This window comes from Papaver somniferum, chromosome 11 (assembly GCF_003573695.1).
Source record: "Papaver somniferum cultivar HN1 chromosome 11, ASM357369v1, whole genome shotgun sequence".
In the NCBI taxonomy this organism is placed as follows: Eukaryota; Viridiplantae; Streptophyta; class Magnoliopsida; order Ranunculales; family Papaveraceae; genus Papaver; species Papaver somniferum.
The window spans coordinates 25476646-25545548 of record NC_039368.1 but is presented as its reverse complement, the minus strand read 5'-3'; the positions used below and the strand labels follow the sequence as shown (position 1 = coordinate 25545548).

The 68903-nt window shown below is 36.3% G+C and overlaps 3 protein-coding genes and 2 pseudogenes across 4 annotated transcripts; 3 read left to right on the top strand and 2 right to left on the bottom strand.

Moving 5' to 3' along the window:
- Positions 1-7575: 7575 nt before the first annotated feature.
- On the bottom strand, positions 7576-9779 carry LOC113322065 (protein ASPARTIC PROTEASE IN GUARD CELL 1-like). The gene has a single exon (XM_026570078.1). The coding sequence runs from the start codon at positions 9469-9471 to the stop codon at positions 7966-7968; it is 1506 nt and encodes a 501-aa protein (XP_026425863.1). The 5' UTR covers positions 9472-9779; the 3' UTR covers positions 7576-7965.
- A 6560-nt stretch (positions 9780-16339) lies between these two features.
- LOC113321547 lies at positions 16340-21117 on the top strand (annotated as a pseudogene).
- A 17944-nt stretch (positions 21118-39061) lies between these two features.
- LOC113324233 lies at positions 39062-41463 on the top strand. The gene is made up of 4 exons (XM_026572553.1): positions 39062-39729; positions 40048-40522; positions 40617-40912; positions 41139-41463. The coding sequence occupies exons 1-4, from the start codon at positions 39062-39064 to the stop codon at positions 41461-41463; spliced, it is 1764 nt and encodes a 587-aa protein (XP_026428338.1).
- A 6909-nt stretch (positions 41464-48372) lies between these two features.
- On the top strand, positions 48373-54803 carry LOC113322640 (annotated as a pseudogene).
- A 130-nt stretch (positions 54804-54933) lies between these two features.
- LOC113322641 (prolycopene isomerase, chloroplastic) lies at positions 54934-59592 on the bottom strand. Of its 2 annotated transcripts, none has more exons than XM_026570769.1 (13): positions 58835-59592; positions 58520-58726; positions 58329-58428; positions 57790-57872; positions 57628-57684; positions 57396-57548; positions 57185-57263; positions 56677-56825; positions 56431-56565; positions 56133-56246; positions 55647-55757; positions 55436-55544; positions 54934-55308 (listed from the first exon to the last, which is right to left on the bottom strand). In XM_026570769.1, exons 1-13 carry the CDS (start codon positions 59294-59296, stop codon positions 55235-55237), a joined length of 1833 nt encoding a protein of 610 aa, XP_026426554.1. In that variant the 5' UTR covers positions 59297-59592; the 3' UTR covers positions 54934-55234. The 2 variants fall into 2 exon arrangements, with proteins under 2 accessions (XP_026426554.1, XP_026426555.1); XM_026570770.1 differs by having other exon boundaries at positions 58520-58732; positions 58834-58887.
- Positions 59593-68903: the final 9311 nt, after the last annotated feature.

Below are 68903 nucleotides of genomic sequence, written 5' to 3'. Positions count from 1 at the left end.
ACCTTCTCTACGTATCCCAGAAAAGGTTACAATGGATCATCGGCTTTGCTTTTGCTTTGTATTATTGCCATCCATCCCACGTGACCATCCTTGTTGTTACATATAAAAAATGGGAAAGATAGGGACAACTTGTATGTTAAGTTCTACCTCCAAAAAGAAACAACAACTACCTTACACCAATTTACACCTGAGAATTTGTCAAACCTTATTCAACAGACTTCTCTTTCCCTTTTTAAGGTTCAAACCATAATAAAATAAAAACTTATTGTCATTTCTTCATCCTTATAGTATGTAAAATCTATCAGGACGGTACAAAGAATAGATTCCTTTCTATTCGTATTCATATTATATTCTTTACCTGTGCTTCTCTCCCCAATCTATCTCTCTTCATACATATCCAGTCTATATATAAAATGGATCTCCCTAATTTGCCAGATACCTCTCAGATGATAAGTTAAGAAATTCAAAGCCTTTACTAGTATTCATCGATAAAACTAATTTTACTATCTACACTTTCTGAACTAGTAACTGTCATTCTAGCTGAGTCTGATAACAACTGGAAGTGGTGTATGGTGGGTTATTTATGCTCTGAAACCCTTGTTCCTACTTCTTCAATTCACAACTACATCTGTAACCAATGGCCTCTTTCTCAATCACCCACTGTTACAACCTTTAGTGGATTACGCAACAAAGGACTCATTCGGTTCTTAGCTGAAGATGATTTTAACAGAATCAATTCACAGAGGCCTTGGTTTGTCTGTGGGTATCTAATGGTGTTAAAAGTTGTTCCACCAATAGGTTGTCCAGCAAATTATCAACTCTCATTCACTGAAAAACTCATGTGGTTTATCCTATGAAATATACCAAAATAATGTACTTAATTTGAGGATCTTCAGAAACTTACTTTCAAGATGGGATAACTTATTGAAGCTCAAGACCCTTATGGAAATCATCCTTTAAAGAAGAATGTTAAAGTTTGTCGGAATTCCGGTTCAGAAAGATTTACCATTAGGCATTCCCCTGTTTACTAGTGGAAGAACTCAACCTTTCCTTATAGAATGCAAATACCTCAAAGTTCCAAGATATTACTACTCTTCATGTCGTGTTCTTGATCATAAAGATGTTAACTGTCATGCCTGGAAATTGAAACAGAAAGCTATTAAGGAAGCTTGTTCTTCTAACATAAAATATACTCTCCCTGCAGTCTCAAGGCTCATGATGCCATCATTGTCAGTAAACAAACAACATGTTACTACTTCTAATGCAGTAAATGATACTATTATACAACAAACTGATATTGTACCAGACACTCAAGTCGATTCTACCATTGCCCCTTTATGCGACAAAGAAAAAGCTAAGGATAATGTCCAGAACACTGAGAATACTGCTCAAAAGAGTTTACCAAATATGTTTCAGATGGGTCCTTTTGTCAATAGATCCACAGCCTTGAAGATATTCAATGTTGGTCTGATTCAGCAAAACTCGACTCAGCAGAGCAATGGGTTACCAATTATTTTCAAACAAGTCACCACTCATAATTTTACTGTTGAAGCTTCTATCCCTGGATATGAAACTGTTATAAATGGTCTGATTCGAACTTCTAACTTTTCAAGAAGATTCAAAACTGCTGCTATCCCGAGTCAAACACCAATTATCACTAGAGGAACTCTCATTTCTGCCGAGCATGATGCTCTATCAAATATCAAAAAGGAAGATTAACCCTAGAGTTGATCTGAGAAAATGTACAAGAGCAAGTTCATCTACTTTAGCTAGCATAGTTGTTATCCCAGAAGAACAGGATACTACTGAACCTGACTATGCCCAACTTTGCCCCACAATCACCAAATTGGGGGATTTACTTGCTATCAATCTCTCCAATTGTTCTCTCAACACCCAGCCTTTGATTAATTCATATGAAAGCTATAATGTATCTACTGATACTTCCCCAAAAAACAATGGTGTCCGCAATAATTCTCATCATAATGCTTCTACTTCTAATCTCAATTCTTCCCAAGATACTTCTCAAAGTGGTGATTCCAGTGCTCCTCTTGGTGGTGGGTCTGACTCCACCACTCAGGTAAACTCAATTCCTTCACCTCTTTTAAATAACCCTATTAATCCTGCTATCCCTATAAATCATTTTCCTGTCAATAATGTTAATATGCTAGCTTAAAATATTAGAGGTCTGGGTATGAAAACAGCTAATAAGGAACTTAGTTTGCTATGTAGAAATGTCAATCCTGATATCGTTTTTCTATCAGAAACCAAAATAAACAAATATCTGGCGGCTAGAAAATTAAAAAACATGGGCTTCCCTTGTACTTTTAATGTTCATAGTATTGGAAGTAGTGGTGGTCTGGTCTTGGCCTGGAAGAAGGAAATTCAACTCAACATATCCTCAAGCATGAGGGGCATCTATGTCACATCCACAGACATCATTCATTCCAAGACTTGTCACATTCATTTTATGTATGGTGAACCTAATAATAGTTTGAGGCATGTCTTTTGGGAACAACAATGTCAATTGCCCATGCTCCTTTAGATGAACCAGTTTTTTTTTGTATTAATGCTCTATTAGGAACTGAGGATATGAATGGTGGTCTAGAGGTTGATGACTCTGATTTCTCAAATCTTAGAAAATTTTGTTCTGTGTTTAACTCACATGATCATGGTTTTTCTGGTCCCAGATTTACTTGGTCTAATATGCAGCAGGGTCCTGATTAAATTCTTGAAAGATTAGATAGATGTCTTATAAACCAGTTTGTTGAGGATTTATCCCTTAAACTTTGTGTAAACAATCTACCTAGAGAACCTTCTGATCACTGCCCCATGCATATAGGTTTCAATTATGAGGATGTTTGTATGCCTAGACCTTTCCACTTTATGACTATGTGGAATGAAGATCCTACTTGTAGAGATATCATTTCCAACTCTTGGACTGTTAATGTTGTGGGTTCTCCTTCCTACAAACTAAAAGATAAGCTTTTAAGTACCAAGAGAGGTCTTAGGTATTGGAATAAATCTTCTTTTGGTAATATTCAAACTAATATATCTACCATCAGAAAATATTTGGCTGATGTTCAGATTTCTAATCCAACTGACTCTAGCACTACCTCTAGACTCAAAGCTAGATTGGAATATCTCTACAATGTAGAGGAACTTTATTGGAAGGACAAGTCTAGAGAGGTATGGCTCATGTAAGGTGACAAAAATTCACCCTATTTCGATAGAGTTACCCTCTTTAGGAGGAAAAGAAATGTCATTAGCTGGATTAAGGATTTCTCAAATACTATTCTAACGGATAGAGATAGTATTGGAACTTCCTTTATTAATTATTTCAAAAACCTGTATTCCTCTAACCCTCAGCAATTTAAAGATGATCTCCCTGTTAAATTTTCAGCTGAGGATAATTCCTTTCTAAACTTGCCTCTTACTTATGAGGAAATCAAGAATGTTGTTTTTCAAATGGGAAAAAAAAGGCTCCTGGCCCTGATGGTTTTACAGGTCTGTTCTTTCAGAAACACTGGGATATTTTAGGGGAGGATGTCATTTACATGACTCAAACCTGCTTTAGAACATGGCATATTTCTAAAGTCTTTATCATACCAATATTGCTCTTATCCATAAAGTTCTTCTTGCTGAACTTGTGTCTCAATATATACCTATAGGTCTTTGCAATTTCATTTATAAAATTCTTTCAAAAACTCTTGCTAACAGACTCAAAAATTTCATGAATAACATAATTTCCCAAAATCAAAGTGCCTTCATCCCTAAGAGTAGTATTTCTGATAATAGTTTTTGCTAGCTAATGAGGCTATATTTGCTGCCAATCATAATGATAAAGTTGAAGGCATTGTTGCCATTAAACTTGATATGTCTAAAGCCTATGATAAGTTAGAATGGTCCTTTCTTGAAAGTGTCTTGACTAGAATGAGTCTCTCTAACCACTGGATTAAACTCATAAATCAGTGTGTTTCTATAGTTTCCTACCCTGTCCTCCTTAATGGTAGCCCTACTGGGTTTTTTCAACCTGAAAGAGGTTTGAGACAGGGGGATCCTTTATCCCCCTATCTTTATATCATTTGTTCAGAAGCTCTCTCTTCTTACATTGACATTCTTTTAAATAAAGGAATTTTGGAAGGCATCAAAGTGTGTAAAGATGCTCCACAAATGACACATTTGTTATTTGCTGATGACTCCCTTTTATTTTCTAAAGACACTGTTCAAAATTTTCAAATTATCAAAAATATTGCTTGGCTTCTGGCCAAGAAATAAATTTTGATAAGTCTGGTATCTTATTTAGTAGAATAATTCCTGAACATAGGAAAGCTCAACTCGCTAACATTCTAGAGATTAATAACAGGGAATAAGAGAAAAATATCTTGGCACTGCCACTGTGTTTCAAGCTTCTAAAATTCAAACCCATATGGGTATTCCCCAAGCTGTAAATGCCAGAATTTCTATCTGGCTACATAAGCTCTTGTCTCAAGCTGCTAGAACTACTTTGATTAAATACATTGGTCAAGCCATCCCCCTATTTCAAATGGGAGATTTCCTCAATCCAAAACATCTTTGTAAACAAATTGATTCCCATCTTCGTAAATTCTGGTGGGGAGAGACTTTAGATCCTAAAGATAGGAAACTGCATCTGCTAGGGTGGGACATTATGTGCTCCCCCAAGGCATAAAGTGGTACGGGATTTAGAAAGGCTGACTTAAATAACCTAGCTATGTTGGCTAGGAATGCTTGGAGAATTCTAGAAAATCCTAATTGTATCCTAACCATTGTTCTTAAAGACAAATACTTTCCTAGAACTGATTTCTTTAATGCCAAGTGCACTGGTAAGTGTTCTTGGACTTGGAAGTGTTTGCATGCTATAAAAGAACTCATTAAGCCTTTCATCTCTTGGATTGTTGGTGATGGTCACTATATTGACCCCTGGTGTGACAAATGGATCCCCACTTTGGGTAATTCCATACCTAACCCTTTAGTCCCACCTGACCCTAACATCAAAGTCTCTTATTTCATTGATCATTCTACCAGAACTTGGAATACGTCTAGATTAAACACTCACTATGATAATGCTTCTGTTAAGAAGATTATCACTATTCTCTTAAGCCAGTTATGCACTCATGACATGAGGGCTTGGGAACTTTCAACGAATGGAAAGTTTTCTTCAAACTCTGCCTACATGCGACTCAGAGGACTTAGTCCTTCCCCTTGTAAAAATATTTGGATTGGAAAATTAGGGTTCCTTACAGAATCCAAGTCTTCACATGGAAAGCTGCTAGAACTTTCTTGCATACTAGAATGCCCATGCATAATGTTGATTGTGCTAGGTGTAATGACCCTCAAGAATCTATAATGCATGCCTTGGTCCTCTGTACTTTTGCCAGCCGTGTCTGGTTTCTATCTGATTTTTGCATCAATACTCAATTTTTTCAAAACAAATCTTTCATCGACTGGTTAATGTTTTGGTTAACTTAACCTATGTCTAAACTACCTGATGAGGCGCAATGTCTCTTTGTTACTATCATGTGGTCTCTCTGGACTAGTAGAAATAATTTCATTTTCCAAAATCTGAAAGAAACTCATATAGTAGTTTTAGCAAGAGCTAGAGTCATGCTTCTAACTAGGAAACCCTGCTTTCCTGTTTCTCCCATTACCCCTGTCAATCTATGTGATAAATAGACGCCCCCTTCTTTTGGCTGGATAAAGTGTAACACTAATGGTGCCTATGATGACATTACTGGAGCTAATGGTGCAGGATATGTGATGAGGGATTTCTCAAGAAAAGGCTCTTTTTGTGTTTCCCTGGTTTTTGAAGTAAAGTCTGCTGAAGAAGCTGAAGACAGAGTTATTTGGGCAATCCTGAAGAAAGCCTTGGAACAGAAGTTAACTCATATCATCGTTGAAAGTGATGCGAAGACTCTTGTTGGCTTGTTCGATGGATATTCTCGTACGGATGCTATCCTAAAAGACATTTAGTTTTTCTCTTCTAAATTAGTGGCCTGTATTTTTAACTTTCAACCTCGTGTTTGTAATTATGTGGCTCATGAGCTAGCTCAATGGGCAAAAACAAACAATGTCTCTATATACTAGTATGTGCCTCCTGTTTGGTTGTTACCAACAGTTGAGAGGGATCATTTGCCTTTCTGAAGTCCTTTACCTATAAAAAAAATTAAAAAAATTAGAGGGTGCAAGAGACCCCTATGTCCCTGCTCCTCCCCGCAACGTGTAAAGTTCTGGCATAGATTGCAGTGTGGAAGCCAAACAATTAGAAACCAAATTGTGTTTATTTTACAAGCTTATTATAGGGGCGGCATGGTTTATTAGAGGGGCGACACTGTGATAGTAATGTCCCTTTAGTTGGTTAGGGGATGTCCTAAAGGGGATGTAAATTGACTAGATTACCCTTTTCACCTTAAATCAACCAAAATCAAATCAATTTTTTTTAAACCTAATGAATCAGAAAAAATCAAATCAATTTTTTTTATTATCTTCTTCTTCATCTTCTCTTCTCCTCCATCAATTGTAACCTCCATTAAAACGGAAAATTTCATCGTCTTCGATTAATCGGCGATTTGAAAAATGTTTGGAAAAACCCAGTTAGGGTTTAATTTATCTTGTTGGATTTAAGTTAATTTTGTATCAAAAATTAGGGTTTTGTATGAGAATTGAAATTCCTGGTTGCATGTGAGTTACGATTTGTAATAACTCAAATACGAACCGTAACTGTAGATTGGGTTGATGTTACGGTTGGTTTTAACTCAAATACCAACCGTAAGTTCTTAGTTTTGAGAAATATGTTCAACTACAGTTTATATTTGCATCATATTTATCAACCGTAATTGAGTTACGGTTTGTTACTCAAACAACCATACCAACCGTAAATAATCATGTGTCTTAAGAATTTATCAAATAATGATTTACGGTTCAAAAGTTAAGTTGACACACCAACCGTAGGGTAGTTACGGTTGGTCTCGATTCATTAGTTACCAACCGTAATTTAGTTACGGTTGTTGTCCAAATTTAATTACCAACCGTAATTGGTTTTACGATTGGATCTTCCCCAAATTTAACCAGATACGGTTGGTATTCGATAACTTACGAACCGTAACTCTTGGTCACGAGCAAAATTGCAACCGTAAGTTCTTCTGAAAATTTAAAAGTTTTGATTTTGTTATGTACTTTAGATAATTTTGAGCGAGAAAAAGCTACTGAGAACTAATTTAGAAGTATACCGGGTCACTGGAATCACTCAATGAGTGAATCAAAATCTAGGATTTCACAAGTATCACAAAAGTTTTTCTTTTTCTTCTCCTCTGAACTTTTTTTTTTTTAAATTCTAAAAATCTGATTTTGTTTTGATTTTGAGTTAATATAAGTGAATTAATCATTAACACTAAATTTAATTATCATCACTAAACTAGGTTATCAATAATAAGGGTTAATTTGTCATTTCCAGTTTATTTTTGATAAGGGACACCTTGAATGATCATGTAATGACCCTTTTTGTCCTATTAGAATACCGCCCCACTAATAAACAATGATGCCCCTATAATAAGCTTGTAATTGCATGTAGTACTCTAAATCTTTATAACAACTTTGGTGCTGTTACAATACGGAAGGAATAGATAAAAATGCTTTTAAATTCCGCTGATAACGTTTCTTTTTCTTGTTCGGTTTTATTAGCATTTTTAAACATGATTTATACCAAGTCTCCATAGCAGAAAGTGACAAGGGGTAAAAACTTGGTTTACCATATACAACTGAAAACATAAATGCCGAGACACCAACCAGCTAACCGCAGCCCTGCATGGCGTACACTTACAAGGGCATCCATATACTAATTAAGAGGATCCCATCTGTTACAACAATGACAGCAACCAAACCAGCCTCACAAATGCAGTAGAGTAGACCCACGATACTTAAATTCGTCAACATTTTTTTCTTCTACTGCAATTAACACTTCTTTGGCGAAAACCCAACAACCGAATTCCCAATGTTAAAGCTAACACGTGTGCCTTGCTGTTGCAGATTACCTATGATGGACAGTGAAGATCTTGTTGGTGCAAAAGCGAAACAGAAAGTTTTCTTGGAATCAACCGGTACCAAATAATTCTTAGCCGGTAGTTGCAAAGACTTTCCACCAGGAAATAAAAACGCAACAGTTGGAACAGAAACCGAAGTTTTTGATGACAGATCGTAACAAGTATCGAACAGAGCGAACCCACCAGCAGACGGCAAATTCTGAGTGCCTTTGACAAAAGCATCACGGAGTGCATTGTACACTTCCGTACGTAACCGAGTCACTGATGTTCCCGAGTCGACAATAACTCCACTAGGTGAGTTTGGATTTAAGTCAAAAACTGAGTGAGGTAGATTCAACGGTTGACCCCCAACGCTAATACCAGATAAACCCACGTAATAGAACGTAGGATACCGAGTGTTACGAAGTAACGGAGCAGTAATTGCGTCGGCCGGTTGCGCTTCTGGGCCGAATTGTATAGTAGAAGTCGAACTAGAATCGCGATCGACTAAGCAGTAAGAAAACGCAGAGGCTTTTACCTGAGAAGGAAATGAAAGTGAACCAGCTCCAAGAGCTAATAAACCAGCTGAACCGATAAATAACCCTTCGTTATCATGGCCACAACCTATCGAGATTTTTTCAACAGTGGTTTTCGAGTTATCGAACGTAAGGGTTTCGGTCACGAAGTCACCAACGGTGTAAGAGCCGTCACCATAAGAAACTTGGTAAAGGCACGATTCGTTAGCACAAGCCGAAATATCAAGGGATTTGCATTGTTGTGCGCCGCATGAAATGTGTGCAAATGACGAAGAAGAAGATGGTTCGAATATCGGATCGGTTTGTTGGTAACACTCCTGACAAGGTGCGCACTGTACCCAAGTGACATCACTACCTGTATCAAGAACTAAGTATTGCGGTTTAGGAGGATGACCGACTCCGACTCGTGAGAAATATTCACCACTTCCATGACTCAGTCCCGATGTAATTGGACCTACTATATTATCTTGATCTTGAGATTTCAATGTAGCAAACTCTTTCTCGACAACTAAAGGTTTAAGATCTGATTTCGAAATTCCTTTCATGGCGAGATCTAATTTTGTGATAATTGAATCAACTCGAGCTGAATCACGTTCGAGTCTGTCTCGGGTTAAGGTTTTGTAATCTTTGTGTGTCGATTTCAGAATGGTATCTCTAGATTGAAGTTTAACAGTGAAAGAAGAAGATGATGATGATGAGAAATCATCAGAAATACTCTCTTCTTCAAAGAGAATTTGATCAGGATCAAAAGAGAGAACGTCAAGAGTCTTCTGAATTGAAGCCGAGATATCAAGAACTGTAGTTTCATGGTTTTCATTTTCAGGTAAAATTACTCTAGAGAAAACACAGGTAGCAAACCAAATGAAGAAAAGAACACAAAACCCGAAAACTGATTTCGCCATTGAATTGTTGCAGAGAAAGACAGAGAGAAATGGAGGGAGCAGAGGAAGATGGAAATGATAAGAGTGGATTAATATGGTGTGGTTTTAATGAGGTTAGAGAGAAAGCTAGCTACAGAACAGATTGAAGAAGAAGACAGAATATAGTGGTGTAGAAAGTCTAGAAGAAGTAGTACTGGTCTGCTACATGGTCACGTAAATTGCGTAGGAGAAAACAAATTAAGCTACAGAAATGGGAAGTTGAACCTAACTCATATTTGGAATTATATCATAAATTGGAAGTATAAAAATCATATGAACCTACATACATTCTCACATTTGAGAACGTAGTAACTAAGATTCCTCTTGACGTATTAAGATTTTCTCAGTGCGTGTCACTGTTTCTGCATGAATTCTTCTGCCTAGAATTAGATGAAATGTTTTAAATACGTGGCCCACTTCTTTTACTTCCAAGTTCCCATCAGTATATTTACGGTAGTATTGGATGAAATGTTTTAAATACGTGGTCCACTTCTTTAACTTCAGTCAGTGAGTATTAAAAAGAACAAATAAATTTCGTTGTATAATACTGCATTTGCACCGCGAACTTTGAAGAGTACAAACAGTGTGAGAAGTAACGTAGCCGGAGGTTGGGTAAACCATTTGTTAGGACCGGTAGATAGCAAGGGAAAGCTTCTTTACCGAAAGTGTCAGTTGCACGGCCAGCACCACTCTTTGTGCGCGGTTATATTCACATAAAGCAAAAAAAAAAAAGCTTCGTATTTACAACCGACATATAATTTTAGCCTTCCTAGTGAAAATCATTGTAGCCAAAAGTGTAATAAGAGTTATTTCTCTTTTTGTCAATTGTACTTCTGTTAAGTAGCTAGTGCAACCTGACTGTTAATTAAGGGGCAGTTCTGGAGTGTCATGTATATTTCAAAATAACTCGTGTTTTAACTGTATCGTTGAGACTTTGTAACGCTTTAATTACTATCGAATAGAGATTGAGAAAAAGTAATGTTGCAGTTATCTAATTTAATTATTATTATATTTTATCTCTACTGATAATATAATTGGTCTCGAATATATTCTTATAATCTTTCATGCTGAAATTCTAGATATTTCCGAAAATCCATGTAAATAATTTTTAAACTTAGTTTAACCGGTAGGAAGAGTTATAGAGTAATTACTGACACTAAATTGTGTTAGATATTTCTATTTTATTGTGCTATAATTTATTTATTTTGAGGTGATCCCCAAAGATTTGTTGCACGTGGTATTAATAGGTGTTGTATATGATCGTATCAGATGAGCAATGGATGTAATTTATCCTGCCAAGGAATTCTTCATAGATTGCTTCTACTATTGTTCAATGTTTGTTGATATCTCAAGTCATGTCTACTGCCAGATTACTCAAGGCCTCGAACACATTTTTTTTATTCGTTTCTCAAATCATCAATAATTCAGGATGTAGGTTATGCATGAATTAATCATCAAAAAATTATTTGGGCCTGAAAAATGTGTACTAATTCTGGACAAATTTTAATTCATTGAGAAATTTTGCACCAGAGAAGATTTGTGCAGTTTTTTCCATCTCAAAGTCATATTTTGGTGTCCTAGCAATAAATAATTTTTTTGTAGCTTATTATGTTCTTAATTATCCTCTTATTTACATACCACGTTCATTGTTTCCTCTTTATGATGTATATAGGTCTCATTATTTTTTTACACAGTTCTTCAATAACTACAGAAAATAATTTAGTTTTAGTTTTATTTTATTTTTGGATTCTTGATTTTGAGGATTTTTGGATATATCTTTATAGATGGAGAATATCGTACAAAAATCATATGCTCTTGTAGTTATAATTAATAACTGTGGAACTGGTAAATCGTAGTTGGTTACCGACCCCATAATGTTTTTCCTTCATTATAATTCACTAATTATAAGACCTCCATTACTATAAGAATTTTATTAGCATTTAGTTTTTTATTTATTATAAAACACGGATTTAAATAAATTTGCATATAATTTTTTTCTATGAACATGACCATGACGTAATCCAATTAATGTATATATTAATAATGAGAAAATGTTACAAATATTACATCATGTCGTATGTCTATGCGCCATCATGAGACTAAGATGGTCGGATATAACGTTTATCTCTCAAAAATTTATTTGTCAGTCCAAGCTCAAAAACCCCTTCTATTTTGTATTATAGATTTTATCTCTCATAAATAGAAATGTTTTTCTTCTCGGATTTTTCAGTGACGGAAGATTAGAGCCTTGTCCGCCGATTTAGTGTTTTTGACATGGTATCAGAGCATACCCAAAAAAAGAACTAGAACTTTCTTTCCAATCTCGAATTCACATCTTCTTATTTCATTAATATCTAATTCTTCAACAAATTTTACTTTTAATCCTTCAAATCATTTAAAACTTACAATTCCTCCGCTAGCCAAATTAAATTTATCGAATATGTTTTGTGGAAATCTCATATTGTTCGATGTTTAAAAGTTTCAGCTTATATAAATTTGTTGATGGATCTCAACCTGAACTGGTAGAATTTGTTCGAGATCCAGTCACTCAAGCTCCGGTTGAAAATTTTGCATACATTTCATGGATTCAACAAGATCGTATTCTTTTGTCATGACTTCTTTCTTCTTTGACAGAAGAATATCACACCTTTGTTCTTGGTTGTACAACATCACTTCAAGTTTGGAAAAACTTACAATTCCTATATAGAATCTCGCCTCATGCAGTTGAAGTCTGATCTTAAAAATCTATGAAAAGGATCAGAATCTATGTAGGCGTATTTTAGCAGACTCGGGTGTATTTCTTTCCAACTTGCTCAAGTAAGCCGACATGCATGTTCTTGATGAAGATCTTGTGCTTCACATTTTAAATGGACTACCCTATGAATTTAATGCTTTTCAAACTTCACTTAACACTTAACGACTTAAAAGTCTTCATTTTATTACTTCATCAGTTCATCTAATCTTCTTAGTTTACTTTTTAAGTGAAGAGCATCATCTTTTTGCTCCTACATCTAACTTAACTTTACGGTTGTTGCTAAATCTATACCACAATCTCAAGACAAATCTTCATCTTCTCACAATTTTAATAATCAAAACTTTTGAGTACTTTCTGATTTGCATTCAAATTATCACTCTGGTGGTTACAACTTTCAAGCTCGTAATGGTAATTGTCATTTTAACTCAAATATGAGACATTGTGGTGATAATAGTTTTCGTGGTAGAAGATATGGTTATGGTCTGCACCAGTTTCTTGTCGGATTTGTTTTAAACCTGATCATTCTGCTCTTAATTGTTATTACAAGTCCAATCGTGGTTATTCTAATCATCCATATGTGTACAATGTTTATTTTGACCATTATTATTATGCTGAAATCTATGATGAGTCTTGCCATCCAGATCAGAGGCTTATGTTGTTTATCATGAGGATTTTTATTTTTCTAATGCTGAAACGTGTACACCATATTCGGATGCAACATATCAATCACTAATGATCTTAGCAACTTGAATCTTCATTCTTGGTATCAAGGTGCGGAGCATATCAAAGTAGGCAATGGTTCACGTTTGTCTATTCATCTTCTAATATTTCTGCTAGAACTTCTTCTTTTACTTTGTTAGAGCATAGCTCGGATGAACCCACCAAGCGTTGGTATGTCAAGTGTGGTTGTCATATTTTAGTGAACCAAAAATCATTTAAAGAATCGCTTGATTATACACTAGAGTCAACTTCGTGTAGGTTAGCTTGAAACTATTAGGATATGAGACATTACAAGTATTACGTGAAGACTTGAAGAATATGACGAAGTAAGGAGCTACAACGACGACATCATCCTTCCACTTGAGGTTAGTAATATTTGACTTGAACTGTTTTATTCCCTAAAGTATCTTCCAAGTCGTGCATATTGAAAACATAACTGCGAAGATGTGAATGATTATACTCTAGTTAGACATAGTATTAAGGAATACAATACGAAGTATAACGCTTATCTTTTGAACTTCGTATATAAGACATCGACATAATCGTATGAACGCTATTGTGATTATGTATGGGTATGGGTGAAGATTTCGTCTTAGGAAACAATGTTTTTACATTCTTTTAAAGGAAGTACAATTTATAAACTTGTGTTATGAATCAAAAGGGAAATCGCTAGGCTTATTGGTATTGTTATTCATTGCAAATCTTTTGAATTACCAATATGTGTGTTTAGTATAACCGCTCATGACTTGCTTATGTTCTTGGTAAAACTATTAAAAAGGCATGACTTTTGTATTGGTATGACTTTTATTAGTGAAAACAATCTTAAGTAATCACCTGAGATGGTATGATTGATTTGTTGTAATTGGTATGACCAACTCTAGGCAAAGGGGAACTGATCCTAGTAAGAGGTGCAACCGATCACAAAAGGGGAATCGATCCTTGTATGAGGTGCAACAAGTTTCTAGTTATTGCGAACCGATCCTATGAACATGTGCAACACGTTTTTAGATATTGGGAACCGATCCTATGGACATGTGCACCAAATATAAGTTAGATACCATATATATGTGGGAACCGATCCTTGTATGAGGCGCACATAAAACTCTACAGCCGGTTAAAAACGTTCGTTTATCTTCAATAATATTTTTCAATGCTAAAAATTCATGAAAATGATATCAACCATGTTACAATCCTAATCCATCAATATTATACATAAAAAAATATTTTAGGTATTAGGTTATCTAAAATCTCAAGCATCATTATAAAATCATTAAAAGAAATATAGCGTTAATTATTCAATAAACAAAATTAACAATGATACTTATCGCGTTTCAGCAATCGTTTTCCTTTTCATTTCCATGGAAGAATAAACGTCTTAAAATTGTTGGAACAATTGTTGAAGTATGCCTGCAAAATAATCAAACAAAAAACAAACAAAACATTGTTATGGCTGAGTCGCGGACTAGGTCGCTTTCTTTAAGACGTTTCGCGGCTCTGTCCAATATTGTCCAAGCAGTTCTTCAATGGCGCGTCGTCCCCGGGATAAAAACAGCCGAGATCAGTATCTCTTTCACAATCAGTCTTGCACGGTGAGAGGATGTGAAACTTCTACACTTCATTCTTGCTCAGAAACTCATTTAGAAAAATAAGAGATGTTCACACACTTATTTTTCTTTCACTAAAAATCTTTTCTTTTCTAAACTCACGTCATAAAAGAAAAACTTTCAAAGACTCTCCAAGTTCTTTTTAACACCAAAACATAAAAGAAAAACTCTCTCATAAGAAAATGTTCTACAACTCCTCTAGCACTCTTTTCATAAAAAAATTCTGATTTTATTTTTAATATCCAAGGAATAAATATGAGCAAATGAAGGAAATTATTAAGATGTTAATTAGCTTCATTAACCCACTCAATTTGAAAATGGTTTTTGGCATTAAAACAAAATAAATTCATTCTTTAAGGAAAAGAATAATGGTCACATTAGAACCATTTAATTGTGAGAATAACATTTGGAAATTAATTAATGTTTTTAAAACGTATATCTCAACAATTTTCCTTTCATTAGTGATTGCAAATCACTTGTTTACTCCATATATTTATCCTCCTTTTTATCACAAAATAACAAAGGTTCGAGCAAATAAAGGACAAACTGAAAGGATCTTACAAATCTAAAAGACTTGTAAACAACCTATAAGATTTAAGCACGAAGGTTTCACATGCCACTTAAGATAACCAATATTAAAACCGAAACTACAAGTAGTTTAGTTTTAATATGTTATAAAGGAAACAATTGCCCGAAGCAATTTTCCTTAATAATTTAATAAATCGACTAGGAAACTTAATTCCCTTGTTAAGCCGATTGCAAACATACAATCTCTTATTTCAACAAGACCAAAATAAAGATCCGAATTAACTTTATTTTTCTCATCAGGCTCTAATTATTCAGACAATAGCTTAGGCCTCTCCCTTTAGACAAGACAAACACTAGGTTAGTTAACTAGTTTTTCTTGTCAAGGCATTCAATTAGACTTGAATAACCAAATCCTCCAATTTGATAAGTCTAACTAAGATCAGAATTAACTTAGTCTCTCTTATCCGGAATCAATTTGGACTAAACAAATGATCCCATATTTTCGTTGAGCCATGAACAATACATACAAACCAAAATAAATTGACTTGCACAATTTTTTTTGAAGCTCCGACATTTGAGGAAAAACATAACTGGAAAACCATCGGGACCAGGTGCCTTATCATGTCCAAGTTCCTTAATAGCAGTAATAACCTCTTCCCGAGTGAAGTCCTCTTCAAGAATGTCTGACTCTGGTTAGGAAATCTTGTCAGACTCAATGTCTTCTGAATCAGGACTAATAATCTCCTCTTCAGTAAATAATTGTTGTAATAGTTCACTATATGCTCCTGCAGAAGAGTTCTATCTGAAATCATGAGACCGACCGGTAGACCAAGCAACACTTTAAGAACAGAAAGCTAACCCCGTCGCATTCCTGCATTGATAAAAGATGTATGGTTCCATGTCTGCGCCTGTACTATCTTACCCGTAACTTTCACCCCACTGCATTCTTTTTGCTCTCTTTTGGTTTTTTCTTTTGACAAGAAGCAATAGCACTCCATCATCACTATGGTTTTTCTTACAATGTCTACTGTACATTTTCACCACGTCCCAGGCAACAATTTTCTATGCTCGTGCTCGTATCCAGTTGCATACAGTAATAAGAATATAATTAGATCTTCCAAATCTAGAATTATTGACCATGGTCTTGTTACATTAGTTTATGACATATGTTACCCCAAAATGGAACAGAGATGTAAAATAATAGTGTCAGAAAAATAAAAATTCATTATTATTTCACTCGAATAAAATGTTTTTTTTTCCAAATGATATCGAATCCAAATTTAGACGACAAACATAATAACTAAAAATTCAAGAGAGAGAAAAAGATTATTGATTCATCTTCTTCTTCTTCTCCTTCACAACTGCTGGTATCATCATTGTTTTTACAGACATCGATCTGGTACTGTCTTGCTCACTCTATATTTAATTCATTCGTTTTCTCATTCCGAAATTCCAATATTTTCTTTTCTAAGGTGCAATTTTGGCAGATTTTTTTGTTGTTGTTATGTTTATGGTGGTTTGAATCAAAATCCTGTGATTTATAAAGATCCGGATTTATGTATCAACATTTTAGGGTAATTATAGATCCATTTCCACTGCAAATTTCATTTTATTTTTTTAATTAGATTAGAGAATCTTTGTACGCAATTCTTTGAAACTTGTGATTTATGCGTTTATTTTATTCATTCTCTGTCGAGATTCTCAAAACAAAACAAATACCTCGGATACCAAAACTGCTGGGGTTGTTTATTATCGGGAATTTGGAGATCACTTGAGCCATTATTATTATTGGTTTAAGGGTGCAATCATCGGCACGGCAGCTTATATATGTTGGAAATCAAGAAGGAGGTCTTTGAGATTTTTATTATTTGATGGGGAATAATTGTGTAGGACCGTCGAGTATAGGTAAAAATGGATTTCTGCAAACAGTTTCAGCTGCAGTATGGCGATCTAGAGGACATGAAGATATGCTTCCACCTCCTAATGGAGGAGAATCAAGCAAGAATATTGATTCCAATGCCAAAGACAATGCTGATGCAAATACCAAAGCTGCCGCTGCAGCTAAGGACACGGATACATCTGCTGGAAAATCATCGGAAGCTGCTAAACCAATCGAAAGCCGGCACCTGTTATGATCAATGGGGAGGAAGCTAAACACGAGTCTGCCAAACCAAAGACGGATACATCAGATGAAAGTAAAGGGGATCCTTCTAAACAGAAGAAGCCTCACCATATTAAGAGAGTATCCAGTGTAGGACTTCAGGTGGAATCGGTCTTGAAGAGAAAAACTGAGAATCTTAAAGAGATTTATAGTTTGGGGAGGAAACTTGGGCAGGGCCAGTTTGGCACTACATTTTATTGTCTAGAGAAAGGATCAGGGAAAGAGTTTGCTTGTAAATCAATCGCAAAGAGAAAACTGACAACAGAAGAGGATGTAGAAGATGTTAGAAGAGAAATCCAGATTACGCATCACTTGGCTGGTCATCCGAATGTTATTTCTATCAAGGGTGCCTATGAGGATGCTGTCGCAGTTCATGTTGTTATGGAATTGTGTGCTGGTGGAGAGCTTTTTGATAGGATTATTCAAAGGGGTCAGTATTCAGAGAAAAAAGCAGCTGAGCTTGCTAGGGTTATAGTTGGTGTAGTGGAAGCCTGCCCATTCTTTGGGTGTTATGCATAGAGATCTGAAACCAGAGAATTTTCTCTTTGTCGACCAAAGCGAGGAGTCACCACTCAAAACTATTGATTTTGGGCTATCAGTATTCTTTAAACCAGGTACGTGTCTGACTTTCTTCTTTCCACATTAGCTGTTTTGAGTTGTGTTTGTTGATTCTCTACTACTTCACAATACATTGAAAAGAATTATTCTTTCAGTCTAAAGATATAGATTTGGTAGTTTAGGGATCAAGGGAGCATTTAATATATGTATTTAGTAGTCAAACAAACCAATCTCAAGGAAATGGATGTAGTTTAGACAATCATTCTTTTCCTCCCTCTAGATATGAAGAATATGTCCTATTTATACCGCAGAACAAAGAGATCGCTATTAGTTGGTGAATTTTTTTTTTTTTGGTAGGTGGAATACCTTGAAAATTGCCTTTTCCGTTGGTTCAAACCATTTGATACTCGATGATGTTAGTGGTATGTTTTGTACCTCTCCTGCTTTTGTAAATTTAGTCCTATGTCTAATTGGAGTTCACTTCTTCAGGGGAAACATTTACGGATGTGGTCGGTAGTCCTTACTATGTTGCCCCAGAAGTGTTACGAAAATATTATGGCCCGGAATGTGATGTTTGGAGCGCAGGAGTGATTATTTACATTTTGCTAAGTGGTGTTCCCCCTTTTTGGGATGGTGAGAATTTCATGCGTCTCCTACCATCTGATTTTTCTTTTCTTTTTTTAAGCTAACTGTGAAAATGCAACTGTCTTGTGATCTTCCAAATTTTTCCTGTTTCAGAAACCGAGCAGGGGATATTTGAACAAGTTTAAAAGGTGAGCTTGACTTTGAATCAGACCCGTGGCCTAGTGTCTCAGAAAGTGCAAAAGATTTGGTGAGGAAAATGCTTGTAAGAGACCCCAAAAAGCGATTAACTGCACATGAAGTTCTTTGTAAGTGCACTTTGCTCTGACACTACATAAGTTTCAATACGTAGAGGTATAGGGCTGTAAGGTACCTGATAAATTTACCAGGGAGGCAGTTATTTTCTCATATACAGACTAACAATGTCAAAGGACTAAGTGAAATTCAAAATTTCCACTTGTGGCGTGGAAATCAAACGATTAAACATTTTGTAGTTGATTGGAGAACTGACACTTCACTTTCTGGACTTATGAATCCAAGTCATTGGTTATTTCTGTTAAGCTAACAAGTAACAACGAATTTTTTTGGCAGGTCACCCTTGGGTCCAGGTTGATGGAGTAGCTCCTGATAAACCTCTCGATTCTGCTGTTCTTACTCGCTTGAAGCAATTTTCTGCTATGAATAAGCTCAAGAAAATAGCTATTAGAGTAAGTATTATGATGCTTCAACATCTCTATGGGACTTTAATTGTTGCGGGTTTCTCCCATGAGATCAATCACTTGATGAATGCTAACCTTTCTTTTAGATGTGGTCTTCTATTCTACAAATCCGAACCACATGAAAACATCTTCAAGTTCTTTGGACTACAAACATGCCCATGTAGGAAAGAGAAAATTCCATTTATTTGTTTCCAAACTGTTGTTATTCTTTGCAGGTCATAGCTGAAAGGCTGTCAAAAGAGGAAATTGCTGGCCTCAAAGAAATGTTCATGATGATAGACACAGATGGTAGTGGGCAGATCACGTTTGAAGAACTCAAAGCCGGGTTGGAAAGGGTGGGATCTAAGCTCAAAGAGTCAGAAATTTATGAATTAATGCAAGCAGTAAGTATCACAGTATCATTTCGTTACATACTTACAACATAGTCACCTAATAGCAACAGTATATGACAAAAATGTCACAATCGTCACCATTTGAATGGATGAAAAAAGGGAAAATATATTTCCCTCGTGACCATATTCAGCATCACCTTCAACTGCCCGTTATTCCTACTACTAGTGCTTGGTATTATGAATCTAATTTTCCTCATGTTTAAATATGCCTTAGATTTTCTGGTAACAGTGATTTCTCTCTGAAAATTGCAGGCTGACATTGACAGCAGTGGTACAATAGACTATGGCGAGTTCTTAGCTGCAACTCTTCATTTGAATAAAATCGAGAGAGAGGATCATTTGTATGCAGCTTTCTCTTATTTTGACAAAGATGGAAGTGGGTTTATCACCAAAGATGAGCTTCAACAGGCATGTGAAGAGTTCGGTATGGGAGATGTTCACCTGGAAGATATGATTGGAGAAGTTGATACTAACAATGTGAGTTAACTGTCTTACATAATAATATATGATGTTCATCTACGTTAAACCAATGAAGGAAAATGTTTATCATCTCTTGTTATTTGATTTTTAGGATGGACTCATCGATTATAGTGAGTTTGTGGCGATGATGCAAGAAGGGCCTTTCGGAAAGGCCCTTCAAAATAGTACCAGCAACGCGTTCAGAGATGCCTTGAAGATTAGCTGAATTTACACCAATAGTAATGATGTACTTCGCCAACCTCTCTCTTCTATTTTTAAAAGAACTGCATGGTAGTTGTAAATCTCATCTAGCATTCATAAAGAAACTGCAGTGCATTTTAGTGTAAATCTTTGTAGTATCGTATTTACTGTTGGAGATTCGAGTCTTGGTTTTCATTTCTCTTCAAAACGTTGGAGATTTGAGTCGGTAGATTATCTTGGTTTTTCATTTCTCTTCACAACTATATTTCAGTTTGCTGCCAATGCTTATTTCTTTCTCAATTTCGGCAGTTTCAAAATCTGTCTTTATTGGAGTTAAAACCAAAACTTGGATTTGTCGGAGAAGTAGCATAACGTGGCTACATCTCTCGACTTTTAGGTTGTCTTGTTATTATCTTCATAAATTTTTTTAGTTAAAAAACTGTATTAACGTGTTGTATGTGGATGCAGGATGATTGAATAGAGAGAGAGAGAGAGAGAGAGAGAGAGAGGGGGAGAATTTGCTGCCTGAAGAAAGATAATGAAAACTAGTGTGATCAGGTCGTTTCGACCATCCCATATTCAAATGTATCACATATTTGAATGAAGTATATATCTCAAGTCTATTCTCAGGCAACATGTCAGATTCCTCGGACACACAACCTAGGGATAAACACAGCTTGCCTCCAGGTCAATTCTACCATCCCCTACGATGTCAATTTATTCTAGAGATCTTGGTCTCTGGATATTGTCTGAAGATGCCCTTAAATAAAAGATTTGGTTGGGTAGAATGGAGTTAGTGATCAGATTCATTTGTGGTATATCCTTTTTCGATTGGATAGTGTGTTATTTGTTAGAGAACAATTCTGTTCAGGATGAAAAATGTTTTAACTGCTTGTACTCCCTTTAAATGTAACCTTACTTTTATGTAGAATTTGAATGTTTTTTTGCAGATCTGATATAATATCAATCCTTTTCTGATCATCCTCAAATTCCCCACGCAATCAAAACAATCATTTACACATTTGTGATAAACAGGTGCGCCACACTATACACATTAGCAATAGTAAAGCAATAAATACATTCCCCATTTTGCTGTCACCTCCCCACTGCCATTGCCATGTATTTACAGGAGCAACCGAAAATATCAATAGAAATCTAATAGGAAATTTGATCGTGGAAATCCATCTTCTAAAAAGACTGATGATGAAATTGCTCATGCAACAAACGAAACATAAGTCCCAACAATGGCAGGATAGAAAGAAAACATGTTTCATAGTGCTTGCTCCTGCTAAATCGTTGGATTTGTAAGTCGAGAGGCTCTTGAATGAACATCCAAAAAGTGAAAATCACAACAACGATAAAAGAAAAGGGAAAAAAAGACCCCCCCAGCCACAGGGACACATCACCTACCAAACCATCTTTTCACTTTCAATACAGCTAGCTTCCTATCTATTTTACTTTACAGAAGAAAATCCCATCAATTACCAACAAACCTTGTCTCGTCTTTCACTTTCATGACTCCTTTGGCAATCGAACTGACAAATGAAAATTTGACATCTTCTTGATGAACATATCTGTATCTCTCTTTCTCTCGCTTGTTACTGAGAATTACCTTTTGCCCAGCTTTATATGTAATTGTTTTTGCTATATTTAGGGGAAAATATGAAGACCACAGAAAGGAAAATCTTTTCTGCATGGATGAGGTTCGTCAACACCTTTTTCTGATTGTTACCTCCATCAGTTGCCTTCTTGTTAACGGTACATTATTTAAAACCCACTTTACAGTTTTGATTTATCCATTTGGACACTTCACAAAATGATAAATTACAGCTTTCTTATGATGAATAATTTCAATACTACACTTTCTAGTTTTAATTATTTTTGATATAGGGAATCACTCTAAGAGCATCCACAGTGGGCGAGTATAACCAAATTTATGGGATGAGATCCTAACACAGTGGGACAGAGTAAAGATCAAATTTGGACCAAAGATCAAATTCCAGACCAAATATGGTCGCGACCAAATCCCAAATTCTGATATAGTCGGGCTAAACTTAAATTACGTTTGATGCTGGGCGTAACATAAATTTACGCTTGTTAACGGGCGTAAACCAAATTTACGTATGTTGGTGGGGCGGAATTTAAATTTACGTTTGTTGCGGGCGTAACATAAATTTACGCCTGATGAGACGGACAGGAGAATTCCGCACGTTGCCAGGCGGACACCAAATTTCCGCCTGTCTGGGGCGGACACCAGATTTCCGCCTGTCCGGGGCGGACACTAAATTTCCGCCTGTCTGGGGCGGACACCAAAATTCCGCCCCTCCCAAACGGACTTTTTTTTTACGCCTGAGAAAAATTATGAAACATGAAATGAAATTTTCGAACGTTAGAATGATAAATTTTTCGAACGTTGGCGTTGGATTGCGTAGCAGATTTTTGACCGTTGGTAAGATATTTATATCTTTCGAACGTTTGAAATTGAATGTTAATAACGGGTTTATTTTATACCTATATATACCACATGAATTCCTTTCACATTTTCATATCATTCATTTGTATTCGGCAAGAAAAAAATAGTATCAGGAAGAAAAAATAGTTTTCCATATTTCAAATCATTTTGAAAATTTTCATCGAATCGTTTTTAATGTCAACACCACGAATAGCAAGAGGTCCAAATTTTACGACAATCGAAGATGTCACGATGTGTAAAATTCATTTATCAATATCTCAAGATCCCGGCGTTGGAGCCGATCAATCAGAGATTGCGTTGTGGACTCGTATCAAGGATGATATTGAAGCTCATTTACCGGATAAACCAGAGCGGTCTTGGAGTTCCTGGCAAAAACGATTTCAGGGAATAAGTAAAGAAGTGGCGTTGTTTTCGGCAAAACAGGCGGAAGTGGAAGGTGAATATCATACGGGATGGGGTCCGGAAATGACCGTGAGTATTCTCTCTGTTTTGAAACAATTATTTTCTAATATTGAGATGCCCATGAACCTAATTGTTTTTAAAAACATTAACAGCTCGAAGAAGTAAACAAACGGTTTAAGGAATGCAATCATGGAAGAAAATTTAGGCACGAAGAGTGCTACCCAATTGTCATAGAAAATATAAAATATAATCGTCGATCGACTTTTGTTTTTGATACGACGCACGATTTGGATAGTAGCGTGAATACCGAGGAAGATGGCACTCAAGTCGAGTCCGGTAACGACACAGATAAAGGAGACATAGAGAATACATACCTTCGTCAGATGGGAAAAAAAGCAGCTAAACGATTGAAGAAAACCGGGCGAGAGAAATCCAACAGCCAAGAGGAATTGATGGGAATAATTATTACACAGCAAGAAAATTTCAATTCTCATTACCGGGAACAATCAAGATTCAAGATGGAAAAAAAAAGGCCGAGTTTGCACAAAAACAAGCTGAGCATGCGGCTAAAATAGCCAAGGAGGTCGCAGACGATGAATTTCGCATCATGATGATGGATCTTTCCAAATTGGATCATGTACAAAAGGAGTACTTCGAACTTCGAAAGGCTTTAATAGTACGGGACAAAAGGAGCCAATTATAATCGTCAAAACGGGATAGTTCGAACCTTAAGTATTAAGTCTAATAATAAGTGATAATAGTTTTAGTAGTTTATTTACGTTTTAATATGTATTAATTTTGTCATTAGTCGTATTATTATGTAATATTTGGGATTTAATTTTATCTTCATTTAATTTAATCAACTTTAACTTATTTTGTAACATCTTACTTTAATTTACCAAGTGATGAGTATATGAAATAGAGTTAATACATTTCTTCGAAATTATTCGTTAAAATAAAATCACATAATTTTTTCATATGGGAAACAACATTTAATTTCAATTTTTTCCTCGTCTCCAACCTTTTAATTCCCATATTCTGCCCATATATGTTCGATTAAGTCATCGCGCAAGCGAATATGCCTATCTTTGCTGCGCATATGACGTCGGCGTTGCTCAGCTCTAATTTGGGAAAACTCCTCACTGTTGCCTCTTAATATATTAACCGGTGTCGGGTTGCTACGATGATCATAAACATGTGGCCATTCACCGGGTAGACGCTCATCCTCGACTATCATATTATGTAAGATAATACACGTTTTCATGATATAGGCAAGCACATCTGGATTCCACATTCTAGCAGGTTGTTTGATGATTCCAAACTGTTGTTGAAGTACACCAAATCCCCGCTCTACGTCTTTTCTTGCACCCTCTTGCATCGCTGAAAATATCTCTTTTTTCCTACCAAGCGGATGTTTAAACGCCATAATAATAGTAGCAATTTCTGGATATATTCCATCACCTAGATAATACGGCATGTCATAAGAATGACCGTTTACCACATAGTTCACCGGTGGTGCTTTTCCCGTGACCAGACTTCGAAAAACATATGAACGGTTCATCACATTAATATCGTTGTTAGAGCCTGGCATACCAAAAAATGCATGCCAAAACCATAGATCATACGACACCACCGCCTCCAACACGATACTTTCGCTCCCTTTATACGCGGTGTAAGCCCCTGATTCGGCAGACGGACATTTATCCCATTTCCAATGCATGCAATCTAGGCTACCTATCATCCCTGGAAATCCTCTATCTTTGTTTTGGTTGAGCAACAACTCAACATCACCAGCCGTAGGTTCACGCAAATATTCTTTCCCATACACATTGACAATCGACTTGCAGAACCTCCGAGTTGCTTCCAACACCGTGGTTTCGCCTATGCGTAAGTACTCGTCTATTGCATCTGCCGCACATCCATAAGCTAACATTCGCACCGCTGCAGTTACTTTTTGATGAGGGTTTAATCCTAAAACTCCACACGCATCGGGCCTTTGCACAAAATATCTGTCTTCGGCTGTAACACCTTCCACTATTCTGTTAAACAATTGTCGACGCATCCTGAATCTTCTGCGAAAAACATTAGGTGGTTGGTTTGGATACGGAGAAAAATAGTCGTTCCACAGAAGTTCAGCACCAGTCTCACGATCTCTTGGTATTTTGATACGAGTTTGAGGCCATTTAGAATTGGTAACAAGGACTCCCATACTAACGGCCATGTTATTTTGCATAATTGCTATTGAATCATCATCCGAGGAATAAAAACTACTATTAGAAGAAGAAGAAGAAGATGAAACAGAAGAACAATAGTGAGCGGTATTCTCATATGCTTCCATATTCTATGCGAATCAGAATAAGTGTGTGATTGTAAAAAGAGGTGTGTTGGTATTTATAGAGTGAGTGACGGAGATCACATGCTTCCATTTTGTAACATCTTACTTTAATAAATAAAATAACATAAAGTATTTGACAAATTTTGTAAACTGTTTGTCAGTGAGGTGTTTGTCGTATTGAAATGACTAGTCGGTGAAATTTGATAAAGTATTGAACTGACTACTCGCTGAAATTTGATTGCCTATTGAAATGACTACTCGCTGAAATTTGATTGCCTATTGAAATGACTACTCGTTGAAATGACTACTCGCTGAAATTTGATTGCCTATTGAAATGACTACTCGCTGAAATTTGATTGCCTATTGAAATGACTACTCACGGACTACACATAACAAAGATAAATAACATAATAAATGTCTAGTATGACTACACATAACAAAGATAAATAACATAATAAATTCAAAGCTAAACCATATAAATAGTCATCACCGGCTAAACATTTCCCGTATCCGGAGGTGCCGATCGCGGTGGGATAAAAGCCGTTCTCGGAATGGGCCTGACCGAGGACGTTGAAGATGATCCTTGACTCATAGAACTCCACACTTGTGGGGGCAATGTGGGGGAAAAGGCGCCGAATCCAATGGAAGGTTGGATGGTGTGTGGCGTTCGGAAAAGAGACAGTTGATACTCCAATTCCGTGATCTTATTATTCTGGTTTCCTATAAGTTCATCTTTCGCTAATAGACACTCCATCCTATCTTTCGTTTCTCGTAATGTAAAATCTCGAAATTGTTTAGTAAAATCAGCATATTCTTGGAATAATGCATAACTATCGCCCTGTCATGAAAAAATGAGATAGATGAGATTTTTTTTTTTTTTTGAAATAAGCAATGTAAAGTTGAACGAACACTTACGGGCGATAATTGTTGTTGCGGTGGAATAAGAACATGTTCATCTGGTTTTCCAAGTTCGGTAGAATAGAAGTCACCGCTGTACCCAAATGTTTGGACCTCCCAATCAGGATGTGTCACATATTTTCTGAAATTAGTAACCTTTTTCCAATACTCTAAATATACTTCATACTGCACAACTTGCACCACCTCGGTTGCATCAACAAAACCGTCCGCTAGCAGGAGTTTTGCTTGGTCATCACCCAAATGCCCAATAATTACATGTAGTCTCATGGGAACACAAACGAGGGATGGTTTTGCCTCCAACATCTTTCTCCTAAATAAACATTATGCTGTATAACCAAAAAAGGAATATAATTGTAGTGAGTACGTTATTAATTAGATAAATAACGAAAAATAAAAAACTATGTTATTGACGATTAATATTAATGATATAATATAAAAAATCATGTCTAACTCACAACGCCATTCCAAGAAAATATCCATCTCGAGTCCGACAGCTTCCTAGCAGACTTTCCCATCTCAGAACTGAGGACGTCGGTGTATGATTCCCATGGGTGCCATGTCACTTGGTCAATCGTCAGCTGATTCAGTAAAATCCTACAACGAATAATATCATTCTGACACCTCCTTCCATTCCATCTGGAAATTACAGGCCATTTCTGTTCATTACCGTTCATTGAGATGTCTGGTCGACATATGCCTAGGTATTCATACCCCCAAAACTAGTCCATAAAATTAATGAATCAAATTAATATATCCAAGGAAATAAACTTAAATGAAAATATACTTTACGTTGAAAATTAAAATAAAATCGATTACCAAAATACCTCTAATATTTGGAAGGGCCCGCTTAGTGCCTTCTGTTGTTTCCTACAAGCTTGTCGGAGACCTGCATACAATCTCGAAAAGGCACTACCGCCCCAGTCAAGGTCTTGTATTTTATCAATTTCTTCGAAAGCAGCTAACCATCCAGCATCAATATAGTTCTTTGCATTAGGAAAGAAAAATTGACCCAAAACATACATAAAAAAGGCAATTGCTATTCTATGGGCGAGGAGAGAATCTTCATTAGCCGCCACCAACTTATCTTCTTTGAAGTATGAGCTTAAATATGTAATTGTAATTGAGTTTGATATCCACGACGCGCCTCTTGTTCCCTGTGTGATATCCGGAAAAATCTTCTCACGGACATAGTCAAATTGGTATAGGCTCGAATCATACGGAACTACATAACCATCACCGATACTCAGTCCAGTTAACATGACCCAATCTAATGGCGTGAACCCCATCTCACCAAATGGAAAATGGAACGTGTTGGTTGTATCCCAAAACCTCTCAACAATATAATCAACAACGGCATGTTGGGTAACGTTACACTCTATGTTCAACAATTTTTCCCACCCCGCTTTTTCAATCAAATATTTAACTCTAGGACAATGTATTGAAATAAATTTATAATAATGAATTACCGATGCCAGACATCCACGATGTTTAAACTTAAATGTTGGTGCGTCTGAAAATGTAATGTCTTCAGTAGCGTGCGGCTTATCATCTTCCACTATAGGAAACCTCCCTAACCCGGGGACGTCGACCTCCTCAATTTGACCGGTAGAGATTAAGTTGTAATCAGCTTCGGTAGATTTTTGTCTCTTGTTGGTCTTTTGGCGACCACTAAACCTCGATATAAACTTGTTCATTCTACGCACAAACATGTTAAATACAATTTCATAATTAAAAGACCAATCCACGAACCATAATAGACATAAATTTAACCGAACAAAATTTCAACATCATAAAATTCCATAAACATAAATTTAACCAAAAAAATAATTATCCAATTAACTATATTTATAACTATTTATAATTAAAAATTCAATTAAAATACGAAACTAAATTAACAAAAAGATAAATTAAAAACGACTAACTAAATTAACAAAAAATAATTATCCAATTAACTATATTTATAACTATTTATAATTAACAAAAAAATAAATTAAATTACGAAATTAAATTAACAAAAAAAATATATTAAATTAAATCACATAACTAAATTAACAAAAAATAATTATCCAATTATTAATATTTATAACTATTAAATAAAACAAAAAATTAAATTAAATTACGATTAACCCAATTTTAATAAGATTTGATTAACCCAATATGATATAAAGTCTGATTCAATTTTCAACGTAAAAACCCTAAAAAAATTCGAATAAAAAATACATTACCTGCGCATATTATTACACAAATTGAAATAAATTCGAACAAAAAATACAATACATGATATTATTATTACACAAATTGAATAAAGAAAGTAGAAAATACATACCTTATAATGGAGTTTTTAGGGTTTTTGTGGAGTTTTTAGGGTATCTGTACGGTTGGTAGATGGGAATGGAGAAGAAGAATATGAACTGAAGAGGAGCCGTGAAGCAAACAAGAATATGAACTGTGTATGAACTGTGGAAGAAAGAAAATGAACTGAGAAGAAGAAGCCTCGTGTAGAAGAGATGGGTTGTGGTTGGGAAGGAGAGGCGGTATTGGTGGAAGGTGCGGTTCATTAAGATTACGCCCGATTTGATCGGACGGACAGGAAACCTCGCCATAACCCTAAACCCTAATGAAACGGAAATTTTGGTTACGCCCGTCTCAGGCGTAATAATTTTTTACGCCTGACAAATTCATCACGCGGACAGAACATGTCCGTCCGTAAAACTCATCACGCGGACACCAAAATTCCGCCCGTCTGATCTCACACGTGCTGTGTGACCGTGTTTAACTCGGACGGAATTTAGATTTACGTTTCTTCAAGCGGTCATTTGGAATCCGTCTGATCAACGGGCGGAATTTAAGATTCCGCCCCTTACCAAACGTAATTTTTATTTACGCTTGATAACAAACGTGATTTATATTTACGCCCGTTTGAAACGTAATTTATAATTCCGCCCAGAAATGAAACGTAACTAATACTTCCGCCCGTCTTCATGCGTAAAACTGTTTTACGCGCGATCAAATTTAGTCTTCCACCCGTAGCGTCACACACCAGACTAAACTCAAATTTAATCGTTTTTTTTGGTCTTTGATCTTTGGTTATACTCGCACCACTGCAGTTGCTCTAATGATTTGGTTTCTCCCACGATTACAAAAATCATTGAATGTTGAAATGGTCCACCCGTCGACCCCGTAAGTCTTATAAATTTGTTCTTTGGGTACTTGTTTTCGCTTTCATATGTAGTTTTCGGATTTTATAGTTCTCATGTTTCGAAAAGGAAATGATTCTAGACTAACCGGGTTAATTTTGTTAAGAATTCCGTAAAGGATTTAATGGTAGATGGAGAGCCCATCTTAGCATTTGGATTAGGGCTGCACATAACCGACTCGACCCGTCGATCCGACCCACGCCCGTCAAAAATACCCGTACCCGAACCGACCCATCTAAGTATGGGTCGACTATGGGTGAGGCACGTGAAAACCCACCGTATGTTGGGTCGGTTGCGGGTAGGAACTTCCTTCACCCGAACCGACCCACCAACCCGCCCAATATTCCCTAGCATGCTAGCCCTTAGATTTTCTATCCTAGAATGAATTTCAGCCATTGGATTGAAAAAATAAAATACCTAACCCTAACTAAGCATCGCACTCGCAGCCCACACCTATCACTTCGGCCTATTCTTCTCTCCTTCTCAGAAACAGAGTCACGGAGACTCTTCTTCCCTAAATTGATTAATGGCTGCTTCATCAGCTGATCAGCATGCCTCGTCGGAAATGGTTTATCCACCCCTAGTAGTAAATTAGGTGTTAACAAAGAAGTTTATGGAAAATATTTGTCTCCTTCATTTTTAAGTAACTTTAATTTTCTACACTTGAATTCTGTAATTCTTCATGAATCATGATACAAGTAATTTGCAAGTTATGACGGGTAACCCACCACCCGACCCGACCCAACCCGCCTTATTGTGGGTCGGGTGAAAAGCGACCCATTGTTATGGTGGGTCGGTTGCGGGTGAAAAGTTCAATCACCCACCAGCAGTGGGTCGGGTGGTGGGTGAGACCAAACCCGACCCAACCCGACCCATGTGCAGCCCTAATTTGGATCGTGAATGATAATTAGCCTTCGAAGTTGTGGTGCATTTTGACGAATATCGTTCTTGTATTGCGGGTGTTGTGAATTTATCTCGAAAAAAGAAGAAGAAAACTACGTGGGGCTTCTTACATGCTATGCAGTGGGCGAATCAACTTCGTTATAAACAAGGACGGACTCAGGATTCTTCCTTGGGTAGGGCTGAATTGTAGTAGTCGATAATGCGGGCGAAAGCCGGGACATTTTCTTTTGGAATACATCACATAATTAGTGGACAAATAGTAATCCACCCGTACAATACTAAATAGATAGGGAAATAAAAGTTAAAAGGAACACAAATAACTACCAAAACAGAAGAAAATAGGATTAAAAAGGTAGTGAGTGGAAGAAGATTATTTACTTTAAACATGACTTCAATTTTAGTCACCTCATAATATGGGCTAAAAATCGTATACATTTAGCTAAATACAGCAAATAGGTGGGATAAACATAAAATTTAACCAAAATTTCCATATTAAAAAAAAATTACCCAAAAATTAGGGACGGGCTATAGCCTCCTTTAGCCCTTTGCTAGGCCTGTCCCTGGTTATAAGAAGTTAATCTTTGAGAACAACAACTTGCACGTAGTGAAGCTCTTACAACAACTACAACTAGATCCTCATTGGCAAGATGAATGTATAATAGTTGGTGTTTAACTTAGATGGGGAAAAAAACTCTCAATGGTCGTGTGTATATGTTAATAGAGTTTGTAATGTAGTGGCAGATAAAATGGCTAAACATGTAAGAATTAATAATCTAATCAGAGTGAGATGGTCAGTATATCCCTCGGAGTTCAGAGAAACTCTACAAACTGAATGTATCAATAGTTTATCATAATCAACAAATTCAATTTTATTAAAAAGAAAAGAAAAGAAAAACTACAGGTCCCATGACCATCATCATTTCATACGGGATTTTTGACGAGATAATTTCTCGGTTAATATATTATCACCATTTCAGTGAGATGGTTAGTTAATAATATCTAGGGCAAATCTCGTTTATTACCGGGATGTCCTTGTGTCTAGCCATATAAATAGAGGCTGTAATCTTTGTTTATTCTACACATTGAATAAGAATTCTCCTTTTCTTTCTCTACTTTTCTATCTTTCACACTACGTAATCAGCCTGTTGCTCTACAAACTAATCGAGATATGGATATTGCTAATGGAAAGTCGAAAATAAGTGCCGAAGATATATGTTTTGTTGACGGTGCAACAACGCACACAATTTTTCGTAGCAAAAGGTCCCATTTAACATTAGCTACGTCCAATGTTACTACAATTTCAGGTACTTCTAATCTTGTTTAGGGACATGGAAAAGCATTAATAATGCTCCCTAATGGTACAAAAATCCATGTCTAATATGCCTTATTTCCAACAAGATCTAAACGCAACTTGTTGAGTTTTAAAGACATTCGTCTTAATGGGTATCATATTGAGACGACAAACGACGCTAACAAAGAGTATATATGCATTACTGCCATTGTCTCAGGTAAGAAACAAGTCTTAGAAAAGCTTCCATCTTTGTCTTCTAGATTATATCACGCTATCCTAATTGAATCACATGTTGTGAGTCATCCTAAGACTTCTGATCCCGGTGTTTTTAAACTTAGGCATGAATGTTTGGGTCATCCAAGATCAACTATGATGCGTCGAGTTATTGAAAACTCATATGAAAATCCTCTAAATAGACTAAAAGTCTTATCATTTAATGATTGTCCATGCATCGCTTGTTATCAAGGAAAATTGATTATTAGGCCATCATTGATAAAAATTAGGTTCTTATTGATGCTTCAACACGAAAATTAGGTTCTTATTGATGCTTCAACACGATGCTTCAACACGATGGCCTAATTTCGTTATTTTATGGTTCTTATTGATGCTTCAACACGATGGTCACGTGTTTGCTTTCGAATCGTATTGTTGCAATTGCAAGACTTCTTGCACAAATTGTTAAGCTACGAGCTCAGTTTCCAGATTTTCCTATTAAAACTATTCGTCTTGATAATGTTGGTGAATTTACCTTTAAAATATTTAATGATTATTGCATGTCAATTGGCATCGATGTCGAACACTCCATCGCTCACGTGCACACTCAAAATGGCTTAGTGGAATTATTTATTAAGCGCTTACAACTAATTGCCCGACCATTAATACTAAGGTCTAACTTGCCATTTTCAGCATGGGGTCATGCAACATTACATGCTGCAGCACTGGTCCTTATAAGACCAACCAGCTATCAAAAACATTCACATGTACAACTCGTATATGGGCATCAACCAAATATATATCATCTTCGAACTTTTGGTTGTGTTGTGTATGTTCCCATTGATCCACCACAAAGAGCGAAAATGAGTCCTCAACGTAGACTCGGCATATATGTTGGCTATGACTCTCCTTCGATCATACGTTCTTTAGAACCTCAAACATGAGATGCTTTTAAAGCAAGATTTGCTGCTTGCCAATTTGATGAGTCAAATTTCCCGTCTTTAGGGGAGAGAAAAGCCAAAACTTGAGGAACACCGTGAAATTTCATGGAATACACCATCATTATCCCACTTTAATCCTCGTACAAAACAATATGACCTTGAGATTCAAAGAATCATACATTTGCAAAATATTGCAAATCCAATGCCTGATGCATTTACTGATACAGGTAGGGTAACAAAATCACATATACCTGCTGCAAATACTCCAGCGAGAGTCAATATCCCATATGGACATCATGATAAGTCCAAAACATGCTTAAAGTGTCCTGGAAGACCTCTTGGTGCAAAAGATTCAGTTCTGCGGAAAAAAAATCAAAATGTGGCATTCCAGAAAAAGACATTATATCGGAAATCTTTGATCAATCTAATACTAATGAACTAGTTGCACCTAAAGATGCACATGCATCAAAACAACGAGATCTCTATAAACTATGTTGGTACAAGACAAAACTAGGATACAAATACAATTATTCCTGATAGTAAATTCGCTTTTACTGTTGCTTTGGATGTCATTGAAATATTGATGATCCTGAACCACAATCTATCGAAGAATGTCGACATAGAAAAGATTGGCCTAAGTGGGACGTTGCAATCTAAGCAGAGTACAACTCATTAGTAAAACGTGGAGTTCTTTGTCCTATTGTTGTAACTCCTGAAAATGTAAAAGCTGTCGGATATAAATGGGTATTCCTACGAAAGCGTAACGAGAAAAATGAAATTGTGAGATATAAAGATCGACTCGTTGCACAAGGTTTTTCACAAAGACCAGGTATTGATTATCAAGAAACTTATTCTTCGGTGATGGATGCCATCACATTCCGGTTACTTATTAGTTTGGTAGCTTCAGAAAAGCTTGAAATGCGTCTTATGGATGTAGTTACAACTTATCTTTATGGATCACTTGATAGTGACATTTATATGAACTTCCCGAGGGATTTCGTATGCCTGAAGTAGACAAGTCCAAAGATCGTAGTGTATACTCAATAAAACTTCAAAGAGCCTTATATGGACTAAAGCAATATGGAAGAATGTGGTATAATCGCCTTAGTGAATAATGCTATTTGTCCATGTGTTTTTATTAAGAAATCCAATTATGGGTTTGCTATTATTGCAGTATACGTTGATGATCTAAATCTTGTTGGAACTCTAAAAGAACTCACTGAAACTGCTGCTTACTTGCAGAAGGAATTTGAGATGACAGATCTTGTTAAAACTAAGTATTGTCTTGGTTTACAAATTGAGCATGTCTCACATGGGATATTTGTCCATCAATTTACTTACACAGAAAAAGTCTTAAAAAGATTTTATATGGACAAAGCACATCCACTGAGTTCCCCTATGGTTGTGAGATCACTTGACGTGAATAAAGACCCATTTCGACCTAAAGAAGATGGTGAAGAACTTCTTGGTCCGGAAGTGCCATAACTAAGTGCAATTGGTGCTCTTATGTATCTTGCAAATTGCACAAGGCCAGATATTGCATTTTCAGTTAATCTGTTAGCTAGATATTGTTCTGCTCTAACTCGAAGACACTGAAATTAAATCAAGAACTTATATCATAGTGGCACTATTGATTTAGGTCTATTTTAACCTTATCAATATAAATCAAAAATCATTGGGTACACAGATGGAGGTTATCTTTCAGATCCACACAAAGGACGATCACAAACCGGGTATTTGTTTACTTATGGGGATACAACTATATCTTGGCGGTCAGAGAAGCAAACAATTTCATCAACATATACAAACCATTCTGAACTACTAGCAATCCATGAAGCAAGCCATGAGAGCGTCTGGTTAAGGTCAGTAATACATCATATTAATCATTTGGACTTCCTTCAACTAAAGATTCACCAACAATATTATACGAAGACAATACTGCTTGCATTACCCAACTAAAGGAAGGATTCATCAAAGGTGATCGAATAAAGCACATCAGTCTGAAGTTCTTTTTCTCACATGATCTACAGAATGATGGTGTGATTAATATCCAACAAGTACGTTCAGATCACAATCTAGCAGACTTCTTCATTAAAGCTTAACGAACTTCTACATTCAAGAAATTAGTTCACAAGATTGAAATGCGTCGATTTAAATATTTGTAGGCCAAGATTTCGCTGAAGTATCCATCAGGAGGAGCATCATTATGACTTAAGCGCGTTGTACTCTTACCTTCGTCAAGGTTAGTCCCACTGGGTTTATTTGTCAAGGTTTTAATGAGGTAGCATATGCGTGTCCAACATATTATATTGACTTAGACACAGTGGTCATCAGGGGGAGTATTATAAACGTGTATACCGGGATGCCCTTGTGTCTAGCCATATAAATAGAGGATGTAATATTTGTTTATTCTACACATATTAAATAAGAATTCTCCTTTTCTTTCTCTACTTTTCTATCTTTCACACTAGTTTGAATGAATTTTTTGGATGTTTAATTAGTCTCTTTGTTTTCTATACTAGTAATCTCAACAGACAATTAATTTTCTTGTGATTGAACGAATAATTTCTCATTTAGCGGCCGATGATTTCATACCAAGCGGTAACATATACCAAGTTGGGCCAAAGTTTTATGTTGATTTTCACTTTTGTTCAAAAACTAATTACAGACTACAATAGAAAAAAAAAATTATGTTTGAATTTTGGATTACAAAACCAAGTGCTAGTTAGTTTTTTTTTTTTTTTTGCTTAACTATCAAAACACCGATGTCATGGTGGGGAGGGCCGACCGAAGAAAAGAAACACCCCTTCAAAGAGACTATAAAAGAAAATTTAATTTCAGCTGTTAATTTTTAATGGTTGATTTACACGTCTCAGCTGTTAATTAGACGATGGTTTTACACGTCTCAGATTATGATCATTTATTATATGATTATTTGAGTTTCACAAGAAAAACATATTACCAAAATATTAGCTTCAAATTCACTGTCGTTTGGACTTTAAAGAAAAATTAGATCAAAGTTTGTATGATAATGTCCATACAAGATTGTCCATGGAACCCTCTCTACTATAATATAAAGGTTTTAGGTTGGAATTTTGGATTACAAAACCAAGTGCTAGTTAGTTTTTTTTTTGTTTGCTAAATCATTAAAATATATTACCGAAATGAATATCGAAACTTATAACCTTAAATAAACACTGCAAGACCAAAGCCAGCAAAACCAATAAAATAAGTAGGTACAGACTCAATTAGCATAATATAAAATTAATATCTCTTAGATGACCATTCTACCTTGTAATTAAAAGAAAGTTTCAAGTAAAAGTTACGCATCTGACCTTTGTCTGTATCAACTCATTTTTTTGTCAATTTATTTTCTGGAAAGTTTATCTCTCCATAACCATGTCTGAATTTCAGAAAGGAAATCATATCAATAATCTTATACCATCTTCTTTGCACTATCTATACAGTTCCAGAGAGCAACAAACGCCCATTATCGTTTATAAAAGCCCATGAATTCCAATGCTTCAATCACTACCATGCTCCCATCAATAACATTGGAAGCCAGTCTCAATCCTCCACATTTAGCACCTATAACCTCTTCACAACAACTTTTGATGATGAAACCATGGTCAAAATTTTCAAAGTTCCCTCTGAAGGCACCAAAGATATAATACATATTTTGAATACCATATATATGTTAATGTATTTACTCATTGATACTCAAAGTGATAGTGATGGTTTTTGCATTCTTTCTTTCTTTTTTCTCAAAAAACCTTAATTATATTTATTGACAATTACCCGATTTGACATGAGGAACGGTTATAGAAGTCGCTACAGTACTGACTCGGTTTACAACTGGGTTTACAATTTCCAGAAGTTCTAAAGGATCAAACAAACAACAACCACATCTAGAACACCTAACATAATAGCTACAGACCTTGATTTGATTAGAGATCTAACCATGCCTTGACGATTCCGGAGATTTAATGGTAACAGTAACATGAAAAGTTTAAATGATTTGGTTTGGGTTAAAAGTAGCACACCCAAATCATATAAAAACTCTACTATTAGCAGAGAGGTTATGGTCTATAGATCCGACCATTTCTCAAGGTTTTTTTTCAAAAAAAATAAATAAGCAAAGGTAACACGGATAATCGGAATCAATTATTTAGGTCTGAATTGGTCAGGCTCAGTCTGAATCTTTATTGGAATCAAGTATGAGTTTTTGTTGGTGCTTTGGATAAATTCTTTCTGCTGGTATCTTTGGTAAAGCCCTTGTTCCTAATATTGTAGATCTGTTTGATTTTTTTCCATCTATCATCTTAGTTACCTTCATCGATCGTGATTACAACGCCTGAAAATAAGAAACTTATTAGTAAACCTTAGTATTGAAACCTTAAAAAGAAAAACAAGTTAACAACTAAAACCTAGAGCAAGGAAGAACTATCAGTTAAGATTTGAAACAAATCCAAACTAAAAACTAAAAGCCGAAAAGGCAAAGATATAATAAGATAAAGCTGAGATTGAATAAGAGATAGAGATGATCTGCTAAGACCAGCTCCTTCTTTCGTTGAGAGGATTTTTGGTTTTTAGGAGGGAGATTTTTGAGTGTTATCACATACGGTGATGGTTGTTGCATTCTTTCAAATGTTATCCTCAAAGAATTATCAAGCTCCTAGATGAATTACCCACTAGTATATCGCAATTTGAATCAATCCCGAATGCAGCAATTCTATAGATGAATTCCTAGGTATTTGATAATACTGTACTCCGTGGCTCAATGCAAAAAATACATGTGCAACGACAAATGCAAGTGCAAATGCTGCGAATTATACGACCATAACATAAAACAAAGTGTCAATGGTCGTGATATCCGTGTCATCGATTCTCCAACACTGGATCACTTCATTGATGGTGCATATTGCACCGGCATCACCAACATCATCTCAATGTTAGCACTGGGTTTCATATTGGTGGTGCATATTGCACCGGGATCAATATCATCATCCCAGCACTAGCAAGCCAGGGCTGGGGCCTTTCATCGCTGGTGCATATATAACACCACCATTCCCATCATCCCAACATTTGATCTCCTTTATCGTTGGTCTATATTGAACCCGCATTACTATATTCCCAACACTGGTTCTTCTCTTATCGGTGGTGTATACTAAACCAGCACATATATCCCATCGATGAAAAGACGGTGTTGGTGTCCATAGTTACCGTTCATGTGCCAACATTAGCATGCCAGCGCTGCTGCTTTTCTTCGTCCCATGGTGCATATTTACCTTAGAAATTGACGTTTAGTCCCAAAGTTACTGGACTTGGGACGCTTTAGTCCACTCATCTCAGGCTTAGTACTCACTAGTCCAAAAAATCCCCGTCTCAAAGAATTTAATCCAAATATGGACGAATTAGTCCAAAATTGTGACCGATCCCGATTTTCCTGTATTTCCACTATCCCGTAACTACCCTTGAGACATAAAACGAGGATTTGAAATCAAAAATTTCAGATCTCAAACATGAATTCAAAACAGGGAGTCGGGCAGAGAAGAAATTCGTAGGCGATTTAACAGTTTCAGAGAGAATTTTGGTTGCGATTCAACTTCAGGTTACTGGTAAAATGTAGTTACGCGATTATTTTTGATCTCAGATTTGAATTCACGATAGATTTCAGTCGATCCAGAATTCAACTTCAGTTTCAGCGATTTAACAGTTTTAGACAGATTCATAGAGGTTAGGTTGGATTTCATCGTTCCTGATATTTAACGGAATTCAACTTCAGGTTAGTTCTGTTTTTGCTTCATCGTTGAATCTCTTTTCTGATATTTTTTTTTTGATTTTATCAGTTGATGATATGAATTCAATCTGTGACATCTTATTGTTTGTATGTTATTGATTTTATTTTTGTTATATTTTAGCTTTTGATTTTCGTTAAATGATTTTGATTACTGTTTTTTGGTGTTTGGTGTTATGATGCATGATATGAAATCGAACTGATATTGCATCATATGCTTTTGGTTTATTCAATTATGTGTTCTAGTAAGATTCTGAAGCTTATATCTTCGATTAATCGATGGAGTAGTTTTGATTTTAAGTTTACTGTTATTTGATTTTTGCCTTCGATTAAATGTGTACTTTCCTGTACACTCTTCAAGTTTTAGGTTATGCGAATCTAAAACTATTATTATATCTTTTGTTATATGTAGGTGTATCAAATATGTCTGAGAAGTTTGTTCATGCTGTTTTGAATCATGGTGAGCATTCTGTTGCGTTTCGTGTTAATACTTTTATCACCGTTGATGAATTGAAGCATTTTGCATGTAAGCAGTGGAGTTCTTTGTCCCCTTGGAGTATACGTTTTTCCTATATGGATACTAATCAAGTAGTTTTTATACAAGGTGATATACAACTTCAAGGTTTAGTTTTTCTTGTTATTCAGATGAACAATGAAGATTTCTATTTGAATGTTGATGTGATTCTGAAGCATACTGGTTGTAGCACTAGTTCAAGGTCTTTGTCTCGTTCTAATTCTGGTTGTAGCAGTAGTTCTGGTGCTAGTACTTCAAACTCTTGTGTAAGTGAAAGTCTTAATCTTGTAAGGGTGGTCGATCATGATGCGGACAAGGCCAAGCCTCTCATTATCGATGAATGGCGTGATGTTTTTGACAATATTGGTAGAGAATTTGTGGGTGGTGTTAAAGCTGTATGGATTGCTGTTGATCAGTACAAGATGTGTACTGGTTACAAGATTCTTATTCTTAGAAATGACAAGACTCGTTTTACTGCGAAGTGCGAAGAAGATGGTTGTGGTTGGAGGATTCACTTTGGGCATGTGAATGGTGACATTTCTCGGTTTGTGCTGAAATATTCCAACGTTATTCACAGGTTAGTGGTGTTCACTTTTTTTTTTGATCCATGTTATTGATTTTTAGGTTTTAATATGAAGACTTGTTTTAGGTGTACATTGTGGTGCACATTACTTGTTGTAGGCTTTTTAGGTGGCACATTGTGGTGTAAATTTCATATTCTTGCTTGGTATGTGCTTTCTTTTTGCATGTGTGTTGTTGTTTTTTATATTTTATTAGGTGTACAATGTGGTGCACATTACTTATTCCAGATTTTTTTTTGTAGCTGTGGTGTTGGTTTGAGGTTGAAGAGTCATGTGGTGACAACCAAGTTAGTTAAGCATTTGATCGCTGACAGTATACAGGGTGATCCCACTTTAAAACCCAAACAGATTATGTCACTCTTTAAGAAGACTTATGGGTCCAATATTAAGTATCACCATGCCCCTAGAGGGAAAGAAGCTGTATTTGAAGATCAATATGGTGACGACGAGAAGTCGTATAGCGATTTAAATTGGTATGTGAAAGCCATTGAGCAAACTCATCCTGATAGCTTTGTGAAACTTGAAGTTGATGAAGAAACTGGAAGATTTAAGCGGGTTTTCATCTGTTTCGGTGCTTGCAAGCATAGCTATTGGTATCCCGGGCCCATGATTTACTTGGACGCTACTTTCCTCACTGGTAGATTCAGGGGTACTTTGATGGCTGCAACATGTGTCAATGGAAATGATGGTTTTTACCCATATGCCTTTGCTATTGTTTTATCTGAAAACAAAGACAATTGGTTTTGGTTTCTGGATAATCTTCAACAAGTGGTCGATGATCGTCCGATAGTTTTCTTTAGTTGATCGTCACGAAGGACTTCTGCAGGGCATTCCAAGAGCATTTCCTGGTTCATATCACATCTATTTCTTTTACCACATCAAGTGCAATCTCCCTATTGGAAAAGGTGATGTGAATTACAATGTCGTTATTGATTTGTTTTACAAAGCTGCTTACTTTTACACAACAGCGAACTTTGAAGAAGCTTTACGGGGCATGCATGCAATTGGTTGTGGACATGTTGCTAATTATCTCAGGACCATTCCAAAGGAGAAATGGGAAAATGCATTTTTCCCTGTATGCAGATATGCTGCCCACTCTTCATTTATTGCCGAGTCATTCAGTAGCTGGATTCTTGAGTTCAAAAAGCTGCCTGCTTTTGCTCTTCTCGATGCGATACGGTGATTTTTATGTTTAGTGCTTCATTCATTTATTTTTTACTGTCGTACACATGGATTTGCTTGATGTGTACATACTTGTACACATGTTATATCCGTGGTTCTGCAACTGTGTGTACATTGTTGTACACATGGATTTCCTTAATGTGTATATTGTTGTACACATGTTTTATCTGTATTTCTTCTATATCATGTTTTGATTTTATGTTTTGTGTTTTTATTATCTTAGTTTGAAGGTTATGCAGATGAATTCTAAGAGAAGGGTAGAAGGTCTTGAAAATTTTAACACTAGGCTCACTCCCGTATACGAGGATTTACTAAACGAGAACATCAACATTGGTCGTACTTGGACTGTTGTTGAGTCTATGGAAATATTGTATGAAGTCAGGTCTCCCCGCACTCATTCTGTAGATCTGTTGGAGAGAACTTGTACGTGTCACAGGTGGAAAGTAAATGGTTTTCCCTGCGCACATGCTTGTGATGCCATTCAATCTACAAGGGAGGACTCTACTCATTTGTTGAGCCATACTTCACCACTGAATTGTACAACATGACATACCAAGAGATCATCTTGCCAATCCCCAATTATGACAAGCCGCAGTCTTATGATCCTAGTGATAGGATTATTATTCCTATTCCTGTGCCTCAACCCGCTAGACGAAGAGAATAGCGTTTCAAGAAGGCTTGGGAGAAGCAAAAGAGGCCTATGATGTGCACAAAGTGCTTCACTCTTGGTCACCACAACAGAGCTACATGCCCCATGCCTTGATGCTTTTTATTATGTTTGATTTGTTTGAAAGATTCTATGTTTTTTGGTTTTTACTTTTGGTAATGTCTTTTCATTTTTCTATTCATGGATAATTAGTGTCAGGATCCGTGTACCATTATGTACACCTTCATGTGCACTTCACTTTTCTTACCTGTCTTTTTACATGTGTAGCATTATGTACACCTTGCTGTACAATGGATGCTACTAGTTTATTTTGTTTAGTAATATTCTATCTTTTCAGTTCTAATGCCAGTAATTAGTTTTTATTTATGTTGTTCAATGATTGATACTAGGTTATTACTTTTTCTATTTTATGTTTCTGTTAGTACATGTGTACCATTATGTACACCTTCATATACCATTGCCTGTCAGATTTTCTACTCTATCAGAAACTGTGCACAATCATGTACACCTTAATATTTCCTAACCTGTAATACATACCTTAGTACTGACACAAGTCTATTTTCAAAACATCAATATTGAAACTAATAAAAAACATTAATTCAAGGTCTTTATAATAGTGATAAGTCTTAAACGGAAAGTTGAAAACTGAAATTTAAAAATTTGTCTGAAGATTAAAAATGTTTAGAAGAAATTCAGAAAGTGATCTTGAATGAAGATTAAAAACTCTTCTTCCTCTTCAATGGTTGCTTTTCTGTAGTCTTGCGCCACTGATTATGCTCCTCGTCCTCCGCTACCATCCGGCTTTTGTCAACGTCTTGGTCACCAATTTTGATCTCATTTGCTGAAAAATGTCTTCGGCCCTCTGCTGACCTTTTTCCATACCTTTTGTTGTCTTCGTACTTCGTTTCATAAAGTAAGAAGTATATATTATAAAGTCCGGGTTGATTCCTTGTGAAGGGCATGGCATGATGTTTAATTCGTGCTCTTCTATAGGTGGGTGACCCTTCAATGCTCTCTTCTTGTTGAGTTCCACTTGTACCACATCTGCTAGTTGCTTTGCATCGTCTTGATATGACTGCTCATTCTCTGAATGTAACGAGTTATACCATTTCCATTCCTTAGCTTCGAAATCAAAATTCAAAAGCGACCAGTGCAATCCCATCCTCGTTCGATCTGTAGAGTGATTGATAGGGATTACAAGAACTTCCAGATTCTCAGGCATGTCCCGTATGAAATCAACCACAAGCTTTTGCACCTCGCTAGTGACATTATACTTGACATAGTACTGCAATTAATAATTTGTTAGAAAATAAAATTAATTAGGCTCACCTTAAGAATCATTACTTAATAGACTTGACACTCTCAGTCTAAACAATTAGTTGTCGTGTTGAGTCTGGGTTCAACTAACTACTTGACCGAGTATAGTCTCATACGACTCTTTAAAATCAACAGTAGTAGCATCATCTGCCTATTGATTTATACAGGACATCAATTATGTCACAAAGGCAATATTGTTTAAGGTTTTGGATGGCGGTCTATGACAAATCCGGTACCCACGCACTCATGAAAAAAAAAATCTAAGTCGTGATAAACATTGAGATAAAGAATGAATAAGAAAATATGTGGTAAAATAGTCATCTTAACAATGGGAAAAGGATTTTTACTTTGTTTTCCATATTTCTATTTTCAATACGTTTATCAATTGTTATGGGAGACCGGTGTGCTACTACTACCCTAAAGAGGCAACCCGACCTACTCAAAAAATATATTCAAATCTACACAAAGAATCCTCAATGTATTAGGTTAACAACAAAGTCTAAAAACTTGAACTTCATCAGTTCGACGACACCACCTACAATTATACAACCACCGTGATATCTCATTCTTTCTCCATGCACTTCCCTACGATCAACCTATCTCCTAATTTTTTGACCGAAACAACGCTCAAACAATCATTTTTTGGTTTAGATGAGTTTTGATCTCTTGAACTCAATTTACACCTCATTGTCATTTTATTTGTTTTACACCTAAAACAATAAGAAAACTAACAGAATAGCTAATAGGTTCCTTTTTTTCGGCAAACTTACATATTATAAATGACCTACGAGAAATAAGTGAGAAAAACTCAAAGAACTTGCAAACCCAGCTGAATGACAAGAGTCAATGCAGAGAACTCGGAAAAAAAAACAAACTAATACATTATCGTTTCAAAGAAATTATCCCGGGTTCCCAGTATAATGTCTAGACTAGTCACTTTTAATTTATTCGCATTCCTCTTCTAAATCTCTTGATACTTGCATTTCCAAATTCAAAAGTTATTTGATTCTTGCACTTCCAAATCGACTAAGAAAAGAAGGCAGGAATGAGAGGCCAAAGCAACTTCCCAACTGGATGAGGTAAATTAGGTCTCCACCTCTTGATGATGGGATCTGTACAATTAGGCAATGGACCTATGAAGCGCATTGCGTCCTCAAAACATTTCCAAATTTTAAACGAGAAGCTGCAACTGAACACAAGATATTCCATAGTTTCGCCATCTTTGTAATAAAGCAAACAATCGTTCACGAAAAGTTTGCGTTTCCTATAAAGGATGTCCATTATAGTAAGTTTTTTGTGGTACATAAGTCACATAATCCACTTTTATGTCCATTTTTGGTTAAGTCGTATTATGCCAAGTTGGAAACAAAATAGTTGATAGGTTGGTTGACATACATTTGGCTAAGGTGTACATAGAGTATATAACGGTGGATTTTGATCCTTTGTATGAAGATTTGAAGAAAATTATGCTGAAAAATTGTGCCATGAAGTCTCCATGTATTTTTTTTTCTTCTCTTACCCGTTATCATTTGACAAATTAGTTTCTAAATAATACGGGAAACATCTTAATATTTTATAAATTATTGTAGAATAGTTAACAACTATAATAATACTAGGGTTGTCTATGAATTCGGTTCTATCCGGATGCCATTTAGACCGGAAATCAGAACCAGACCTAGTTATAAAATATCAAATCTGGTCCTTAAATAAGTGGATTGAAAACCAGATCCGCCAAAAATTTAGCATACCCATCAATTCCGGATACTCGTTCGATATCAACAAAATTGTCAATAAAATTCCCCAAAACTTGATCTCTTTTTGGTTTGAACATATGATCCCCTCTGGCCCCTTGACAACACCCAAATTCAAGAGACGACACGTTAGAAGGAAGAAAACTGGTGGTATGTCCACTAGATGGACTGGAAGAACGGAAAGGAAATTATCCAAATCAAATTTTCGAAGCGTACACATGTCGTATTCTTTTGTATAGTATAGGCCGAACACGTGTCACGTAAAACAGATAATGAGTTGTACAAAGATCATCTCGTCAGTGTCGTCTTTGTCACGTGGGTTTACCTGAAGAGGCCGGCACCGCCCATTTTTGGAAAAGATTGATGAGGGACTTGTTTTTGATTTGATATCTTTTTTATTTGTTTTAGTGGTCGTTTGAATGGTTGTTCCACTAATACTCCCTTCATTACCTCATCGGAAACTTTAATCATCTTTTTAACTGATTTCATGATGACGTGACACTCCTGCTTTTTTCTTAGTGACCATAACGCCCTTCCTGGTGTACTTTCTTACTGCCAAACGGGGCTGGTAATATAATAATAAACAACCAAAAAGAATCATATATGATAGCTCCGAATCAGAACCATTACAAGGTTTACTTGTTAATAAACAACCAAGATTAAAAATTCTAGCATATTAACCAAACCAAACCAAACATTCCAGTTCGAGCCTGTAACAATGAACTAAGTAAAACGGCATTGTGTGTTTTGTTACATAAAAAACTAATTTTATTAGTAAGAATGCATACAAATTGTTTACCATGAATTTCAAAGGATTTTGAAACAAAGATTCCAACCTACATAGCCTGTGATTATTACTGTAACATTTATTGCTAATGTTGTTTTAATAATAAAAGTAGCTCATGCAACTGGAGTTATTCCTAATTAAACAGAGATGGCTCGGAGGTGCTCCAGGTTCCCACCACCCCGAAATTCTAAAGCTTCCCTTAAAAAGCCTTTTTTTTTCCCCAAGAGTCCTTTTGAAACAATTTTTTTTTGTCTTTCCGTCCTACTGTGCATTATCGGAGACTGAGTCTGACTGATGTGCTTCCGAATAGTAGGAATGGGCACTTTTAGTTTACCTTTCATATAAAAAGTTGGTAGGATGTATTGCACAGGGGCAATAATGACAATTTCACTTGTTTCCTTTTCACCAATAATTGTGCGTCTCACAAAGAACCCGTTTTATAGGGTAAAACATCGCCAGGTTGGTATACGTAAAGAGATGCATGTAGCTGCACACTGTAGGAGTGATGTTTATGGGGGGAGATTATCCATATTGACACGCGGCAAGTTCATATCTAGAACGTAGGTCCCAACTGCACACCGCGCACACACCACCAAAAATGTCCTTTATGCTCCTCCCTCTTTTTCCTTTTTTTTTTTTTTTTTTTTTTTTTTTTTTGATCAGACCTTTCTTTTGTTCTTCTGTTCGTTTTATTAGTTTGATTTCATGTCAGACAGCTAACAATCACTTTAGATTTTCGTTGAAACACGTCTCCATAACTTGAATTACTCTTTTGTCCCCATACTGTTTATTTTCTTTCTTTTTCTCGAATTTTCTTTGTTAAGACTTCGATTGTGGAAGCAGAAGACTTGAAGCTGAAGCTTGTACAAGCATTTTCAATGACTAGTTGGTTAGGTCAATGTTTAATATGCATGAATGAGTGAATTAGTAGTCATATCATATACTTAATAAAGAATGGAGTCAGTAGCTAGTCATGTATGTTAATCTCAGGCATCACACGGTTTTTGTAAGTAATTTAGAATTAAGATACTACAAAGTATTGAGTAAGAGGCTTCAGTGTTGACTAGTTAGTAAGACCGTCCACGATGGATATCAATCATATATTTGGAAGCACAGCGGAAATAAATAAATTTGGCAAATGCGCATTTGCCAAATTTGATCTAGCATCCTTTTGAAGTGAACCGCTTAATTATTTTGTCAACATTTTTTTTTGTGTGGTAAAATGGTATCTCATTGTTAATTTAGGGTACCAAATTATTTAGGAGTGTATCAATATGCATATAGGACAAAATACATATTGGTAAGGCATTGATATACTCCCAAGTAATTTGGTATCCCTGTTAGCCTTACTCGTTATGCTCAAATAGTTCCCAAGAAAGCTAAAACCAATTATAGTTCAGCTTTTTCTATTTTTATGTCGGGAAAAATATCGTTTGGTCCTTTTTAAATGGGTCCATGTCAGTTTAGTCTTTTGGTCAAACGCTTTTATTGTTTGGTCCATAATTATTTAAAAATATTAAACTGATAAAAGTACCCTTCCGTGTGAATTTTTACTTATTTTCTTATAGCAGTTCATTCCAGAAATAAAGTCCATATAAAAACCTAAAAAAACAGACTTCATTCCAGAAATGAAGTCCATATAAAAACCTATACAAACCAGACTTCATTGCTGGAATGAACTCCATATAAAAACATCAGCATCATCATCTTCATCTTCAACAACAGCAGCAGCAACAAAGAACTTCATCAAAATTCATCGTCGTCATTCATCTTCAACAACAGCAGCAACAAAAAACGACGAAAAACACCCAAATCTTCATCTTCTTTATCAATTTCAACAACATCATATTCATCGACGTCTTCAACATCATCTTCATCGATTTCATCATCTTCATCGTCGGCTTCAACAGAAACAACAATATCATCGTCTTCATCTTTTTCTTTATCAAGACAGCAACAGAAAAAACTCTAAAAAACAGAGTTCATCTTCATCTTCAACACAAGCAGCAGCAACAACATGAGATCGTCGTCGTCTTCATCAAGTAGATCGAGTTCGTCATCGTCTTCAACATCAAATCTGATCAAATCATTAAGAGAAAATAAATAAATAAAAAAAGAGAGAAAAGTAGATCTGAAAAAGAAAAGAAGATGAGAGAGAAAGTAAATCTGAGAATGAGATATTTTCTAGTAATTTTGGTATATACGTGGTCACCCTAGGACCAAACCATTATTTTCTATGACCAAACAATAATATAAGTGTATTTCTGCCACCACACAATGAAAATTACATCATCCATGACATCATCCTAGGACCAAACCATAATTTGTAGGACCAAAGTATAATATATTTTCCCAAATAGGATCAAACAGACACATGACTGAGTCAACTGGATAGACTCTCTATAATATATTATTCCTAGGACCATATGATTGGGTCTGCCATCATGGATGCTCTAGGTAGCCATGCATGCATAGTATTTACTGAGGTACATTTTCAAATCCCCAATATATTTCAGGCCAATCGGCAACTTTCCAAACAACACCCTACATAGTAGGTTAGTACTTAATCAATTTGAAGTTCTAAAAATGTCCAATTCCAAAGTTAATTAGTTTGTTAAAATCTATGAAGCGTGAATCATCAGCCTAAGCATGCACGGATTGAACATTAAAAGCCTACCAAGCTATGCAGCTACGTATTGACCTTCCGTGCCTAACTTCGATCTACAGATACTCCGTTCCGTGCCTAACTGTTTTTGCTTAGGGAGACAGGTGCTTTTTTAGGCTAGTAGTCGACCTTTAATATGGTTTATCGACGTACAAGAATTTCTAATGAAAGAGATAATGGTTACAAAGTTATAAATAGAAAATGCTTGGGGTAGTTTGGTAAGAATAGATAGTACTTACTTTCCCTATTAATAAGGGTTCCTCTCCTCCTCGCATTAATTCTTCCACTCACCAGTCATTAGTTGCATCTTTCTCTATCCTTACATCATCTTCTTTGCCAAGCTACTTGAACTACTGTACTACTGTTTACTAGTCTTCCCTTCTCCTCCATCACCAGATTTAGGTACTCTCTCTCTCTCTCTCTCTCTCGATTGTCACTAACCATGCATGTGGATGAAAATGCTGTAAACATAAATACAAAACCTAGCTAGTGTTATCTATCTATATTTTCAATAATCAAAATGGGTTGATGAAGAAAAAAGAAGATGCATGATAAAAGATCAATTGGAACGTGGTTCATTTTTTTCTCGTATGTCTTGTAATTTTGTTCCTGGTTTCTTCTTTCCTTCAAGAATTGTGTATCGAATGTTTTGCTTTCTCTTAATTTTCTTGGAGAAACTATTGATTCTAATTAAATTTCTTGTTTTCAATTATATACTATAGATAGACTCTAGAGATATATCTACATGTATGTTCAATCAATTGAGTCCTCATTTTGGAGTATTCTCATAGTACATTGATCATTTCATCATGTAATAACAAAACCCAATTGCCAAACTAGGGGAGCTAGAGTAGCTATAATTAATTAATGGTGGTATAATAATTTAGTGCCATGCCTATTATCTCTGTAATAAGTGTGGGTATAAATGAAACATCAAAGTACACGACTCCATGTCCATATTTACCTACCAGCATACCTAAGAAGTTTTCTGTCTCCACTGAAAAACAGTTTATTATTCAGTCTTAAGAATTCATACACACATGTTTATGCTGTATCATAATTTTGATTATAGGTTTAAATTTTGTGATTCTTGTGGGCGAGGAAGATCATGGATACGACATCGACTTATCATAATTTAGGTTTGGGAAGGACAAGATCTGAACAATTGGAAACATCAATCATAAGGACGCCAAGTCAAGCCAGTTTGAGTGAAGCCAGTGATGGTGGCTCAACTACTCTAGCTAGGAAGACGAGCTTGGGGAAATTACGATCAGTGGGAGCTTCACCAGGGCGTAGTAGGACTCACATAAGGAAGACACGTAGCGCTCAGCTGAATTTGGCTGAGTTAAGTGGTGGTGCTGGTGCGGCTCTTAGCCGAGCTTCTAGCGGCAGCTTGGGATTTTCCTTCTCTTTCACTGGCTTCACTGTGCCTCCTGAAGACATCGCCGATTCACAAGCTTTTAGCGACGAGGATATACGTAAGTCAGTTATTCACATTTAGAAACTTTACTTTTTTTTAGTACTAAGTTTCTATGATAATTTACCTTATCTTAAAACTAATTTACCCTCCAGTATGAATGATTGGCATACTGGTTGGCCAGACTAGCTCCTTGAGTAACTCGAACTTCTTTCGTAGACTTCTTAAAACAACGAAATATTTTGAGATAATAAAATAAATGAAGTAAGCTTTTGGTATATAAATTGTTTGGATGATGGCTAAGAACAGATATTTGGAATTGCATCCAATCAACAAAGTAAATTCTCCAAAAGCATCATCGTGAATGGAGTTTACTTGTGAAAAGTCGCATGATAGCGCCATTATGAGGTAGACTAGGTGTAAACTTAGAATGTTAATGTGGGTAAGATGGTGGTGTTGATTGTGGAAGTGAAATTCACAACAGCATGGTTACTAAAATATTCCCGGAGTTGCTATTTCTTGACGATCCACGGAAAAAGCTGTAGATTTTTGGCGGGAAAAATTGATTTTGAGGTATTCAAGTTGAACTTTTGCTAGTTCTCAAAAATTAATTAAAATAATAGAAAGAGAGAATAGTAAACGTAGAAACAGATGGAGACTTAACGATATCCATATGCAAAGAGATAGTTAGTCATATAGAGAAGTTAACGCCAAAGTCTTGACGGTATTGAAGGTACCCAATTTTTTGGTTCAGAGATGGGTACCACGGCACCCAAATCTTGTCATCAGAGATTATGGACAAATAGTAGAAGTTCGAAATTAGGGGAGTTGGGACCGCACCACGACTACCGGTCATTCTGTTCTGTCAATGATGTATGACAGAAAGTAGAAAATTGGGCTAATGTTATGTAGTACCTTACCTTACTGTCCCATTTGGACCAGCATAACTGTAAGTCAGTATTTAGGACACCTCTTTGATAGGTCAAAGTCCCATTATCTGGACCACATGATCGAATCATATCCGTCTGATCAGCCATAATGTGAATGGATTTGGACAATTATAGGGCTGTAGTTTTCGAGTTAGATGTTGACTTAAGATGACCGGGAAATAGTATCTATTTCGTTCTTGTATACCATAGTTTGGTTCCACCAGAAAGACTTTTCGTGTACCTGATTTGGGTTGAAAGATATCGATCAAGGTTAATGTTTTTGACTTTATATGGTACTAGGATGAAAATGTTTGCTACTTATATGAGTCATATGATTCCATCTGCTTTTAGGCATTCATACGAAAAACTGATAGTAACTGGAACCAGTTTAAATCTGGTTACCACTTCAATCATTGTTTCCCGGGCTCTTTTATATCCGGTTGCGTAAGAGTTTTAAGTTAAAGAAAACATGAAGCCTGACTCTTCATCCTTTCTTATCATGATGTCGCATAAAGGTGAGATAGTGGAATGTTCCTGATTGTTTCGGAGATTTGGTTGATTCAGTTGGTTAAAGTTCAGACATTGTCTGTCTGAATTCTTATGCATATATACCTGGAACCAGTAGTATTCATGATTCTGTCTTTGGTACTTGCAGCTGAAGATATTGAAGCTGGTGTGACCAAGAAGGTTCACATGGAACCCACCTTGCCGATACATTTGAAGGTAAAACTAAGAACCAAATTTAAATTGCGAATTATATTTCACTGCTTTAATTTTCAATACTTGGGTACAGGAATCAGAATTTTCTAGAATTTCAGTATCAGAAAAGAACAAATTGTAACACTATGAAGCAATTGCTTACCCATTTAAAATTGGCATTGGAGAACTGGTAAGCCATTAACCGGCTCATAGGCGACTGTCTGATAATGTTACTTCTTTCCCCCTAAAATGAATAACAGTTCACAGATGTTACATACAAAGTGATTATCAAAAAAGTGAGAACAACAGTTGAGAAGGATATACTAAATGGGATTACGGGTTCTGCAAGTCCAGGTGAAGTTTTGGCTCTTATGGGACCTTCAGGGAGTGGAAAGACGACACTTCTTAATCTGCTCGGTGGGAGATTGAGAGACCCGTTGACTACAGGAGGTTCAATTTCCTACAATGATCAGCCATATTCCAAGTCTCTCAAGCGCAGGTACCTGCCTTATATATATGCTTGCACCTGTTACTCTAGCTTAAAACCTGTATAAAACAGCAAAATCATTAATGACTAGCGTTGCAGCTAGTTTAAAAGGTTTTAAAGTCGTGTAGCAGCATCTGTAGTAAATTAAGCCTTACATTCAGTTGCGTGAATTTGGCATGTTATAACATCAAGGACTTGTCAAATGCAAATAAAACTCTGTACAAAAAGGACCAATATTATTTTGTAAAGTTGATTTAGAGTCTAACTCAAAGCATATAACAGGATCGGATACGTGACTCAAGATGACGTTCTGTTTCCTCACCTTACAGTGAGAGAAACACTGACATATGCAGCTCTTCTAAGGTTGCCAAAGACACTGTCGAAACAGGAAAAGGAGGAGCGAGCCATGGACGTTATTTGTGAACTTGGACTTGAGAGGTAATTTTATTTTACTTGATATCACAAATAGATGACATAACCCAAGTCGATCACCCAAATACCAACAAGCAACTGAGGAAAGTAACCGTGTGTAGGTGCCAAGACACCATGATAGGAGGCTCCTTTGTCCGAGGAGTTTCAGGTGGCGAGAGGAAGAGAGTGTGCATTGGAAACGAGATTATAATCAACCCTTCCCTTTTGCTCCTTGATGAGCCTACCTCTGGCCTGGATTCAACAACAGCCCTAAGGATTGTACAGATGTTACATGACATAGCTGAGGTACGTTTAGTTAGTCACACCTTCCAGCATATTCAATTCAAGAAGGATGTTGAAAAGTCATTAAGTTTGAACTTTATATGACCTTTAACTATTTTTGAGTTATAGCATTAACGATTGTTTTGAATCTTATGACAGGCTGGGAAAACAGTGGTTACCACAATCCATCAACCATCCAGCAGACTATTTCACAAATTTGATAAACTGGTCCTACTCGGAAAGGGGAGCTTACTATATTATGGGAAGGCATCAGAAGCAATGGACTATTTCTCATCCATAGGGTGTTCACCTCTTATAGCGATGAATCCAGCAGAATTCTTGCTAGACCTTGCAAATGGGAATGTAAATGATGTTTCTGTACCATCAGAATTAGAAGATAAAGTTGAGATGGGTAACTTGGAAACGCAAACTAGGAAGGGAAAGCCTTCACCAGCAATTGTACATGAGGTAAATTTTTGATGGTATCGAATATGTGTTAGGAGAATCAAGCCCTACATCTAGAACGTTTCTAGTAACTTAAATGACACTGAAAAAAGCAGGTCTAAGAATGCCTCATTCCTGTTTCCTACTTCCTCTTACAACGAATCTATTCACAAAAACACAGAAGGTGTGAGAGACAAGAGACGTTTATTTTATAGGAATCCCATTAAGAAAAATAGCCTTCTGGTCTGATGTGTGTTCTTATACATGCTGAACTATACAAAGTAGTTCTTGTAGTGAGCAATAAAGAGCAAGTTCTAACTATGGTTGGTGTTAAATAAAATACAGTACCTGGTAGAGGCTTATGACACTAGAGTTGCTGACAAAGAAAAGAAGAAACTGATGGTACCGGATCGCATCGACGAAGATTTGAAATCGCAATTGGCTTCTCCAAAGAGAGAGTGGGGAGCAAGCTGGTGGCAACAGTTCTCCATTCTATTCCGAAGAGGTCTCAAAGAAAGGCGGCATGATTACTTGAGCTGGTTAAGAATAACACAAGTTATCTCCACTGCAATTATCTTGGGTTTGCTATGGTGGCAATCTGATACTAGCACCCCCAAAGGCCTGCAGGATCAGGTAAGAAACTTGAATAGTGTACTGCTAGTAGTCCTGAAATATAATCATCAGATACATTGGATCTAGAAAATAGAAAGAGATTCCAAACCTAATTTCTTTGTTGTTTCCTACATTTGCAGTCTGGATTACTCTTTTTCATGGCAGTCTTCTGGGGATTTTTCCCTGTCTTCACTGCAATATTCACATTTCCCCAAGAACGAGCAATGTTAAACAAGGAACGAGCAGTTGACATGTACAGATGCATACTTCATTGCTAGGACCACTAGTGATTTACCGCTTGACCTCTTCTTACCCGTATTGTTCCTTCTTGTCGTGTACTTCATGACGGGTTTGAGACTAAGTGTGGGTCCTTTCTTCCTGACCATGCTTACGCTGTTTCTTAGTATCGTAGCTGCTCAGGTATGACTTTCTTCACTTACCTGATTACCATGCCATTAAACAGGAGAACTGTCAGCTATATTTTTCTTCCAAATATGGATCACTAAAGTGGACGGTGTGATGGCAGGGACTCGGACTAGCTATTGGTGCTACACTGATGGATGTAAAGAAGGCAACAACTCTGGCTTCAGTTGCTGTAATGACCTTCATGTTGGCGGGTGGGTTCTTTGTGAAGGTATGCATTTACATTCGTTTCTAACTTTCTGAAAATAGTGTTTTTTTTTCTTTTAATATCCCTGAAAATAGTTAGTTCATCGCTGAACATAAGCAAACGGAAGCTTGATTAATCTCTGAGATTCATCTCAGGGTGACTGGTAAATCACATAAATAACAAAAATTTGGCTAATATTTTGCAGAAAGTTCCAGCATTTATATCATGGATCCGCTATGTTTCTTTCAACTATCACACTTACAGGCTTCTTATCAAGGTTCAGTACGATCATATTACGCCATCTGCACATGGAATGGAACTGGACAGTGGTTTGACTGAAGTCACTGCCATGGTCACCATGGTTATTGGATATCGCCTGTTAGCTTATCTTTCTTTGCGGCGAAATAAGCTCCACTCTGCTTAAGATTCTGTAAGCAAAACTACAGTATCAACAGACAACAGAAGGGATTCTGTGTTTCAACATTTCCACTGGCCGATAACATCTTACGGAGGGTTACTACTAGTTCAGAAAACAAACTCTAGATAAGAAGAACGATAACTTGACAAGTCTACAAGATTCCCTGATCTCATCATCATTGTAACTCAGAATCTCGTACTACTATACTGGTGTAGTTGTAGAAGAGTAACCGAGTAATCTTATGGTTCCCCTAGATATGCTATAAATTTTGTGAGTGTAAAGAAACCTGAGGACAATATCACTGCTGTCTAATAGAGCTAAAGATGGATCTTCTATCATCATCTATGTAATGCAAACATGAATTATTGAATTCCAGATGCAACTTGAGAGGATAAGCAACTCTAAAACATTTATATATCTAACAGTGACAAATAAGCCAAAATAGACAGCATATAGATGTCAAACAATCCAAAGTAGACAAAGGCGAGCAACAAACTACAGAAAACGATCACATTTTATTTATAACCGGGAATAATTTTATTGAAAAGCCAGAGGCAGAAGACTTGCAGTAAACACGTGTATAGAAGACTACGCTGTACTTACATTTATAGAAAGTTTAAAAGCCTGTACAAGAACCTACGTGTTCTATCTGATGCTTGGTAGGAGTTACCTCTGCTTATAAGACGGCTATGTATTCTCGGCACACCGGTATCATGGCTGGAAGCAGCCATAAAATGTGGTTTATGTAATCTGTAAAAGTATCTGACTTCTCATTTATGTTGCTAGGCCATTTACAAGAGACTTGTTATAAAGCATGTATTCTTCATGCCATTGACCTAAACCAGCCAAGAAGTTTAAGTAAGGCGGCATCTAATATCGGGGAATTCTTCTCGAGCCCTGAAAAAGGGGAAGATAAATAAATTCAACCCACTGGTGGCCTAGATTGCTTTGTAATGCTGCTAGCGAAAATCTCTGCTACGCGCTTAGCAATTACAAATTAGACAGGCTTTCAAATACTGCTTACCCATATCAGCAGCTACTCGATGAGCACACATAATCCCTGAAAAGGCCACAGCTATGACACCTTGTCCTGGAAAGCAGCTATCCCCAACACAGTAGAGCCCATCTATAGCCTGCGGTATCCCAGAAACACGCCACCGGTGATAATTAGAATAAGAGGTAGTTATCTTGCATGTTGAAGCTGAACATAATTAATTGCAGTTATCTTGACTTACAGTCGTATTGAATGGCATCCCCAATAAGCCTTTAGGAATTTTACGTGGCATTGGTCCATATGTACCATCATCTCGAGCAAGGAAGCGCCTATGCGTCTTGGGTGTCCCTACCTGCATTAACCAACAATTTATAAAAAGGAATCGCAACATGAAGCTAACTAAATAAATGGATCATTGTCAACAAGAACCCTTAACACAACCGAGGATAAAGAATAAAGAAACGAAAAGGGATAGATAGGAAGAATAGCTGTTAAATATGAAACTTGCCGGTTTATTTAACCGCAGCTTAGGTATCCAAGTGATCAAGTTTCAAGGCTTGATATATTGGCAACTATCCCTGCTCAATGACAATGCCTAGTGCCCATTCGAAGATAACCTTAAGCTAAGGGCATACCTCTCTCTCCCTCTATTTGTTCACGTTCGTCAATATTCTTGTTTCATAATGCTTTCCTACAGACAAAATGAAGTAACGTAGCCAGTTTCTACCTCTTTGAAAACAATGGCTGATTTAAGCCCTGGAAAAAGTTTATTTTCCAATCTACTGATGATTTCATCTGCCACACTTTCCTTCTTTGCATCATAGTCTCTCTGGGGAAGTCCCTGATCAGTTAAGAAACCACTTTAGTAATCAATGCTAGAGTTATTCGAGAACTCCATTTAACAACTTAGATATGACTCATAAAAACGAAATAAAGGAAACAGCTTAAGATAATCCGAAACAAAAGATATCCTACTATAACGAAAGACAGCTTCCGATTGTACTATGATGATAGCAGAACCTCACCTTCCAGTCCTCAATACAAGATGTTGTGAATATGTGAAGGATATGATGTCCTTTTGGAGCCAAGGATGAATCAAGAACAGTTGGAATGCTCAAGAAAATGCTTCCATATGGCTTTTCTAAGCTGGTCCAGTCATCCTGCAAAACTCCACAAAAATATGTAAAGGTGAACACTGCGCTCTACAGACTACTACGCTGGATACAATCGTTAAGACACAGATTGCTACTCCTATAAACATATCCTACTACCTCAAGAACGAAATGGTGGCAATCTGTGTCTGACGGCAACACTTCTGCTTTAACCGCCATGTGGATGGAAAGAAATGACGGTGCTTTGACATAAACTTTCTGGAATTCTTCCTCCTCCTTTGGAAGCTCATTTCCTTTCAAAAGCTTTCCTACAATAATAAGTAATCCGGATTAAAAACATCTCTCTTATGTCTCTGCCAAAAAATGATAAAGACAGTCATAATTTCAGTCGCTTTGGCCAACCCAACCAATTTATGTTGGAGTATTTAACAGTAATTAAGTTTAGCTTTCAAGTGCTTTTTGGATGTTCAGTCAATTTAAGGTGGACGAAGCTACATTCCATGATCAACTTCCCGTGTTGGTTGGTATCCGATCAGACACCCATTATGATTTTCAGTGTCCAGTGGGAAAGGACAAAAATGAAATATAGGAACTCACAAATCAAAATAATCTATGGTGATATCATGTTATAATGATATTAACAATGCCAAGCACTTCCAAGACTCACCAAAGGTATCCCATCTAGTTGCATTTGATATGATAGTTTTTGCAAATAGCTCTCTTCCATCTGAAAGTTTAACTCCTACCTGAAAAATATAGACTGTAATAGCATAAGCGAGGAGCCAAAACATACTTCCAGATTTATAGTGCCTAGGTAATCAACAGCCTATAGAAACCTAAAAGATCTCAGTGCTAATAGAGAGCATTGAGCCACTTACAGCTTTTTTACCCTCAAGTATAATGCTGGTAACATTTGCCCTGTACATTATATTACTTCCCTTATCAAGAAGGCCTTTGGCTAAGGATTTTGCAATGCCGCCTACACCGCCAACAGGGTAATTGATTCCACCAAAATGCCTGTCACACAACACCTGGAAAAGAGAGTGGATAAGAAGCAATGTAGGCCACAAACATGAAGGCCTTAAAGGCTTAGGGTAATAACAAGACTACCATGCTCGCATTGATCATCGGTGTCTGCAAAGCATTAACTGTGCTCACAATAAAACACTGCAGAAACACCATACAGTTAATCATTTGTGAAAAGAGAAAAGCAAATCTCCAATTTTATCAACTACTAGTCCAACCCAGAAAAGAGTTAGTATTATAGATTACCTCGGCATCTATGAAAGATAACAACTGGGGATCTTGTATGAACTTTCGTGCAATGGCTCCAGCATTTTGAGGCAGATAATAAGCTGACACACGAAGACATGATCACGTATTTTGAGTTCACAAACTTCAAAAGCACAGGAAACCTTCAGATATGCAAAGTAAATTGAAAATAGAGAGGGGAAATCGTAAACAGGGCTGTGCTCATGAATAAACGAAAACCAAGTACTCCGAGACTCCTCCGCAAGGGCACTAGGAGACTAAACATATTATGCATTTGATCAGAAAATATTGAACACAAAATGCACATTTATGTTTTGACAATTCTCTCCATTCCAAAGAAAGTAAATTGTATAAGGGGTAAGGGGTTTAATAGGCACTTAAGCAGCCTTGCATATTGTATGCCACGGGTAGGCGTGGAACATTGTAACACAAACAAATCTCTAAGACTACAATGTTTTAGACATAATGACAAAAAACTTACGCATAAAGAACTTGACAATTGCGATATAGCTTAACACAGCAAGTAGAAGAGTACATACCAAGAGTCAAGCACTCGAGAGGCTTCTGGAAGAATTGTCCAAAAAGATAAAGTGGCTCCTCGAGGGACTTCAATTCCAATGAGTTCAAGGCATTAAATATCTGCATACATAAGAAGCTACTATGACTTAAAGGCTGTGGATATGGGGTAAAAGGCAAATACAAATTAATATTTCGGTAACTGAAGACAAACCTTCCAGCATACACCATAAAATTTATTTATCCCCTCCTTTTCATGAGGAAATTTATTAGTAAGTTCCGTGATAAAGTCATTGTATTCTCTGTGTACTAGAACAGACAGATTATTAGGTAGATGAAAATGAACAGTCGTCGGGTCTGGTATCACTTCCATCTCACACCCTACTGCTGCCAATGCCCGAGTTATCAAATTCAAATTACCCTGTCCATTAAAATAAAGCTCAAACATTACAACTGTCTCATAATTAACGCACTGCGAAACAACTCAAAAACCAAAACGAAAATTCACTAATTTGATAGAAACAATTACCTTATCGCTGAAACCAAACATGACAGATGATCCAACATCAAAAGTGTATCCATCTTTCTCATAATAACCAGAACTTCCACCGGGAATTACATACTTTTCCAACACTAAAACATTAGCTCCTTTTACAGCTAATTGTGTACCAGCAACTAATCCACCAATTCCAGAACCAATAACAATAGCATCATAAGTCTCTCTCTTTTCATTTCCACTATCACTACTACTTACATTTTTCTCCACACTCAACACTGATTTCGTCGTCCCTCCTCCAGTTCTCCTTTGCCTCTCTTTCAGTTTACCTAATTTCTTTCTCCTTTGCAACTCAAAACCCTCAAACCGTGTTAAAGAAACTGATTTAGAATAATTTGGTGTGAGACTACTGAATTCTAGGGTTTTGTGATGAGGAACGGAGTGGAGACTGTGAATCAGAGCCATTGGTGGTGTTGATTGTGATAGAATCGCCATGTTTTTGTTCTTCTTCGAGAGGGGAGGTTTGGATTATATTTGAATTCGGTTTGAAATGATTCCAGTCCATGATTCCGCACACAGATGAGACAAGATTCCGGTGAAAAAGTAAAAAAATAAAATCAAGGGCAGTTTCCCTTGGACTTGACATCCGTGAAAAAGTTGAAAAATAAAAGTAGGAAATACACGATAGTCCAAGAAATAATATATTACGATGAGTCTAATCCAGTTGACTCAGTCATGTGTCTGTTTAGTTTTTTTTGAAAAAATATATTATAATTTTGTCCTATAAATAATGGTTTGGTCTTAGGGTGATGTCATGGATGATGTAATTATCATCTTGTAGTGGTAGAAATATCTTTATATTATTGTTTGGTCCTAGCATATAATGGTTTGGTCCTAGGGTGACCACATATATACAAAAATTTAGTTGAAAATATCTCATTCTCATATTTACTTTCTCTCTCCTCTTTATTTCAAATCTAGTTTCTCTTCTCTCCATTTTCTTTTTTTTTTTCTTTTTCTTCCTGCTGTTGTTGCAGACAATGAATCTTGATTGAAAGATTTGATCTGCTACTATGAAGACAACGAAGATGATGAAGACTTTGAGATCTGCTGATGTTGAAGACGGTGATTGATTTACACACTTTTTATAAAGATTTGTTGCTGAAGAAGATGAACAATGGAGTTTTTTAGGGTTTTTCTTCTTTACTGGTATTGATGCTGCGATGATGATGTTGAAGTCGATGAAGATGATGAAGGCGATGAAGTTTTTTGCGTTTCTTTTGTTTGTTTTTTGTTTTACTGATGTTGTTAAAGATGATGAAAACGATAAATATGATGAAGACGATGAATACGATGTTGTTGTTATTGCTGCTGTTGAAGACGTCGAAGAAGATGATGATGACGATGTTGTTCATTTTTACAAATGAACTCTGTTTTTCTCAGGAGTTCATTTCTGGATTGAACTCTGGTTTATATGTTTTTATCAGGAGTTCATTTCTAGAATGAACTCTGGTTTATATAGGTTTTTATCAGGAGTTCATTTCTGGAATGAACTCTGGTTTCAAATAGGTTTTCCGAAAAATCAAGTAGAAATTAATAGGAGTTCATTTTGACGAATGAACTGCTACAAAAAATAAGTTGGAATTAATACGGAAGGATACTTTGGTCCATTTAATATTTTAAATAATTACGGACCAAACAATAAAGGCGTTTTCCCAAACGACTAAACAGACATGGGACCACCTAAAAATGGACCAAACGGTTATTTTCCCAAAATAAAACTAGTACAACGGTTGCAACGGTGGGAGGGCGACCGAAGAAGAATATGAAGATAGTATGCGATTACTCTCATCCCATTTCAGAAAAAGTGATACTTTCGCTCAGTTTGAAAAGGCGAGGATACCCAAATATACCACAAGCTAAAACTTTTCCTACCTTTAAGTTCTTTCTCCGAAAGTGATTGTCTATGGACTGAGTTGAGACAATACAATTAATCGATTTACACTTCTTGTGATCGTTTATGGATACGAGATCGAGACAACGCAACAACGAAGTATGTTTATTTGATACAAAGGTTCGGACTTAACCAAACACAATAGGATTGCTTATCAAGTAAATAGGAATTAACGTTTGTGTAATTTACTTTAATTATAATAAAACAATTATAATGCGGAAATATAAAGTAAATGACACGGCAAGATTTTGTTAACGAGGAAACCACAAATGCAGAAAAACTCCGGGACCTTGTCCAAAATTGAATACTCTCAGGATTAAGCCGCTACACAAAATTACACCTAACTTCGTATAGTTGAGACCAAGCAACTAAACCTATAGTTCACCTAGTTCCGTTGGTATTCCCACGCCTCCAACTTATAATAACTCACGTACTTGGAACAATTCCTTTGGTTCGTATTCCAAACAGTAAAGGAACAACAAATCTGTTTGGTATCAACTCTACTCAACCAAGTGATATGAGTCGGACAAAGGCTCTTCCGTTTATCTTAACATAAACTCCTTCGTCAGGTCCTTAGATATATCTTATGTTCAATTACTGAAGTAGTCGTTTAAGATTAAACCAACAACACTCTTAATCCAAAGAATTGTGTTGATGCCGATCTACTCAATTAATCAATCAATCCAATCTACCACAAGGATAAACCGATTATTAATTGGATCATCTTTTACCAAAACAAGTATTGTGCACACCAAAGATTATAAACCAAGTCAGATCTTCAATATATTCTTTGTCTTCAAATCTTCTTAAATCTTCAATAAAAACCTGCACACAATCACTTGAATCTCTTGTGATCAATCACGCATAGAACGGAGTCCGTTAACAATGGATTATCACAAGATCGTCTTTAAAACTAACAACAGTCTAAAGATCCCTGTCGAAACTCTGAACTAGTTTGAGTGAATCTTATGTCAGAAGATAAGATCCCCAAGCATAAACAAACTAGGTGCAATCAGATTTCAACCACCGTTAATCAATCAAATAAATCGAAAACAAAAGATAAAGCACAATTATCTAGTTTCCCACCAACGGTACACGCTAGAGTTTCTCAATCCCAAAGAAGACTTTAAACTGAGCGGGCGTAAGAAATTTCGCCTAATCAAGTTACTCTCCTCTCCGAATAGGAGGCTACACCAGTAACAACAACAAAAGAGGAAGTCTATTGTTACGAAGGATTAGTTTGCTATAAAGGAAAACTTCAAGTATTTATAGACAAGGAAGTTTGGACACCAAGGAATTTCCAAAACCGAAAATATTCTCAAGATATTCATTAAAGCACAAATTCGGTTTCCATGATTCCAGGAAATGCTCTGTCCAAAAATAATGATCGAAATCTCTCGGAAAATATAATTAGTAAACGCACATTACTAATTCTTGTATTTCCCTACAAAATGAAATTAATAACCTTAATTAAAAGATTCTTAACTTACTTATGTTTCGATCCTGGGATTTTCTTCCTTTAGCTAATAAGGAATAACTTGAACAATTAAAGAAATAAACATTCACAGCACGTGTTCAAAGTATGTCGACATCCTTACTTTGTAATTTCTCTTTCACACTTACAACCTTGAAACCGATTTGCCACACTTCCAAACAAGTTTAGAATTGGTTCATCTGACTTTCAAGAACTATGTGATTGATCAAACAAACATTCAATCACAATCATGGGTTTAACGGTTCTACCAAAACAAGTTTCGGTTCTACCTCCATGTGAGTAATGTGCATAGTCACACTAGCTTTCCAAAAATTCGGTTGACTAGGTACTAGGATCGGTTCCCCACATATATATGGTATCTAACTTATATGTGCCGCACATGTCCATAGGATCGATTCCCCTTTGCCTAAAAACGTGTTGCACATGTCCATATGATCGGTTCCCCTTTCTGCTATAAACCTTGCTGCACCTCATACAAGGATCGGTTCCCCTTTGTGATGTACTGCACCTCTTGCTAGGATCGGTTCCCCTTCTCCAAATTTGGCCGGACATAACACAAACCCGATCATACCATCTCAGGTGATTACTTAAGATCAGTTTCACTAATAAAAGTCATACCAATACATAAGTCAGGCCTTTGTGAATAGTTCTACCAAGAACACAAACAAGTTGTGAGCGGTTATACTCAATCACACATATTGGTTGTTCATAAGATATGCAATGAATAACAAAACCAATAACACCTGGCAATTTCATTTTCGGTTCACAAACAAGTTTATGAACTTACTTCCTTAGAACACATGTAAACATTGTTTCCTAGGATGAAATCCTCACCTCATACCCATACATTATCACAATAGCATCCAAATGATTATGGTGATGTCTTATCTACAAAGTTTAATGGTTAAGAAATAAACCTCGTATTGTATTCCTTAATACTATGTCTATCTAGAGTTCAAATATGCTTCACAGTTATGTTTTCAATATGCACGACTTGAAAGATACGGTAGGGAATGAAACCGTTCAAGTCAAATATCACTAACCTTGAGTGGAAGGATGATTGTTGTCGTTGTAGCTCCTTGCTTCTTCACATCTTCAAGTCTTCACAATACTTGTAATGTCTCATATCCTAATACTTTCAAGCTAACCTATACGAAGTTGACTCTAGTACATAATCAAGCGACTCTTAACATGAGTTTTGATTCACTAAAATATGACAACCAAACTTGACATACCAACGCTTGGTGGTTCAACCGAGCAATGCTCTAACAATATCCTCCTTTGTCAATTTTAGTGACAAAACTCTTACATCATATGGATAAACAAATTACAATAATTCATTACACATACACTTGATTCCCGAATCCAACAACACAGTAAAACTGCTTATACTCAATCCTTGAAAATGTCATCGTTGACATTATAATAACAAAGCTAATACCCCCCCTAAGGAAGATAGGTAGATATTCAATCCACATGTCTTTTTTATACCAATTTATATGGCATGTTACTCCTCCTTAGTCCGCGCTTTCACTCTTTCGTTAGATAAACGTTCAAGCACCACTGTTCCTTTCCTTAGGGAGACCAGTCAATATAAAATCAATGCCAGTATCACTTGTTTACTCCATATATTTCTCACCATTTTTGTCACAAAAATGACAAAGAAACGAAAAATAAAGGACAACACGAAAAGAATCTTACAAATCTTAATAGACTTGCAACCTGTAGAGTTAGGCACGAGGGTTCCACACATCATATTCTGATAACCAATATCAAAAACGAAACTACAAGTAGTTTTATTTTGATATGTTACCAAGGAAACAATTGTCTGAAACAATTTTTCCACTTTAGTTTAGCAAAACACAAATCAACTAAGCACCTTAGTCCCTTTGCTAAAACGATTGTTCAAAAACAACCTCTTAATTCGATAAGACCAAAATAAAGATAACTCTATTTTTCTCATCAGGTTCTAATTATCCATAAACTTAGACCTTTCAATTTTAAACAAGACAAGTACTAGGTTAGTTAACTAGCATTTCTTGTTAAGGTATTCGATTAGACTTGAATAACCGACACCTCACTTCGATAAGTCTAACTAAGATCAGAATTAACTTAGTTTCTCTTATCTGGAATCGAATTGGACTAAACAACTCATCCCGTACACCTTTATTTCGTTAAGCCATAAATAATTCATACAAACTAACATAAATCATCTTGCATAATTGTTCACTTCAAACGGAAGCAATTGAAACAATATAGACATTAAAAGCACCGCAATTGCACCGAAATTTTGTAAGTGTAAACAATTGATACCATACAAACACAAGATAATAATAGTTTTTCTTAATCGGAACCAATTGAATCACACACAACATCAATTGTACCGAAATTGTGTAAGCGTAAAAAATTGATACCAAACAATAAAGCAAGATAACAATAGTTTTTCTTAACCGGAACCAATTGAATCACACACATCCACACACACACCATGGAATAAACATCAATTGTACCGAAATTTTGTTAAGCAAAAGCAATAAATATATATGATATACACTCAGGCTTTTCATAAAAGGAAAACAATTAACTAACAAGATTGTTACCTCAAATTTCGCATCCACTTCTCCAATATGTTTGCATCTTCGTCCAGGGAGAATTGATATCGAAATATCATCATGTTGTCATCCTTATGCATAAACAAAAGAATAACAACAACCAACCTTTACCAGAGAAAGGTTGATGTTAGAGCATTGCTCGGTCGAACTCGCATGCGTTGCTATCTCAAGCATGTTTGTCAATGTTAGTGATCAAAAGTATAAGTCTTGATTTCTAGTCTATTATAGCTAAGTCTCGGACTAGGATATAAAGTGTAGTTGAGCTCAAGGACTTCATGGCGATTCATCATACAAGTAGAAGAACTACTCAAGGAACCGGTGGAACTTCTATACAAAAAGGTATGTGGAGACTTAAACTTATCTATCACTCAAAAGTCTATCTACTCTATCTCCTACTCTTTGAGACAAGAAGTCGTATGCTATATATATAGACTTTGATTATACACATTTGGTATTTAGAGCCGAGTATACCTCGCCTATCTATATCTCGAAATATGTGTTGGCAAGCTTTTCGCTTCGATCAAGTTTATATTTACCTAATGACTAAAGTCATGATATGTTTCAATCATCTTGAAAATTGCTTTGACGAGAAATGGTGTAACAACTGTATGACGTCCTCTAAGAATGTTTCAATGACTGAAATTAGAGTTTAGATTACATAACCAATGGTGGACATAAGCATTGTTTTGGAAACACATTTATGTATAAGTCCTATTCCTTGAACCAAAGTTTGCGAACTTTGTTGATCAAGAGAACCGGAAGAATGACGTGAGCCAAGTCCGCGAACTGCCGAAGTTCTCAAACCCGAGAATTTTTGCTGGAGTTGACAAACTATTTGCGTGAAGCTAAGTCCGCAAACTCATTCCGCGAACCCAGTACGCGAACCGACGAAGTTCTCATTCCCGAGAATTTCTGCTGGAGTTTGTAAACTCTGCCTGATAACTTAAGTCCGCGAACCTAGTCTGCGAACTTGAGAAGGTTATATATCTGAAGATGATTTCCTAACTTAAACTTAAAAAGACTAAGGAATGCAGTTTGCAAACCATGGCTATAAAAGTTCATGAACCGATTCAATTGAATCAAATCATCTTTGCTTCAATTGTGTCTTGTGTAGTACATGAGATTTCCTTGCAATTGAACAACTCTCTAACTAGTTCATCTTAAAGTCATTTGAACTAGTTATGGTAAAGAAGAACATGGTTGATATGAAATGCTCATATAGCTAACCATTTGGTTAACTATTATTGAACCAACAAGTGCATATATTTGGGTAAGTAACAAACCTAGAAACGTGCATTGTCAAGTGTGTGTGACAAGCTAGGTTTTCGATCTAACGGTTGACAAATATTAGCTTGAATCTAAATCATGTTTTCATCTAAAGTTGGATATCGATTTCTTTGTTACCAAGGTAACTTCATTGCAAACCCTGATTTGAAAGACTATATAAAGGAGACATCTAGTATTGTGCAAAACTAATCCCCACACCTTACGTATGATACTAGTTGCGTGCTAGAGTCGTTTCTCCTTTAACCTTTGGTTTTCTTCTTCTAAAACCAGGTTAACGACTTAAAGACTTCATTGGGATTGTGAAGCCAGACCGATATTATTTTTATAGTAGTTGTGTGATCTGATCTTGCATCTTCTATCGTACGATTATAGTAAGATTGATTGGCTTGAGATTGGTATCTCCGATAGGAAAGATATAAAAAGTAGTCACAAACATCTTCGTCACATTGTTTGTGATTCCGCGACATCTTGTTTCGCTACCATATGATTAAGATTGTTGTAGGTGATTAATAACTCTAGACTGTTCTTCGGGAATATAAGACCGGATTATCAATTGGTTCCTGTTCACCTTGATTATTATCAAAAGACGAAACAAAACCTTTAGAGTTTATATGTGGGAGACAAATTGATCCTTTGATAGACTTGTCTGTGTGAGACAGATTTGTTTATTGTCAAAGCCTGCGATTTTGGGTCGTATCAACTCTTAGTTGTGGGTGAGATCAGCTAAGGGAATCAAGTGCGCAGTATCCTGCTGGTATCAGAGGTGTAGGGAGCATAACCGTACCTTGTATTGGTGGGAGACTGATTGGGGTTCAACTACAGTCCAGTTCGAAGTTAGCTTGGAGTAGGATAGCGTCTGTAGCGACTTAATACAATGTGTGTTCAATCTGGACTAGGTCCCGGGGGTTTTCAGCATTTGCGGTTTCCTCGTTAACAAAATTTCTGGTGTCTGTGTTATTTCAATTTACGTAATATATTGTTTTATCTTTATAATTGAAATAATACAGGTTGTGCGTTTAGATCATCAATTAGAACAATCCAACATTTCGTTGTTGATTGTCATTAATTGATCCTTGGATATTGGTCTTTGGTACCATCCAAGTAATTCCTTGTATTTGATTAGAACTCGCAGTTCTTGCTTGAGTAAATCAAATCAAGAGAGAGATATAAACTCGTTGATATACTTTTAATTGATTGAGTCTTGTTGATTCTCTTAAAATTTTATTCGAGTTTGTCCATACAAATTGCTAAGAAAAATATTGGGTGGTGTTGTTAGACCCCCGCTTTTTCATTTGGTATCAGATCAGGCAAACATGTTTAAGACCTTACAAGTCTGTGTTTGTAGCGATCTGACTCTATGGACAGTTGTGCTATCTCAGCAAACGTACCACCAGTCTTCGATGGCTCAAAATACCTATGGTGGAAAATTGATATGCGTAGTTTTCTTCAATCGCGTGATTTCCAATCATGGGTATATGTTGTCAATGGCTATGAGGTTCCCGTTGTTATAGTTGAAAATGTTACCATGCCTAAAAACATCGGTACATATACTGCTGCTGAGTCACTTGCTTCAAAGCAAAACTCCCACGGTTTGAATGACATCATGCATGCCATTAACCCGGATCTTCGACACCATGTGGCTTCATGCTCCACGTCTAAAGATTCTTGGGATATTTTAGAAACTGTATTTGAAGGTAACATCAGCAAAAAGGAAGCTAGGCTTCAAAACCTTAACTCCGATTGGGTAAACCTTCATATGGCAGAAGAAGAGTCATTTGACGAATTTTATCACAAAATGTATGAAATTATTAATGCATCCTGTGCATTGGGTAGGACTATTCTTGAAAGGAAAATTGTGATGAAGATTCTCAAATCGCTTCCATCTAAATACGAATCTAAAAAACATGCCATCGTTGAGGGAAATAACCTTGATACTCTTTCGCGAAACATGTTTTTTGGGAACCTTAAAATTTTCGATCGCGAACTTAAATCAAGAGATAAACATCACTGGTCTAGTGGTCATGTTACTACTCCTGATGAAAAATCTCATTGTCCTAAATTGATAGATAAGAAAATTGAGAATTGCTTTGTGTCTACGTTGTCTCGGTTTATACAACATCTTAAGAAAATTCTTAGACAAAGTAAAAGAAAGTTTCAAAAAGAAGTTCGATCAATCAAAAAGGAGGATAAAAGAGTTCAGAAAAATTGTACTAGCAAAACTGGTCTCGTGTGCTGTAAAAATGTTCATACTTCCAAAGGTCCAGATACTGAGGTGAATAAGATAACTAAAGCATGGATGAATACTCTTGATTATTGTCCTGAGGATGAAATCTGTGATTGTTATCTTAATCTCTTTGCTAAAAATCACAATCGTGATTCTTATACGACATGTCGAATAACTCCGATTGTGTCTCGTAAGCCGTCAGCAAATGTCACCCGATTATGTATCACTCTCCAGTCATCTTGACAACAAGGGTGATACAGAAAAACACAAGATGCTACCAAAACTCTCGGTTTCCTTGTGTAAAAATCAGGATCATCTTAGCACGAATAATCAAAAGCAATCCTGCTTTGCTAAACGCTGTGTGCAGAAGAAGAAGAAGAAATCTCCTGTGAAATCTTTTTTCCCTCAAAAGGTGATTTCTAGAACGGTGCAGGATTTGCGCAAATCAACAATCAAGTTCTCCAAAACTGTGATTAAAAGGGAAAATAATGATGTGGATAACTCTTCTTTTCTAAAGAATAAGCAAAAAC

Excerpts from the sequence above, each read along its gene's own strand:
- LOC113322065 (XM_026570078.1), bottom strand. The coding sequence starts at position 9,471 with ATGGCGAAATCAGTTTTCGGGTTTTGTGTTCTTTTCTTCATTTGGTTT.
- LOC113324233 (XM_026572553.1), top strand. The coding sequence starts at position 39,062 with ATGTCTGAGAAGTTTGTTCATGCTGTTTTGAATCATGGTGAGCATTCT. Across the intron at positions 39,730-40,047 it reads TATTCCAACGTTATTCACAG|TATACAGGGTGATCCCACTT; the intron begins GTTAGTGGTGTT and ends GATCGCTGACAG. Across the intron at positions 40,523-40,616 it reads TGGTCGATGATCGTCCGATA|TGCAATCTCCCTATTGGAAA; the intron begins GTTTTCTTTAGT and ends TACCACATCAAG.
- LOC113322641 (XM_026570769.1), bottom strand. The coding sequence starts at position 59,296 with ATGGCGATTCTATCACAATCAACACCACCAATGGCTCTGATTCACAGT. Across the intron at positions 58,429-58,519 it reads TTTATGGTGTATGCTGGAAG|ATATTTAATGCCTTGAACTC; the intron begins GTTTGTCTTCAG and ends TTATGTATGCAG. Across the intron at positions 55,309-55,435 it reads TCGAGTAGCTGCTGATATGG|GGCTCGAGAAGAATTCCCCG; the intron begins GTAAGCAGTATT and ends CCCCTTTTTCAG.